Source organism: Barbus barbus (genome assembly GCF_936440315.1).
Source record: "Barbus barbus genome assembly, chromosome: 7".
In the NCBI taxonomy this organism is placed as follows: Eukaryota; Metazoa; Chordata; class Actinopteri; order Cypriniformes; family Cyprinidae; genus Barbus; species Barbus barbus.
The window spans coordinates 34,559,455-34,631,543 of NC_136735.1; the positions used below are offsets into that span (position 1 = coordinate 34,559,455).

Genomic DNA, 72,089 nt, shown 5'->3' on the forward strand with positions numbered 1-72,089 from the left:
ACAGGGCCAACCGTGTGATCTTAAAGCAATAGTATAGAAAAGAGTGCCTTGAACATTTGTCTAATCATCTATTTTTCTGTTAAACAGACTAACAAAAGTCACACAGTTTGGAATGATATGAGGACGAGTAAACAATTAAAATAATTTCCCCATAAATATGATATTTATACATTTATGGGCAATTAGAAATATTTAATTTCTTGTTTTTAGGGGCAAGTGTTTTCTCTTTATTACTGTCTAATGGGATGTTCTCTAGAGACTTCGTTAACTGTGCCAGATCTTTTGATTATGAGACATTAAAACACAAAATTACGACTTATTAATGTATGTTTTTCTCTTTTGCATATTTTATTCATAGATTTTCTATAATCAGTGTGGGAACTGTGTGTGCTGTATTCATGCATGTTAAGCACATGTGAATGAGTTCAGTGCAAAAATATGCCAGCGGCTGGTTGCAATAAATAATGTGTGAACTGTGATTTGCGTTCAGACTTGCATCTGTCACGTGCTAATGTAGAGGGCCTCATCTGTGCAACAAATGAACATGGAACATATGTGTTAACCAGATGTGCATTTGAGAAAAAAATATAGTGAAGACTTATTGGGAAATACCACTGTCAAGACTCCATTTGCACATTGGCCATCCAAATCTATTTCATGAATTTTGGACTCATAAGCCTATCATAAATACACTGATTTGCAAAAATTCCAAAAATGTGTTTGCTTTATCTCCATGATCTTTCTCAACAGGGAAAGACAGGAACAATATCACATAAAATTTGGCCGTCTTTAGTGCACATTTGGTTAATAATGTTGTTTAATTTTTAAAAAAAAATTTTCGTCTAAGAAGGATCTCCACTTTACGGAAGCTTGTTTCCTCCACTGAATTAAAAAAAAAAAAAAAACGTTTTCACAATTCTGACTTTTTTTTTTTTTCTAATTGCACAATTTTAATTTCATAACGAGCAGTTGTGAGTTGATAAATGAGATAATGTCACAATTACCTTTTATTTATTTTTTTATTTATTTTTTATTCTGTGGTGGAAATGGGCTTCCCCACCACTTCCTTGAGTAACAGTCCCCAGTAAATGATATTGACTCCACGTGGTGAAGCCATTTGCCCCAAACCTAGACACAGCATGCAGTCTGCGCCCAAGGACACAATGTGTTTATACAGAAGGGGTAGCATAGTCCTCGCACACATACTACAGCCTTGAAGTGACATTTGTTTGAGCAGCCTGATTCCACCGAGTTATTTTCCATAATGCAAATGAACTGGTGTGTCAAAGGTGCTGTTCTTAGGTCAAGAAAGCAACCATGCAAACATGCGTGGCATAACAGTTGGTGCGGATTTTGCATAGGATATGCAAAAGCAGCTGTGGCGGTGATGGTTATCATTTTAGAGGATGGAAAAAATGACAGTGTACAATAACTGGTTGTAGTTTACATCATTTTCAGTTTTCAGAAACCAAACCTGCGGTCTGCGTGCGTACGCCATGCAAATCTAATGATACGTTAACAAAATACATTACTGCATAGTATTTTTAGACATAGTATTTTGCAGTGCAAAACTTCAAAACAATTTAATAAAAATGCAAAAGAGTTCTGGGTTGTTGCCTTGGTCTTGCTATGCAATTGATAGATAGATGTTCTGAGCCATCAAAAGAAGATATTTTTGGCCATACAATGAAAGTCAATGGGGTTCAAATTTGTTTGAATCAAAATATTCTACTTTTCCACACAAGTCATACAGGTTTGGAACAACATAATGATACATTTTCATTTTAGGGTAAACTAACCTGTCTGATATTCATGGTTAAGGGTCTAAATTGGTCATGTGACAGTCAGAATGATGCAGCCTTTGCAAACACCACTAACTATATATATGTATATATATATAAAATTATACTAAATATACATTTGATGAGCCAAACCCTTGCACATTAATCGAAAGTTTTTTTTTCACTCTCTCTCCTCGCTGTTTAGCTGGTTCTTCTAGAACTCTGAAATGCAGCCACAGATAGCGGGATCGCAAAGTGGATTCATCCAGAGTGAAATCAGGGGAAAAAGAGAGAGGTTGCCTTCTGCCAGTACCGGACACAAAGCTAGGATTGTTCGTCCACTGTCTGTCTGTTGGCACTAACAATGTACCATTCTGTACCGCGGTAGAACTTAATTTATTCCAACTCTTTGCCCTGACCTGTAATCTCCCCTCCTTCTCGTCAAGCCCGGTTCCTCTCTCAACCCATCTGACCCATCCATGCCTCATTTGCTCACTCTTCAGCATCTCGAAAAGGTCCCCCTGACTGAGGCCCCTGGCTCGATCCCTTGCGGACAGACCCTGGCTCTATTCCCTCTCCGTGCACCGCATGCATTCCCTCCTGAAAAAAACATTGAAGAGAAAACAACCATCAAGTGTGTGTGTATGCGTGTTAGGGGGAGGGGGTTGCAGTGCAGCGGGAGGAAACAGAGCCGGCTTTGTCAACGCCAACGGCAAAAGTTCTGGAAGCACTTTTAATCATTTACACCATACCCAGCACTCCAATGCATTAATGCGATCAACATCAAGTCTGTTGTGGGCATTTTGTCCTCCCTCGCTCTGTCTTTCTCCCACTCTCTCTTGCTTTTTTCCGTTCGTTTTCTTTTTTGCTCTACAACACTCCCCTAGAGTGAATAGGACGCTTACTAACATTCCAGGCATGCACTCCCCCCTCAACCGCCCCTCCTAACCCAAAAAACACAAGGCAACGACAGTGGGTATTGAAACGGGAAAAGAAGCCAAAGCGGCAGAGGAGAAAAAAGGAGCTTGGCACTGCATGCTGACGCTGGTTCTTAATAAGTAACTTCCTAAGCATGGAGAGGTTTGAACGGCTGCTGGGGAGGGAGGGCAGGGTGGAAGAGAACAGGGCCTCCGTTTGCATAAGTCCCACTGTACTGCAGGTCTGGGCTTACGCCTTTAAGATCCACTCAGAGGATTTAGATGAGGAATTAGCCTTCGTGTTATGTGCCATCACAGTAATGCACAAAGAGAGAATGCTTCAACGTACTGAACCAGGTGTTTCCATTTGTCTAGATATCTTTCAACTACTTTTTGTGGCCATTCGCAAATTTTTCAATGTTTTCCTACATGTATTATAGTATGCATAGATTTCATAATTGGCATAGTTTATGCAATTATTTTAATTAAAAAAAGATAATTAAAAAGGTTTCTTACATTGAAGATTTAATATGTGATTTCTTTCAAGGTATTTTAATTAAAAAAATAAATTTTTAATACTTGCAGCTATGATGTAGTATTTTAACTCAAAATCATCAGTGCTTTCTTACAGAAATGTATTATAGTATACAGAGTATGCAGTTTTAAAAAATGGCATAATTGGCAATTGGCAAAAAGTTTATTACACAAATAAATAAAATACATTTTTTAAACTTTCAGCTGAAGTCGTTGCTGGGATGCTAAAATTGAATTGCTTTGTTATTTATTAATTTTTTTCTGTGGTTGCTAGGGTGACCTTGAGTGTTTCTAGGAGGCATCTTACTGGGGCCAAGTAAGAAGAGTCCACTCCCAAGTTAGGTAGTTCAATACTTAGGGTTAGGAATTTATTAAAATCCTAAAGAATGTGAGCATTAATAATAGTGATGATTGCATTAGCAAAACACAACTTATTTTTGCTTTTAGTGACACATTTCTAATAGCAGTTATTGCAAAAGATTACACATCCATTTTGTCTGAGACTATGTTGTTGTGGAGATTCTAATAAGATGCCACCAATGGCCTCTACAGGCCTTCTGAAAATCAGCATTAATCTCCACACTGCAACCACGTCCCCCACCCACCTTTTGTGACAAGCTCCGCCCATCACCAGACCAACACTTGGCAACCTTACCACTTGGCAGAGTCCCGTCTCTGCCACCCAATGCCCCCCCTCTCCCAATCCTTTTCCTCCTTCTCTGAAGCAATGGGCACCAACAATCTGTGGCATTGTGAGAATGAAGCGGCCGGTTTGTTCCGGCATCTGGTGTCCCCGTTTTAGGGCAGCCGCTTCGGAACGTCCAAAAAAGTGCAGGGAGTTCAAGAGGAAAGAAAAGGTTTTCTCTGGTCCGGTTTTTTAATGATTCTGAATGCCTTTTGTCCTGTAAAGATGGTTCAGCAGACGTTCTGCTTTCTGAGGACCTTGTGTTGGCTCACAACGCAGAGAAATGTCAAGTTTGTCACAGAGAGGTGAATTTTAACATAGCTCTTATAGTCCTTCAGAGATATATATATATATATATTTTGTTTTGATTCTTTGACATGTCATCATTTAAAACTCCTTAAAAACTTGGCTTTTATACTAGAATGGATTTCTTTGAATTTTAGCGAATTACATTTACACATTACATTTGGAATTCTGTATTCAGTTTGTCACATGAATTCAAATTCGATTTCAATTTAGGATTAGAACTGGAGATTTAAACGCATTTCTCAGTTCATTTTTGAATCGCGAACAACCCTCCTAGCAACTGCATGGCAATTCACTAAAAACCACATAGAACATGATATTAGCAACCATCTAGCAATGTTCTGGCAACTAGTTCAACTCCCTTGAAACCACCAAGTGCACCATTGGAACTACATTGCAAAATGCTAAAAACACCATAGAACCAAGGAGCAACCACCAAGAATGCCTTAGCAACTATTTAGCAAGCCTTGACAACCACCCAAAAAAAAACTTTTGCACCACTTTCAATTTTTCAAAAATCTTATTTTCTTGAAAACATGCAACATAGCAAGACATGCTGTGAAGATTGCTGACTATCACAAATAAAGTCTTCTCTGTAAAAAAAGAAACGGCAAGACATGAAACCTCTCACAGAGTAATGTTTCCATCCTGCACAGAAAAGCCACAATGAGGTTGGACCTCTGCAAACCGGCAGCCCACTATAGTTTCCTATGCGCCTTGTTCATTTAACTTTCATAAAGGCCAATAACAGCCCAGCCAACAGTCTCTGAGGTGCACATTGCCATGAATAGGCTATTAGTGTGGACAGGAAGGGGAAGCTTTAAACCATGGGGGGCCAACACATGGTTTCCACCCAAGTCTGAATAGGTTTGGATTGTAAATAATTGCATACAGTTTCCATATGAATGCCCGTCCCTCACAGGGCCTGCTAGCATGACCAGACGATGAGAATGTTGTTCTTTAAATTTAATCATAGACGTTCACTTGCTTTGTGACGGTGCTAAACAGACAAGACCACCAGGCGCTATGCTTTCATTGTCAGAGAGTCAAATATTGTCACGTTTGAATCAAGCTTTACACAGCAATGTGGATGGTTTAAATTTTTGGATGAGCAATTCCTCGAAAATTAAGCCTCAACGGGCTCTGCATCTGCATTTGGCCAGTTTGTTGTTCTAATTTCCACTTAACATAAAGTAGTGTGCTTTTTCTGGGAGCTATCCGGCAGAAACATGAGAGCTCTTAATATGTTCAAAAACACCTGAAAAGGAGAGATAATCACTCCTGGAACAGCTCTTCATTCTTTGTCTCTCTACCCCTGTAACTAAAGAAATATTTATCCTCTAAGAAGTAATTAAGTACCAGAGTACCTGGGAGGTTTTCTCTCTCTATCTCTCCATCTCTGACTCTCTCTCTTTGTCTTGCTCCCTCTTCCTTCTCTTTAATTTTCTGTTAAGTCTTCATTCATCCCCCTCACTTCCCAGACAGGTGACAACCCAAGACTGCCTGTGATCCGATTCTTCCCCTTCAGCCTTTTTGGTAAGGGGGAGAGCACTCCAAAGCAAGCACGCTCTGGGATTCCAGGGATGTTATTTACAAAGCCTTCCTCTTTTTCCACGCACCGAATAGCAGGTCTTCTCCTCCTTAGAGGCCCTCAGGCAGAAGTCCTTTCTTCTAGTTCATAGTGTCCAGGTGACCACAGGATGTTGTTGAGAGGTTTTCCAGCCTGAACGCATGGGGCTGTCTCGCCACAGGGACTTCCTATTTTGACTGCAGACAGCTGTTAGCAGCAGCCACATCATGGAACTCTGGTCCACGCGTGTCAATGAGGAGAAACATTGAACACTTACTGCTTGTTGGCTGAACTAGCTGCACGCCTATTGATCGTAGCGTAGTGTAAAAACAACAGCAATCAAAGAGAGTCTTGTTAAATGCCCAAAACTAACGCTGACAGGCACCATTTGGAAAGGAAAGAACCACACTTATGCACTTGAAATAATGTCTTGCCATTTGTGTAAATATATTTACGCAGTAAACCTTACCGCCTGACCCTACCTTCAATATTAATCAAGCTGGAATGCCAAGTGAAAGGAAATCTGTTTGGATTGGCCTCTCTCCAGAAATGTTCATGCTTCTGTTCCCGATGTGCGGATGACATTGTAAGCCGGGACTTATTTCTTAACAACCGGTGTTAATTGTAGTCTATCACTACCCAGATACTCCAACCATGCTTTTCAAACTAACCATGTTTGTTCTCTAAGATATTACATTTTCTTTCCCAAATTGAAACCCAGTCACAAAACACGATCATGTCTACTCACAAAGAGCCCTTTGTTGTGCGAAACCTTGCACCTGTGCTAATTTCGCAGACGATACCTTTGGCAGGAGAGGGTCCTTTTTTTTTTCCTTCTTCAGGTATACCGGAGCTGGAGAAATCCAAGGCATGTTGGCCATATTTCATACTATTTACAACTTTCTTTCTGCAGTGCTGACCCAGTGGGAATACTGCACAGACATTTCTATGTGAATACTGCACCAGTGGTGGTAGGGTTTAGGGGGTTTGACTAGGTTTTAGGACACTTAGCGGGGAATGTTAACAGGAAAGTCACGCTTCCTCACCTCACTTGCCATTCGCGGCCCCAGTGGTGGGTTTGCACCTGCCTCCGGTAACCTGACACTTGAGCCCCTGGCCCCTTCATAGTTGTGTGACAGACTTGAGAGATCAATTTCCTCTAGTTGGAGACATGAGTGCTGTTCTAACATGGCTTTGCCTCCAAGTCTGGGAGGCTGACAAGGTGAGCCTGGAGGGACAAAGGACATAGGGTACCTGGGGTCGTATTTAGCACCTCTGATTGCAAATCATTATTAATGTTGCTTGCTCAAACTTATGTAAACAAACCTTTAGCCCCCAGTATTAAACTTCTGTGCATAACTCATACTGCACTGTTTCAGCTATAGGCATGAATGATACCTCAAATCACGTGGCTTGTTGAGGAGAGAATGATTTTACTATTTTTGTTTGGCGGATGATAAAACAAGACGAAAAGTCCCACTGCCTTTCTTTGAAACAGGGACCCGAGGCGTATCTAAGGATCAGAATATCACAGTAACTCGAAGGTGGGCTTGGATAAGTAAGGAACCACTGAGTGACCATCCAGAAGACCCTAGAACAGTTCCGGCACATTTTGCACAAGCAAGAACAGCCTTCTTTATAAAAAGGTTGTTATTGTGTCTGAAGAAATTTACTCTCCTGTCCGTTAAACAATCCGACACTAGGCTGTGAAAGGATATTTCATGGAGTTGTGGGAATAATAAAGTACTTTACACATTCCAACACGCCAATCCTCTTTTCCCAGTGTCACAAACAAATCTTTTGCTTGCTTGTCCCTTAAACTACAGCTTTTTCAGGCTTAGCTGGCTTACCACCAAACGAGTGGAAAGTGACAGAATTCAAATCCCCAGAAGAAAAACAGAATAACATTAATTTTCAGAGGGGCCATGCTTCCACGGATTGGGTGCAGCCGCTCTCGGTCCCAGCCGACTTGCTCAACGTGGAAATCTGTTTGAGATTAGGTCTAAAAATAAATCAACAGAGGAATGTTTTCATGTGTGCAGATATTGGGACCAGCTTTCCCCGCAGACCATATTGGCAGGATGGGTTGGACCTCCCTGGTGCCTGAGGACCTAGAGAAGCAGCCCCAAATCCTCTCGGAAATTGCTGGTTTGATATAATAACATTACAGGAAACCACTCGAAACGTCACTTTTTTGTGCTGTGTATGATAGTGTGCTGTCCTGACTTTATTGTCCAATCAGTCACAGATGGCTCCTCTGGGCATCATGGAAATTTCTATTTACATTTCATGGATTTGTAGAATTATGTGAGTGTCACATGTGGCCAGTTGCATAAACTACTAGACTAGTCTTATTAAGTTAATTCAGTTACATAAATAGTTTATTGGTCTAATTTGAATCTGAAAAGTAAGACTGATTACCACTTTGTTAACTGCTAGTCAGTCAAGTTAGTTCTTAATACACATTCTTAACATTGTGACTAATGCAGCTGCCCCCTGTAGACAAAATATGATTACACTACCTTTTCTCACTATTTTTGCCATGATTGTATCTTAAATTAGTTAGTCTTAGCTAGTTAAGCCAAATATTTTTTATGAAATGTCATGCTTGTGTTATCTTAAAAAAAAATGCATGCCAGTTAAACAGTGCAATGCAATTCAATGACATTAAGACAATTTTAAAGTGTCCATTTTGGGGGTTTATATGTTTAGCTAAAAGCTGAATGTGATACTAGTTAATCAAGTCTGACTTCATGCAAGTCTGACTGCTAGTTGGCCATTTTTGCATCAGAGTTTGATTGTGCATTTTGTGAAAAACAATTGTTTGTCTCTATCATGAGACAAGAAAAGACAATGCCATGCCCTTCAGCATGAGCTGTTATAGTGTGCGTGGGTTGTGTCAGTTTCCTGTGATGAGAAGATGAGGTTTAGCAGATCCAGACAACATCAACATTAAGGTTTATTTATTGCTTGCTTGATTTGTAGAGCCTCTGACATAATATGTAGTCATTTTCATTAAGACCAGATTTCTTGTGGAAGTGTGGAAATAACTGAGGACAAAGTAAGTGTGAGTCAGAGAATATGATGCAGGTAAAGGTCAGAAATGATTTCAACAAGTCAGAAACGCAGGTAGGAAACTCGTTTTGACAGACTCAACAGTTGAATCATTTAATTCTTTTATTTTATTCTATTTTTTTTTTTTTTTGCTTGTAACTTCATGCCAATCAGTAATTCTGCTGTTTAGCCAAAATGAGGAAATCTGGATTGCATGAAAATTTCAGATTGAATTAAAGTACAATTTTATTTGTCTCCTATAGTTTAAACTGTCATTTTAAACCTGCTTAGATATTATATACAAAAACAATAAAGGTGACAATTAGACTGAAATGCTGAATAGATAAAGTTAACTCAGCAGGATATGGACACTGAATTAAAAGTTGCATTGGAATGCAAACAAACACTTTTTGCACTCTTCATTTCCCTTTTATACTGATGATGCATTTGAAAAAAAAAACCCCCAAAAAACAAAAACAAACAAACTTCCGGACATTCTTTAGAAATTCAAGTTCTGCATGGTTGCAACAAGCTCAGTGAAACAAAAAATTCAAGATGGCAGACATGAGAAATAATAAATGTACTTATATTTAATTCAATATCAAAACTGTTCACCAAAATTATTATTCATATTAAAAAAAAATGTCATTTTAATCCCCTTTTGTGTGTGCTGTTTGTTTTGTGATCAGAGTTTGTACCATTTGCTAAGGTAATAAATACTGATTTGAAATGAGTGTAGACACTAACACAGTCATATGAGAGTTATATGAGAGTCACAATAGTAATACAACGTTTTTGTTTGGTAATTAATTATTTGTTTGGTATATAATTGTGTTATGCTTGATTTTGGATTGATGTCTGGTTTTAAACTCCCAACATATCTGTCTCCACCCTGTATCCTTCCACCTATTGAATAAGAACATGTTTCCAATCCACTAACAGGCCCCCTCTTGCAGTGGAGGTGAATGGTGTGACACTCTCTAATCCCTTATCCCAGACTGCTCTGCTCTTCCCGCTGCTGCATCTGGTTTTTGTTACACCTCCTTATACACTAGAGCAGCTGCTTTTTTTTTTTTTTTTTGGTCAAGTCAGAGCCATAAAAGGACGATGCAAAAAGAGGTTTAATTTATTTTATGAAGTTTTTTTTTCTTCTTCTTCTCTGAACGGTTTTCTTTGTATCCACAATAGAGTGATAAGATATGAGACACTGCAAGGGGAACATTAAATGAACTAGATTAGAGTTTTTTTGTTTTTGTTTTTTTAGCACATTACCATGCTGTGGTGGGATTGTTGTGGGTGGTCACTATGGTGTTGCTAGGTTGTTAGTGTTGTCTAAATGTTTTTAGAATATTGCTATGCAGTTGTTAGGGTGTTACTTAGGTGTTTTGAATTATTCTTAGTGCATTGATGTGCAGTTGCTAAGGTGTTATGGGCGATTATTAGTGTGTTGCTATGCAGTTATTAGGGTGTTTTGATTGACTATTAGTGCATTGCTATGCAGTTGTCAGATTGTTGATAAGGTGGCCTGGGTGATTATTAGTGTGTTGCTATGCAGTTGTTAGGGTGTTGCTAATGTGTCCTGAGTGATTATTAGTGTGTTGCTATGCAGTTGTTATGGTGTTGTTAAGGTGTTTTGAATTATTCTTAGTGCATTGATGTGCAGTTGCTAAGGTGTCCTGGGTGATTATTAGTGCATTGCTATGCAGTTGTTAGGGTGTTGCTAAGACATTCTGAATTATTATCACTGCATTGCTATGCAGTTGTCAGATTGTCGATAAGGTGTCCTGGGTGTCCTGGGTGTGTTGCTATGCAGTTTTTAGGTTGTTGTTAAGGTGTTCAGAGTGATTGTTAGTGCATTGCTATGCAGTTGTTAAGGTGTTGCTAAGGTTTTCTGACTGATTGTTGGTGCATTGCTATGCAGTTGTTAGGGTGTTGCTAAGGTGTTCTGAGTGATTATTAGTGTGTTGCTATGCAGTTGCTTGGGTGTTGCCATGGTGTTCTGAGTGATTATTAGTGCATTACTATGCATGCAGTTTCTAGGGTGTTGGTAAGGTATTCTGAATAATTATTAGTGTGTTGCTATGCAGTTGCTAAGGTGTTTTGAGTAATTATTAGTGTCACTATGCAGTAGGGCTGGAGGCAATATGCCCCCCCCCCCCCAAAAAAAAAACAACAACGATTTTTTCACAAAAAAATTCAATTTACGATATTTAATCCCCCACCCCCCCCTACATAAAATCTGCAGATGACAAGGAAATTGTTCAAAACAAGTTTTAACTTTATTTTGTTGAGATTTTCCCTTCTGGGATTTGATCTGGATTTCTCCCTTGGGGTTAAAGTGCAATCAGAAACAATAAGCCAAAAAGACGAGATGGCAGGCCCTGCCATCGTAAACAGTGAAAATGTAATAACATAACATAAAATGTAACATAACATAAATATAAAATTATGTGAATTTTTTGAGTAAAATGACACCCCTTCCAGCTCCCTAGCGATCCTTTGGCATGCACTGTTATATAGCTGAAGCAAGGCAACTTAAGAAAAATATTTGCGGCTTGGTACCAAACTTTCAGCATGAGAATAAACCCCGGCTTTTCCACAGTATATATATATATGGACACCATATCTTTTGCAATATACATTGCGACTGCATCCGTGATTGCTTTCCACCGGGCCACATTCTTATCATACCGGATACAGTTTGTAAATGTTTGTAAGACTGTAGGTTGTTTTTTGGCGGGTGTGCTTGTGCTGCTGTGGTCTTGTTCATTTTGTAGGGCGCAACATCTCTCCCCCTCGGCAGCATGCCTCTGTTTGAGGTGCTGCAGTAAATTGGTCGTACTGCTACCTTTGCTAGCAACAGACTTCAAACACACTTTGCAGCGGGGTGTTGTTTGTTCAGCATCTGACGCCGCAAAACTGAACCAATTCCAAATTACGGATGACACTGTGCCTTTCTTGGGAAGGACATGTTTGTGTATCTCTAATATGGCAAACACGCGGGGGGAGGGCTGAGCCCATTCGGAACTATGGGAGCCCAGAGGGGAGCGTCGGCGAATGTTAAAGAGAAAACCGATTTTCATTCAAACAAGTCGACGTAAACTACACATTCGAGTTAATCGATAAAATCGATTTATCGCCAAGCCCTACTATGCAGTTGTTAGGGTGTAGGGTGTTGCTGAATGATTCTTAATGTATTGCTATGCAGTTGCTAAGGTGGTTTGAGCGGTTTTAAGCACATTGCTTTATGGTTGCTTGGGTGTTTTGAGTGGAGCCTATCTTAAGATGCAGATATGGATTTTTTACTGTTTAAATTACAGCGCACCTCGCCAAGAAGCTTGACAATATATGCATCATGTATATAGCAGACCGTTACAGGCTTAAGTTTAACACTTAGGATTGCATAATACTTAGGGACTGGTTCAAATCCCCGACCCTATGAGCAATAGTAATAGCGATGCTTGCCTTAGCAAACACAATTATTAAACATTGGCTGACAGAGGGATCCACAGCTGTTCGGAGAAACCACTAATAAAACAGGTCCATTAATCATGTGCTTGAGTTTAATCCCAGTTTACGAGATTTATGGAGCTTTAATTGAATTTAGTTGGAGATCATGGGAAATCCGTTTAAGAAACAAGCGTAGCGCAATACTTTATGGAAAGTAACTTTGTATGGGGAAACATTTGGAAGAAAGTCTGTGTGTGTGTTACTCGCTGAATGACTGGGTGGCTGTCCGTCTCTTTGTTTGTTAAAGAAATGTGGCCTGACCCATTTTTATTGCCCTTGTGATGAAGGATATTTTCATTATCGCAGCTGCCCAACTCTCATTTAACACAACCTGTTTTATACTAAATCCTTTTAGTCTGAGCAACTCACTTAGTGTTGCTTTAAAAAGGTAATTTTTTACCATGGTGGTTATGTGACCATGTTTGGCTTGCAGGTTTGTGTATCTCGAGTTTATAACTCGTGTCTCAATGGCTCTTTTCAAAGGGCACTCGTACACAGCAGTCGTGACTTACGCACGCTTGGTAGAGATAGAGCAGTGATCTCAAACTGAAAAAGGGGTTTCATACTCTGAGGTTGTGTTTGCATATCTCAGCATGTGTCCTACATCTCTAACGGATTTCATAGCTAGTAGATTTGCATACATGGAAATGTTTTTTTCAAGCTGAGCTTCATGTTTGTAGCATTTCTACTTTCCCCCCAAAAACCTCACTGTGTATGATTTATAAGCGTTTTGAAAAGTGGGGACATGGGTCAATGTCCTGAAAAGTCACCTTCACCTTGTAATACCTGTGTCATTATACAAATGTATGTCCTCATTTGTCACAAAAACGTGCACACACACACACACACACACATGTTGGGTTTCCATGTTTTATGGGGACATCCCATAGGCGTAATGGTTTTTATACTGTACAATCTGTATGTGCTATTGCCCTACACCAACCCTACACCTAAACTTAGCCCTCACAGGAAACATGCTGCATTTTTAGATTTTCAAAAAACGTTATGCTGTATGATTTATAAGCTTGTTTCCTCATGGGGACCAAAAAATGTCCCCACAAGATTAAGATTTACTGGTATTACTATCCTTGTGGGGACATTTGGTCCCCAGGACGTGATAAATACCAGGTGCACACATACACACACACACACACACACACAGGCTTAGATGTTGGGATACAGTAATATAATAATAATAATAATAAAATGAGACAAATGTCGACATTCAGTAGTACAAATAAATAAAATCAAAGAAGAAAATCAAAAAATACTATCTTTAAATATATTAAAATAATCTGAGAGACAGTAGGTGTATAGAGCTATAGAATTAATGTGGATTCATAGCTCAGATCATTTGGTCTGGAAAGAATTCAATGAAAAATGTTCCTTCAGGATCTGAGGACAGTTTGAGTCATTCTCATATGTGATTTTTTTTTCTTTCCTGTGGGCATCATTACTATCATATATCTCACATAAAGAAGAAATTATTTAGCAACGTTTTTGTGTGAGATAAAGTGGTCGTTTATGAAGCAGTTGGCGCCCCGGCTCTCGGGACTGAACCTATAAACTTAACAACCTTGTTTAAACATCAGAGCCCCTTTTCTTCTTGTGAAGATAAGGACAAACATGAAAAGTTGGTACAAAGGCGCATGCAGGACTACTTTAACACTTTAAAGTGGCAATAAAAAGTTTAGATGCGACACCCCACCAACAACTTTGTTCATCAGTGAGATGTCTGGCCCAAATTAATGTATAAAAAGGCACGCCTTTTCTTAGGAAATGGGATCAAAAAAACTGTTGCTGCTGTTTAGAAACAGATGGAGACTGTGCTAATCAGTGCCGAGACGCACACCCACTCAAATACGTGAGTCAACAGCAATCAGCTCCTGGGTTCAAACACCATCATGCTAAAGCATGGCCAACCGTCCCGTTTGCTTGCTCCTCAAGAGACCTGAATCGGGTGAGGGAGGGGGATAGATAGCGCATAAGTGCGTATGCATGCAAAAGAGATGGCTACTGCTTTCAGACCAGCTGTAGAGCACATCCAGTCCCGGTAGCGTTGCGACGGTGATGGACTGGTTAATGATTTGCTAAAGCTAAAGCGCTCTGTTCCTGTTGAAGGGTTTATGTTAAATGCTGTTGTTAGTACTGCGCTTGTGGACGCCATTGTGTACCGCTGGCTGGTTGTTGGGAGCGAGTGATTGGGTTCGGTTGGGAGGGGATATTTACAGTCGGTCATTAAATATACGATGTGTCATTTGGGGTCTTGTGAGGTTCTGCAGTCGTCCACCTTTTGTATGGACGACCCACTGTAAATGATCCCTTCCTAGACTTTATTACTCACTAGCCCTTACAACACAGTGGAAAATGCTATTCTGAGAAAAATCACAGAATCCAAAAGGTCTCAATTTCCTTTGAGCCTCATTACTGGCTTGGAGAAACAATTGGGATTTTTGGGATCTCATTTGTGATTTTTATTGTGATTTCCGCAATTTTAGATGTTGTCTGACAAGAAAAAAAGAATGCTAAATAATCACAGAGTTCAGAAAACTCATTTGTAATTTTTGTATGCAATGAAAATGAAAAATAAAAATGAACATTTGCATATCCTTTTGTTCTTTCCCAGGAAGTAATGAGATTAAATGCACAGCAAAATGAGACTTTAGGTTGAGTGTCTGATATCTCTCCTATGAGAAAAAGATCTAGTGGAAGATACCAGAAAAAAAGCAAACGTCATCAAATTCGTCCACAACCAAATGAACTAAGCTATGCCATTTTTAGCTTTAGACTGATATATGTGACCTTGGACCACAAAACCAGTCATAAGATTTATGAATAAATAAGCTTTCAATTGATGTATGGTTTGTTAAGATATGACAACATTTGGTCGAGATACAACTATTTGAAAATCTGGAATCTGAGGGTGCAAAAATAAATAAATAAATAAAATACTGAAAAAATCACCTTTAAAGTTGTCCAAATGAAGTTCTTAGCTATGCATATTACTGATCATAAATTAAGTTTTGATATATTTACGGTAGGAAAATCTTCATGGACCATGATCTTTACTTAATATCCTAATGATTTTTGGCATAAAAGAAAAATGGATAATTTTGACCCATTCAATGTATTTTTGGCTATTGCAAAAAATATACCCCAGCGACAGTATACACACACACACACACACACACACACACACACACACATAAATATATATATATATATATATATATATATACAGTCCCCTCCATGAGTATTGGAACAGTAAAGACAAAATTGTGGCTGTGGAGTCAAGACATTTGCAAATATGATTGAAAGATGAATATGAGACAAAACTACAGAATGTCTCATTTTATTATTAGCCGTTTCAACAAATACATGTTTTACCAAATAAAAAGAACAGCACTTTTAGAGTTCATCCCACTCATTGATGTGAGCATAAGTATTGGGACAGTTGAACATAAGGCAGATATAAAAGATTAAAAGCTATTATTTAGTTGCAGATCCCTTGCACACAATCACAGCAGTGAGTCTGTGACCCATAGACATCACCAGACTCTTGGTCTCATCCTTTGAAATACTTTTCCCAGCCTTTAATGCAGCCAATGTTGCTTGTTTTGGGGAATTTCTGCCTTTACTCTCCTCTTCAGCTGGTGAAATTCATGTTCAATCGGATTTAAATCTGGAGATTGACTTGGGCAATCTAAGACTTTCCATTTATTTGCCCTTATAAATTCCTTGACTGAACTGGCAGGGTGTTTTGGGTCATTGTTCTGATGCAATATGAAGCACTTCCCAATGAATCTGGTGGCATTTTCTTGAATATTGGTAGGCAAGATGGTTTTGTACCCTTCCAAATTCATTCTGCTACTGTCATCATACATTAAGTCATCAGTAAAGTTGAGAGGGCCTGTTCCAGAGACAGTCATGCATGCCCATGCCATGACACCACCTCCACCATGCTTTACAGATGAGGCTGTATGCTTGGGATCATTGCAGTTCCCTTTTTTTCTCCACATTTTTGCTTTCCCATCACTTAGATAAAGATTCATCTTTATTTCATCGGTCCATAAACACAGTTCCAAAACTCTTCTGGCTCACCTTTGTGCTTTTTTACAAACTCTAATCTTGCCTTTCTATTTTTGGTGCTGGTCAGAGGTTTGCATCTTGCTGTGTAGCATCTGTAATTCTGTGTCAAAGTCTCCTGAGGACAGTAGATTGTCAGAGCATCACCCCAGCTTTCTGGAAGTTGCTGGTGATTTTACAGACACGTCTTTTAGGGTTCACAGCTTTTATGATTTGTCTGTCATCAACTACTGTTTTCTCAGCCGATCAGGTAGTTGTTGGTTGCTGGTGGTTTCCAAACTCTTGATTTCTCCATGCCCTTTGTTTTTGCTATAGCTCTAATTGACTTCCTCTTTTCTTTTAGCATCCAAATTGCTTGCTTTTCTCTCAAAGTCAGCTCCCTCGTCTTCATCCTGGTTTGTGTGTGTCATCATCGATTGCAGGATTCAGAATACAGAAGTAATGGATATAACTGATACGACACATTCACTGCTTTTAATATCTGAAGAATTAATGCAACAGGACACAGCTGATCACTTAGAAAGACCTGTGAGGCAACTGTTCAAATACTTATGCTCTCATCAGATAGAGGGATGAAACTCTAAAAGTGCTGAACTTCTTAGCTGGTAAAACATCTATGTGTTGAAACGGCTAATAATAAAATGTGACATTCTGTAGTTTTGTCTCATATTCATCTTTTAATCATATTTGTAAATGTCTTGACTCAACAGCCAACAAAGCAATTTTGTCTTTACTGTTCCAATACTTATGGAGGGGACTGTATATATACATGTATACATTTTTACGTCTAGTCTATAATAATACTAATACTACTACTACTACTACTAATAATAAATAATATTAAATGTTTAAATTACATAAAATTGTACAAATTTTAAATAATTTATAAAAATTTACACAACTATGTATTTATTTATCAAAAAATATATTTTAGGAGTAACATCTGATACATGACACTTACATGAAACAATAGACGTGACTCAAGTCTCATGAGCAGTGATAGAGTAACCTGCGAGTAAGAGTTTCGTCTGGCCACGTTCGGAGAAATGTGTCAATAAAATTGACACAATATAATTTGTTGTGATTTGTCGTGGTATTGTGTTGACGAGTTGCAGGTCGGCAGGGCTCGTGAACGTTTGTTGTGTTTGCGGTTGGAGTCTTGTGTAGCATTTGCTTTTCCTGTTGTGTTGGTGTTGTACTATGATTACACTTTGGCTGACAACCTCATCCATCCAGCAGAAGTGTGGCTTCACGCCCAGTACACTGTTTACATCATCACGAGGTGCTGGCCTTCTCCTCACTCTGATCCCCGGACAACATACAGAACGACATCTGTAAACTTTCTGAAGAAAATGTCAGCAATGTTTTTCTGTGCTGTGCAGGACATTCTGGGCCTTTTTCAGCATGCTGCTATGTGGTTGTTAGGGTGTACTGGGTGGTTACTAGGATGTTGCTAGGTGGTTGCTAAGGTTTTTTGAGTGTTTTTTTAAAACACATTTGTATTCAGTTGCTGAATTGTTTGGAATAGTGACTGTTCTGTTTTGAGTGGTTGCTAGGTAGTTGCTAAAGGGATGAGTGTGGTTTTCCATTGCTATGCAGTTTCCAGGTTGTTGCTAAGGTGTCCTGAGTGGTTTTTAGCACATTGCTTGGGTGTTCTGGGTAGTTAGTGAGGTTTTAGGTAATTGTTTGGGAATTTAATGTGGGATTTTGACAGTTACTACGGAGTTGCTAGGGTGTTTTGATGGTTATAGGGATGTTGCAAGGTGGTTACTAAGGTGTTTTCAATGTTTTTTTTAATCATATTGCTTTTCAGTAGCTGGATTGTTTTGAATGTTTACTGATATTTTTTGGGTGGTTTCTAGATAGTTTCTAAGGTGTTTTTAGTCCATTTTTAGTCTGTTGCCATGGGTTTCTTGGTAGTTACTAGGATGCTGCTAGGTGTTTTTTTAGGAGATGTTTTCAGTGTTTTTTTTTTTTTTTTTTTTTATCACATTACTTTTCAGTAGCTGGATTGCTGACATTTTTCTAGGTGATTTCTAGACAGTTTATGAGGTGTTTTTAGTCCATTCTTAGTCTGTTGCTATGCACTAACTAGGGTGTTGCTAAGATGTAAAGTGTTTTTCGTTTTGTTTTGTTTTTTAGCAAGTTGCTTGGGCATTTAAAGTGGAATTCTGATGGTTGCTGTGGACTTGCTTGGGTGTTTTGGGTGATTACTAGGTGGTTGCTAGGTGTTTTTAGCACATTTCTATTCCATTTCTGAGTAGTTTTGAATGGTTACTAACCATTCTGTTTTGGGTGCCCATTGCCATGCATTGTTTTCAGTCCATTGCTACGGAGTTTCTAGAGTGTTGCTAATGTTTTCTTTGTGAATTTTACTCCATATCAAACAATATGGGAAATTTTTTTGGGGCTTTCTAGGTATTCGTTAAGGGATTATTTTTTTATTCCATTGTAGCTAAAGTGTTCTGAGTTGTTTTAATGTGTATCAATGAGAATAGCATTAACAACATTGAATTAGCTTTGAGCTAAAACATACAAGTTTTGTATAAAATACAAAATGTGACTATTTTATGTTTGATCAGATCTCTCAGATGAAATCAAATTTGACCTCCTTTAAGAGCAACTAAACAGATCAGCAAACACAAATTCCTCGACTCGCTGATTCCAGACGTTTCTCAATCCATGATCCCGCTCTTCAAAAGCCTGCTGGGCTTCCAGCCTCTGTCTGTCTGTGTTCCTCTCTAATTAGTCCTGTACCCCCACCAACCCTAACGACCACGTGGGCCTTTTCCAGGGCTCCTTCGTGTCCTTTAACTCAATTAACCCCAAGGCAAGACCACTGCCCTTCCATCCCTTTTTTCTCCCCCCAGCCTCCCCATCCCTCCTTCCTTTTGCCTTCAGGCTGGATTGTTCATTTAGGAAGTTTGCTCCAGTCCTAATGCGTGGTGACGCCTGTTACATAAGTTAAAGAGGCTTCTTTCATTTCTTCTCCCGCTGTCCCAGAGTTCACCTTTTTCCCGAGCTGGTTCCGCTCTGTTCTCTTTTAAAGAGAGATAATTGATATGCCCTGGATTCATGATGATTCCAGTGCACGGCCATGTGTCCGTGCATGCTCATTTTGAGGTTTTCTTTGTGTGTGCAAGCTTTTTTTATGTGCAGAAATATGAATACAAGTGAGTGCATGTGCAAAGATGAACCTTCTTAGGTGAAAACAAGATTGAAGCAAAATGCATAATAATTGCTTGCAAAAAGATTTAGCATTTAAGTTTTATCATATGCATTTTTAATGCATTGCAATTATTATAAAGCAGATTTATCTTTTCTTTCTCAGTGACAATTTAAAAGGTAACTTATACAGTGGCCCTGTTAAAAAATTATTTGTGCACTTGTGTCAGGCTTAAAATTTGTGAATGGCTTTGCATTAGATAACATATCAAAACAAGAAGCAGAAAGATTGCACAAGGACACTTTTGTCAGGTTTTGAATGATTTAACAATAGATACACTGTTTGAAATTAAGGCAAAACACATTGTGACACTTGATGGTTGTGAAACATTAACATAATAAATTTAACTTGTGTGAACTTAACACATGCTCTTAAATTCAAGAACAAAATGGCTCAGAAAAGTATTGTTTAGAGAACTTTGTTCTAATGCAATGACATTTTTAAGTGTGACTTTAATGTTAAGTGTCCAAATACTTTCTGGGGACACTGCATGCGATGCGATGTGTGGTCTATTCATTGCCGTATTTGTCTGTGGATGGATTGTGTGGTTAGTTTCCACAGGAAATGGCAGACAAGCTTCTCAGAAACACACTTGTGAGGTGCTTTCTCATCGCTGACAGAGAATCGTGTCCATATCCTGTGTGTGTGAGAATGTCAGTGTACCTAAATGCCGTTCCTGATTTGAAACTGTTTTTAAGATTGAGATTAAGCTGAACAATTTAAAGCTTGAAGTTCCCATGAGGACTATATTATGTAATATATAAGCAAGAAAATGTGACAATGCAAAATCACCACTAAAATGCTGGTTGTTAGGGTGTTCTGGATGGTTTCTAGGTGATTGCTTATTGGCACAGGTCAAAAAAATCCATCTCCAAGTCTTATTAATATTCTGGTCTCTATAGGCTATGGCTTCACCCTTCAGTGTAAGTCTGTTGTATTGTGTTGTATTGAATATTTTATTTACTTACTTAGATAAATTAAATTACATTAAAGTATTTTTTGTTCTTATTTTATATTCTACCAGATAATAAAATTGCTTAGACAAATAATATCACATTTCTCCACCATACACACTGCATACTGCCACAACGAATTAACATTTATTCTATGAAATATTATAAAACTTTGACTTATTTCAATATTAAACGAAACACTTGTCAGTTCTACATAATTAAGCAACACAAGTTATTTTCATAAGCAAATGTTTATTTTGAAGTCAAAATATTCATAGTATAATGTAATTTCTGTATAGTGTCATTTTAAAATAAAACTATGAATGACTGCATTGCATGATGAATTTATTTCATGTTAAATTATGAAAAGATCTGGTGCTTGTTGTTGAAATGAGAAAGGGTGGGAAGGTGGAGAAGGAGGGTGGAAGAGAAAGGACCATGCAATTATGGAATTTCATCCCTCTTTCTTTCGGAAACATAATCTTCCCCTGCCTTTGGGTAAAGCCGAAGGCTCATTCAGGCAGGAATGTCAGGACGAGTTTTAGAATGCAGTTTGAGTTTGTAGCGAGAGCGAGAGAATGCTGCAGAATGTCACGGTGTAAGTTTACAATGGGAGAAGCAAATTTAACACGCAAGACTGTAACACTCATAAGTTTGTATTTTTTATGATTTTACTGCAAATGTATAATATTGTCTTTCATTTAACAAAAAGGGCTGAAATATAGTGCCAGACCACACGTGTGCATTGCATTCCCAGCGTCTCCACAAGGGGCACTGAAGCACACATTAGCATTAACTGTCGTCTTCTACAGTCAGTTTCCTTTTTAAGTCAAATATTGGCGGAACAAAAAATAATTAACGTAAGAAAAACTATCAATATTTTCTAGAATTGTATAGCTGTTAGCTTTACAAAAACACTTTCATTTGGTGCAAACACGTGCAATGTCTGCATACTTCAAAATGCGCACAAAGCCAATGTTGTCTTAATCAGAATCAGAACACGTTTTAAAATGTGTACAGATTGTGACTGTGAAGAAATCGGGAAGCCCCTGACTGCCAGAGACACAGATAAAAACTTCAGGATGGAACACAGACCATAGGCTCTCATTCCCTGCCCCCACCGAGCACCTCACCCTTCTCTCTCTCTCGGCACATTGCTGTTTGATTGCTTAAGCCCGGTGGTCAGACAATGGGCGTATAAAGAATGGGCCGCTTCCTTCCTTCCTGTTGAGTATTCTGCCTTGATGAGCAGACTGAATAGATCTGGGCTTCAGAACGGGGCATGAGCGCCGGGGCCCAGCTAAAACCAACAAAGAGACGCTCTGGGGGCTTTTCCAATTGCTCTGCTGCCTTCTCTCTCTCTCTCTCTCTCTCTCCTTCTTTTTCTGCACAAATGCGCACTGTCTTTTTTCAGACTCTCTTGCTCTTGCTTAATGGGGGTGTTTCTCCGGATCTGAGGGTGTGCTAATGAAAAAGATTATTCATTTATTTTTATTTTTTTGGTTTCAGTTGTGTTAAGCAACATTTTACCAATATTTTTTCCCTTAACTTTTTTTTTTTTTAAAACAGTTTTTTTGTTTGGTCTCCAAACGTGAATATGTTGTGTTTTTAATATCATGCACCATATTTTGACAGCCTGTTGACTGTGAAAACATGTTTTTTTTCTTGGGTACATTCATTTTTGGGTAAACTATACCTTTAAACAGCATCTGTTTTTTTTCCCTACTTTTTTCTTGCACTGTTGTTTGCCTGTTTAGTCCTGTGGTAACCAGTCAGGGTTATCTCTCTTTGCCTGTGTAGCTTGTCCTCATTGACACTGTTAAATTTAGACGAATGAGGATGGAAGTAATCAATACCCTTTCAAAACATACCAAACATCAATAGACGGGTACATAACGTCTTCAACGACAAATGAAGTAACTTCCCATTGGTCTAATCCATTCCTTTTGACAATAACTAGACGTTCCGGCGTAGGCGAGCACTTAATACTAGTGTTAATTTTTTAGACAAAGTAAGTTCCGTCCCGTCTGTTGTCTGTTTATTGAGGTCAACCCTCCCAGCCTTTATCTAACCCATTTTTCTGCTCAATGGAGAAATCTATATTTCTCTATTTCTCTTGAACTTGGCATGCAATTGCAGCTCTTTCAAAAGGGTGTCATTTTTCCCCATCTATTCTTCTTTTGTGCTGCCTGCACCAATAACAACACATTTAGCGGCTGCTAAACACTCGCACGCAAAGTAGGAAACATGCGCGTGCGTGCTGTCACACACACACACACACTCGCACTCAAAGGCTGTCCTGTGAGAATACCAAGCAGGTAGTTGAAGAGGCTTAAGAGGCGGTGAAATAACTTAGGGCCATTGAAAAGATGGTGAATACACAAGGGTTCGAATGTGGGGGTAAACTGTTGGCCCATTGTCATTTAAAGTAATGTATTTAACCCTTTGCAGGGCTTTCTTGAGCAAACCAACCCCCCGTCGCTGCCCTGCCATTCACAGCTTAAAACAATGGGTGGGAGGCAAGCCGGAAAACGACGCACTCGAGCGATCGGGACGGTTTTGTTTTTCCACCTTTTGCCGCGTAAACGGGGAAGGGGGCTCATCCCTACCAAGGGGTGAAAGCTGGTTGCCTGTCACTCAAAACCTCTGCAAAATAACAAACATGCGCCAACACGCTGAACCAACAATGTGAATGCCAGTAGTGCATATCATGTCACAGGGAAGGAAATGGGAAACAAGGAACAGCCTTTTACTTTGTGACTATACAAAAGGAGGCGTGCACGCATAGCAAGATCAATATATATTATTTCAAAAACATTTGCTAAAAAGTAAAATCAATGTCATGACCTTGACATATTAAGCTGCTTTAGTTTTAAAGAGTGATTCCCAACTGATGGTTTGTACTCCAAAGACCACTAAAACTGCAATTAACCATTTGCACAGACCAGTTAAACTTACAGGGATTTTGGTGCAAATGTACGTCGTTTTATTTAGAATGTAAAATCTGGGACCTGAATTTGACAACTTTAAAGTCATATTTAGTTTTAAAGCGATTTTACTCATGCCGTATTCAAATAAAGTTGTGATAATGCAAACAGAGTTATCTGCGAAGTTTCAGCAATGAAGTTTCTTAATACAAAAAGGTTAAATATCGCAACTTACACAACCGCATCCAAGCAACTCGGACAGGGTCTTGGGAGTGCAAATTTCCTCAAAAGCAGAATTGATAAAGCATCTTGTGTATACCATATCTACTCTTAATATTCCCACAGGGCAGTTTCCATAACACGAGCGAGGATTGCAGGGAGCGTAGCAAACAACGGCTTGCCAACAGAAACAATCTCTGATCCTCCTGATGTCAACTAGTGGTTCGCATACTTCAATGATTAAACCAGTGCCAGATGTTTCCCATGGAAGTAAATGCAGCCAGTATCCGCTGCTGGCAGGGGAGGCTGGAAGTTACCCCTGAAGGTCTGGCTCGAGATCAGGGCTTCTTTGTAAAGGAACTGGGGTTGATCTTGATCTGAGATCAGTTTGTTTGGGTGGCTTTATCAGACAAGCAGTTTGGAGTTCCACGTACTTGTGTTAATTATTGGTAATCATAACTTGATAACTTAATTCAGTGTGACTACTACATGACTAAAGATTTGACAGGTTTTCTTGGTCAACCAGAACAACACAAACTAACACAGTTCTGCAATTTTCCAGTTGAGATTACGTGTCTCCAAATGGTCACGGTTAAAGCACGATCATTCATGAAATAACAGTCAACACCAGACAATACTCAATGTTGCATTTCTAGTGAGCTATATTAAACTTCATTTGATCTCCTTTGTGCAGGAAGATCTCATCGATAGAATCTCTCAGTAACGCACCTATTTTGCTGATTTGCCAACGTACACTATCATTTTCATCGCTTTATTTTCAGATGACCTCGAAACCGAAGCTCTGCAAACATCATCGCTGTCATCATAAACGCGAAGTGAAATGCCACCCTGACAGAAGATACGTCGGGTAAAACAAAGGCGATTGAAAACACAGTAGATTTACTGAAATGGGCCTTTGTGCTCAAAGGCTAAAAAACAAGGTCAACAGCAGGCCAGGAAAAAAAAACACAGGAAATGCATTGTTTAATTTCAAAACGTTAATATATTTTCTATTTTATAGTGAACATATGCATCGGATTTGACACCCTTGTCACCCTTGTTTTGCAGCAACAACAGAGGAGGTTTTGTTTCTCAAAGTTGGGGTGATGCCTATAAAGATGCCTTTCAAAATAAATATTACTTTATAAAATAATAAAACTTCAAATAAATATTTTTACACTAAATGTGTTGAAATTAGAAAATAAAGTTTTTCTTAGGGTCACTGTACAATTTACAAGTATAGTTGTAGGGATAATTCATGTAAGGTTTCTCTTCTATAAGGCAAAATATCAAAAGAGTGATTGATATACATTCGAAACGAATGTACAGCACTATACACGTTTTATATATGCATTATATATATGGATCTGTCAAGGTGCCTCTGGTTTGGCACAATGCTTTTCACAGTTGAAATATATGTACAAAAATAAAATCTTTCAGAAAAAGAGCTCATTTGCTAATTTACATACTTTGCAGATACTATTCACAAACAGTTAGTTAGAAGAGTCTGTCACCTTTATCAGTCATATTACTGAATGTCAATAGGGCTAACATTCTGGACTTCAGTTTAAAACGAAAAGGACGGGGGAAGGATGTTGCAACAAACTCTACCCCCCTTAAAGAGTGAAATAGAAAGAGAGAAAGTGGATAAAAGAAGAGCAACAAACAAACAAACAAACCACTTCAAACCAGTTTTTGCCAATCCAATGTCACCTCTTGGTCTACAGTGCCAAAACTACAACAATTTGCGAATATTTTTCCACTGCTCTGGAGATAGTGCCAGATAAGGTTATCTTCCCAGTGCTACTCCACGAACCAAGCCTTGTTTATTTCTCAACTCCTTTGTTCTTGCAGCGGCATCCTGGCCGGCTGGTGCAGTTGTAGCACGCCTGGCACAATGCCACGCAACCCTTCGCCGGGAGGTAGCAAAGCAGGCAAGGCAGGAAAACTGCCAGGACGCTTATGGCTGTCCACCGCATGCAGCAGTGCGACTGGGTGCAAGAGAAGGGCTTGTCCGCGCACACATCCTCATCGTCGCTGGAGCAGTGGTAGAAGAGACCCTTGACGCAGCAGACGCAGGTGATGTAGTCCATCGCTGTTGGCGCCGAGCAAAGGCACCTGCGACCGCACATCCAACAGGACGGCAGGGTCCGAGGGCAAGTGCACCCTTCGCACTTGCAGAGGCCGCAGTCCTCGCAGCGATTCGAGTGCTTGCCATCAGCGGCCTGGCCTGGGATCATGGCCAAGGGCTTCAGTTCCTCCTGCTTCAGCTCTGAACGTTTAGGCTGAGCCCTCACCACTCGCTCGGCCGTCCCGCCTGCATTTCCCAAAAGTCTTTGCTCCGATGAGGTGCTGCCTGTGCTGGCTCTGGGAGTGCTGCGTGACCCTTCGCTGGTGCCACTGGTGGATCTGCTCATGCTGCTCCTTGGCGAATGAGGGGCTGGTTGAGGAGTCTGCTGTCCGGCTCGTTGGGCCCTCGGAGAGTTTCTATGCTCGGAGAGCTCAATGGAGGCGGTGGAAGTCGGGCTAGAAGATTGTGAGTCCGTTTTCTGCTGGGAGGCCGGCGGACGGGGCGCCACCGTCGGGCCCTCCGTGTACTCATTGCTGCTGCGGATGGTCCTTATCTGGTCCAGGGAGAGCACCTCACCCTCCCAAGGCTCCGAGTCCCCAGTCTGGGGTCTGCCAGTGTCACGCAAAGCTCGCAGCAAGCCAGAGGAGCCGCTGCCGCCATTTTGAGCTCTTGTCTCCATCTTTACTTTGAAGTGGGTACTCTCCGGCTGGCATTGAACACATCTGAAGTCCTATGGGAAAGACAGACAGTTAAACGAGAGCGTACAGGGAAGTAAAATCCCATAAACTAACCATATGTAAATCATACACACTAGGCAAAAAGAAAAAGCAGATGGCAGGCTCCTTAATGCAAATCTCCCAACTACTCCCCACCTCTACAGACCTACAAGGCTGATCATTAATGGGACAGGCCTTTACCACCTGCAGCTATCAAGTTCATGGAACATCTAGTACACTCAAATCCACTTTTGCTCTACAGTCAGGTGCTGCACATTATAAGATAAAGAATAAATTAGGATCTCTTTGCAGAGTAAAATCTACCAGTTTGTCTTCTGCACAAGCATCATCTATCCTCAACGCAAGTTTGAGACCAATGTGTTCTTATATATTCACACCGTATGAATGACACCGTTTCACATATCTGTACATTTATATAAACATCTTGCAAATATCCCACATGGCTAGCTTTTGGGGAAATATAAGGTACCATGTGTACTGAAATACAATTCACTGAATATTTATTCTTTTGTGTTTTTTTTTAGGGTTTTGTGCTTATTTTAACATTGCAAACACCATTCTCACGGTTCAGTTCTTGCAGAGCACATTAAAACTTGTTTGTTAAAGATGGTATAGGAAAAAATAATTAAAATTACACCCATCTTCACTTTTCTTTGTGGTACAAGCTATTATTTTTGCCACAATGAGCCAAAATCATAAGCAAATGCAATTTTAAAAGCATTTTTAAAGAGCTTGAAAATGCAAATATTGCACAACTTATATATAGACAGAGTAAGTGTACGTGAATAATGCTGTCATAGTGTTCAGTTAAATATAAAAGTTTACATTCACCATAACACATTGTAATAGTATTGTTGTTATAGTAAAATTTCAAATATTTTAATAATTTTAATATCTAGCAGCTGGCCTGCATAAGAGTAACATGACTTCCACAAATGTATTATGAGGTTATCAACGGGGGGCGGAGCTCTAATGAAAAAAACAACAAAACAAACAAAAAAAAAAAACTTGCATACAAAAAAATTTAATATCCATGAAGTGAATAAACATGAAACCATACATCTCAGCCGGGACCCTCAGCACCAGTTGAGTTCAATCTAAATAACACTACCCCAAATTACCATATCAATGCACAATCTCTCTTTCATGTCTGTTAAACATCTGTTTATTTCCTCACTGCTATTTAAACTTCTGTTCTGGGTTATCAGCATGCATACTAACTTTATGACAATAGTTAACTTGGTTGAACCTGGCATACAGTAAAGAACCATTTTTTTCTTTGCAACAGCAGCTTTTATTATTAGCCTATTATAAATAAAATAATTAGTGGAACGTCGTATGAGTTCTTATTGGAGGAAAGAGAAAAATCCTGTAAGTGTAGATTACGTTTATAAATATCTAGTGGCAACTTGACACATTTTCATTTTTTTTTTTGTAGCAATTATTTAAAGTTTTGAAGTCTTTAGTGAGTCTTCGTATGGGTTTTTAATAACTGTCGTGTAGCTGTAGAAGACGTTTTTGAGTAGCGATTCGCAACTTTAACAAAATGAAAAGTAAGTCAAAGTACGTAGGGAACAGATCCGTATGGCATGTATTTGCACAGCTGCAAGAATGGCGCGGAGCATGAGCACTGGAAAAAACTCATGAACACGAATAACTATAATATATATGCACAACTAAAAACATAAGCAATAAACGAAACAAAAATTAAAGCCTGTCAAAATCCAATGCAAATAAGTTGTAATACACGTCACTTACCGTGATCTCACCACCTCAACCCCCTATTTGTGTTGTGAAGAGTATATCCTACTAGCAGGAATTTCTCTTTGGTTAGTCCTCAGTTCATTCACAAAAATCCCGATGATGGGAACACCCGCGCGTGCTCGTATTCGCGTGGAACATCACAACTTTATTCCAAATAGAACGCAGTGGAGTTTAATTTATGTTGTTAAACCTCTAATTATGCCAAAAAGAAAAGAAGTTCCAGAATCCAACAAAATGAGCCGAGTTTACTGAACAAATACAAGTAAAAAGCGCTCAAGAAGACGCGTTGCGGTTCTCAAGTTGAATGTTTGGCTGCATGGCACACACTGTGCTGCTTTCCAGTTTTTCAGCTCTTGTTTTCTCTTCTTTCCGGAGAGGAGGTCGGGTTTATGCTGTAAATGGCGTCATGTGGAAGTGAAGGGGGTGAACAGAGTAGCTGTTGTCCCAGAGGATATATCGTATCCGGTCCCAGCTCATTGGCTCTACAGGACTCAACATTCACTCCGTGTGTGTGTGTGTGTGTGTGTGTCACAGAACACCAGCACACGGACGACCGATTCATTTGAGCGAATCGGTTCACTCGAATGATTCGATTCAATGAACCAATTCAAAGAGCCGACTCACCACTTCTTTAAAGGTGTCCCTACGTCTTATTGGGACATTTACGTGTATTTTTTTTTTTTTTTTTTTACAGTAAATTCGCTGTTTATAACAATCTTTTACATTACGCTATATAGGTTATTCCCAATGTTGCGCAGTTTGTGCAAATTATTAAATCTGGGTCGACTTTTATAAGAAGTTTCTGTTAGGGTCGTTTATCGAAACCAAAATTATATTTACAGTGAGCTAAACGTGAACTATATCTTATAAAAGACGTTTTAAACAAATCACTGATCGCATTAAAGTGCTAATGACAACAGTACAGGTTTGATGCAGTGTCAAATAGTGGTCAAACCTCTTCAGTCAAACTTCTGCATTCTGATAACTGGGAAACCGAAAATTGTTGAATTGCATATACTACAGTTAGCCTATAAAATATCAACAACCACAACAGCCATGAATAATTATTTAATAATAATAATTCTTTATTAACTAGAGGGTCACACCTCATTACTGCGGTCAGGCCAGCCTCAACTTTGAAAAACACGGTCATCAAAAACACGGAAACTGATTGAGTGACACCCTGGGGTAGTGGACTATTAATATGAATTGAAACTCCCTTTGGAAACAGGGAGTTTCCTTTTTAGAACCATCTCAAATCAAAGACAAAACTGGTCATATATGAATTTTTGGAGGGCTTTTATTTTGTAATGCAACATCAGATCGTCTTGAAACTGATTGAGTGATACCCTGGGGTAGTGGACTATTAATCTGAATTGAAACTGGTCTGTGGAAACAGGGAGTTTCCTTTTTAGAACCATCTCAAATCAAAGACAAAACTGGTCATATATGAGTTTTTGGATGGCTTTTATTTTGTAATGCAACATCAGATCGTCTTGAAACTGATTGAGTGATACCCTGGGGTAGTGGACTATTAATCTGAATTGAAACTGGTCTGTGGAAACAGGGAGTTTCCTTTTTAGAGTTATCCAAAATCACAGGCAGAACAGGTAGAATATGAGTTTTTGGAGGGCTCTTATTATGTAATGCAACATCAGATCGCCTTGAAACTGGTTGAGTGACACCCTGCGGTAGTGGACTATTAATATGAATTGAAACTGGTCTGTGGAAACAGGGAGTTTCCTTTTTAGAACCATCTCAAATCAAAGTCAAAACTGGTCATATATTTGAATTCAGAAAAATGGTTAAATGCAAGTTGTAAAGGGCTTTTATTTTATTATTTCTCATCAGACTGTTTTTTTCATATTAATTGGTCTATTTATTTATTTATATAAGACCGTTTTAAACTTATTATTTTTATTTATTAATTAATGTATTCATTCATTCATTCATTGACAGAGAAACTGTCTGAATGAATGCCAGAGATCGCTTTTCCTTTGATCTGAGTTTTTACTCGCTATTACCGCAACGCCTAGTATATGCGCGCACCACTAAATAACGCGGCGGCTAGAATGACCGTGTTTTTCAAAGTAGAGGCTGGCCTGACCGCAGACTATTTACTACAACATTAGCCTTTAAACATTATTATTCCTCATTACAATTAATTAATATTGTTAATATGAATTGTTCTCGACTTTGTGATATAGGCTAGCAGGTAATGTTAACAGTTTTCCTCCTATAAAAAATAATCTCTTACAATACAGTTAATCGGTTCAACAGAATCATTCAAATGAATCGGTTCATTCAAAACGATTCTTTCGCGAATCAGATATCGCCACAGAGAAGAGAACACTGCCTCCGTCTTTCACGGCCTAAACATTTGCACAGGAGAGTTTATCTGTTGCTCAACCACTGTTGACACTTAGGTTTATAACTTTAACACTTTCTTTTCTTTTTTGAAGGTTTTAAGGGCAGGCCTACATTTGTAAGTGGTGAAGATTAATTTGCTGCAATGAGTTCAAACTTTTCTGTTCTTAAAAATCTAATAATCTACCTTTATGCAGCTGTTCTGGTCACCCATGTATGCATTTCCTTTGTACCTTTAATCCACATTTCAAAGTGCACATGCTGATTGTGCCTTAAATTAAAATGACCAAATGATAATAATAATTAATAATACGAATTATTATTATTATTATTATTATTATTATATTTAACTCAATGGAAAAAAAAAAAAAAGAAGAAATTATTGGGTCTATTACCGCTCTCTAGTGGCAAGAGAAGCTAACAACAGTACCATGTTTATTCCATGAATGATCACCAGAAATATATTTTAACCAGAAATGCACAGTGCATGATTACCTAAGTAGAAATAACATCAACATAGTCATATGAAGGACTCATATTCATAATGCTCTAATGTAAGGTTGGAAAATATAATTATATATTATTTAATTCTTAAATACAATAGGTAATGTGATAAACGTAACAAAGCTGATAAATAAAAGAGAAAATGCAAACACAAGTCTGATCTGAAGTTAAATCCAATCTAGCAGTGATAGAGGATGAAAGACAGCAATACAACAAGTTTACTTAGCATGGAAATAGCTTCCATACAAAGCCACTTTATAATGTATGGACCATTGTGAGCTAATAGGAAGTACTCCCACAGGAGAATGTAGGCTTCTTCAAGTACCCCCCTTGACACATTGTCTGCCTGTCTCTCTAGCAACTTTTCTTTAAAAAGGCTGCAAGGCAATAACAGGCAAGGCTGCTTCTGTGTTATCAGAAGGAGGGGGTGAACAAATGCACCTTGAGGTGGCCTCAAATGAACATGGAGAGTCAAAGAGGAAATGAGCAGACAGTGAGCGAGTTCCCAAACCCACGAGACTCCACCATCTCCAGCTGAGCGGCCCCTATTGTTCAGGGCCTCCTTTTCACCAGCCAAAGGTGAAAAGGTAACTGACAGGGGGCTTTGTGCCTGGTCATGGGGACTCCCATTGCCCAAGAACGCCCAGATTCCCTTGGTCACACATTGTCAATGGGGTCCATGAGGAAATGGGAGAAGGGGGTTGAACGGGGATGCAAGGAAAAGTCTTTTAGAATAAGACACATAACGAATAGTTGGGTGAAGCTCATGGAGACTGTCAAGAAATGTCTGGGTCGTATAAGAAATTATATATCGCACACAATACATTGCATACATTTTGTATTGCGACAATGTTCGTAAAAAAAAAACAATTTTTTTTATCTTTTGTCATTACCATAACACAAAAATGGCATGATGCAAACGACAATTAGGCTATATATTTAAATTGTAAAGTAGACTATATTTGTAAAGTGCAGCTCAAAATAATATTGTATTGAATTTGTAACTGTTATATATTGTAAATGCTTCATGACTGTATAAAAACATAAAAGAATGAAGTTTTATTGCATTTCAGTCATGAAAATATTGTCTTTATTAAGAATTTCATCATTATTCTTTTTTTTTTTTTTTTTTTTTATTCTGATTTTGGAGTGAAAAATACCCCAGATAATTTTGAGAGTCACCTAATAATATGAAACAAAACAGGAAAGTCAAAAATAAAATATGATAATAAAAAGTAATTATAAAATAAAATGCAATTAAATAATACAACAAGTAAAGAAAACAAACAAACAAGCAAACAAAAAATAATAAAACACTGGGCTGTCTGACTTTGCAAAAATACTTGTACCTAACTAGTCCTAAATAATTCCAAGTGTACCTCTTGAAGGAACAGCTGTCTTTCTCCTTTGGCTGTCTAATCGCCCCCAAGCAAAGCCCCCCAAACAAAAGCTTATACACGTTTGTAAAGATAAAGAGGAAGCAGTGGACAGACGGTTTAGCTTTGAGCTAAGCTCAATGTGACATGAATTTGTGGGCTTAATAAAGTTACTTGACGTTTTCCTTTCCTGGCGTCATTTATTTTTCCTCTTGTTCTGTGAGATAAGCTCCACTGTCACCTCAGGCTTTACCGTGGTTCAAGACAATTTAGTTGGAAGAGACACGGAAATAGAGAGATAGAAGTTTCAATTACGTCCTGTCATTTATTGTAATGTTCTCTGTGGTAATGCAGAAAGTCTTAGACTTCCTCACAGCATGCCATTTCATTTATTTACAGATGAGTTTTGCATTTGCAAGCATTTTTTTTCCTTTAGGATATGTGAAAAATCTAGTTTATTTTATTATCATGTTTTGGACAGCAACGTTAAACCAAGTTCCTCTTTGCAGTCATTTAAATATATCTTACAAACCCCTGTTATTTCCACTTGCATGCTCAATGTTGCTTAAAACAAAACCAAAAACCACAAATCTGTGCTCAGAAACACATGTTAGTCACAGTCGGTATACGTCTCCAAAATATTTGAAAGATAATCACAGGAATGTCTGAGAGGATGTTTTATAAGTACAATTAGATGTGTTTGTAAGGAAGAGAAACCGTATATCCGTTTGCTCGTGTGTTGGAGTGAACCACAAGGGTCGAGAGTGGGTGTTAAAGGAAAAAGAAAGAAAAACAAATGTGAAGAACGAACGCAAGGATACACATGCGGACACGGAGCCAAGTAATAATGACCCCTGGTGAGCTCTAGGCATCGGAAGGAAACACAGTGTGCCCTGTAATTAGGCATTTTATAATGTGCACCAAATTCTTTGATAATGCAACAAGGGGACGGTGGAGGGGGGCTGTTTCAAAACCACAATAGTTGACTCTGGAGCCAGTTAGCCCAATTAAAGCAGGTTATGCACAGTCATTATGTTAGGTCGGACAGATCTCATAGGAAGTTTAGGCCTCGTATAAAGAAAAAAAGTCTCTTGCAGCCCGGGGGCGAGCTGCATGGGCTTCGCCTGGCATCGTTTAGCTGTTCTCGCACTTCCAAGGAGGTATGCCAGATTTGAAGTAATGAAATCTTTGCCCTTGATTTGTCTGTGAATAGCATTGGCGATACTCTGGGTTTTGCTTTGATAGCGGGGTCACCTCTTTGACAGGGTCCCAAATGCCACATTTGGAAAAATAATTAGGAAAGACAATGGTCTGCAAAATGGATTGAATAACCACTTCAGCTTAGCTAGAAATGCTTAAACTGTAAAAGGTTCCAAAATTACAGATGTTTCGGCACAGTTTGTGAGGAAAAACTACACTTGCTTTTAGAAAGCTGTTAAAAAACAAAGAGGAGTATTGCAGTATGTTTTACAAATGGTTGCTGGTAGACATTGACTTCTATAGTATTTGTTTTTCTCCTATACTATGGAAGTCAATGGCTACCGGCAACTGTTGGTGACCAACATTCTTCAAAATATCTTCTTTTGAGTTTACTGAATAAAACAGCTGAATAAAACAGCGATGACTCATCTGAACGCCTCTAATTGGCCATTGTACTCATAAACTCAACAGAATCATGTGTGATTGGTTATAATGCTCAGTGCTGTAGAAAAACGCTGTTGTCTCTGACTCCGTGCCAGACAGCGAAGTGGACCGAACACAGATTTTAATTTAGCAGCTGATGATGTTCCGCACTGAACGATCTAATCACACCGGTGTGATCGTTTATTAAATATAAACAATATTATTCAGCTATTTTTTATTCTTTTTTTGTCTTTTGGATGCTGCATTCAAAATCCACTTGCTTCAAAAATCTGAGGGGGCACGGTTGAAATCGCGTTCTGGGAGTAGCAGTATTTCGGCTGGGCCCCCCTGTGGTCCGGTCCAGTGCCCTAGGCAGGTGCCCAGTAGGCCCGTGCGTTAATCCGTCCATGCTCATGTCTGTAATACAAGGTTATGTGCTGAGCTTTAACATTTATGGGGTTTGAAGCTTAATATATTCTGTTCTGGGAAATGCACCAGAAATGCAAGAAAATATGCAATAAAAATACATTTTGCTGAGCCTTTCATAAACGTAGTTGAGACACCAAGTGACTCTCATTGTAAAATTAGTCAAAAAGAAAACAATGTTCTTCTCTCTCAGATAATATTAAATCACCAGCACACTGCAAACAATATTAAGACTTATTTCAGAGCATTTGCTTTGCATGAGAAGGAAAAAGTTGCATAAACAACAATTTTGTTAAAATCATTTTTTATAGTCAATAGGTTCCACCTCTTTCTTTGTATTGACTCAATCTCTTGCACTTCGCAAAATGGCCATGCTCACATACAAAAGACAAATCAAAACCTTCAAGTTTTAAATTCTGCATCCTTTGAACTCATGAAATATCCATTGGATCCTTGGACAGATTGTGTCCCCTTTAGACTCCCAAACACACACTTTTTTTTGCTCACACACAGTGGAGTGTTTTAGGTTCAGATGAAAACCATTACACAAATTTTGTGGTTCCTGTTTTTATATCCTCTTCTCCGGCAGTCATCTGGGACAAAGAAATGGATACTTGGCAAGCTCTTCTTCCTCCAGAAAAAGAAATGAATAACAAACCCGTCTCCTCAAACTGTGCTTCTGCAAAGAGCACTTTTCCAGATGGAACTCTTGACATGCAACACACACACACACACACACACACACACACACACACATAGAGAAACTGAAAATCAGTGAACCCACTTGAGGAGGTAAACAAATCTAATACTGTTACAAAACACTGCAAATAAAGAAGAACGGAGCTTTTGATGCTGGAGTATTTTCGTTTAAATCTCGGAGGCTTTTATAGTGGGGTGTAAAAGTCTGAAACTACTAGTTGAATTGTTTCTATTTTGCACTTTATTATAATGCAAAATAGTTTATTGGAAATGATATTAATAACACCAGGTTTCCATGGATATATAGGCAAGGCAAAGCAAGTTTATTTATATAGCACGTTTCATAAACAATGGTAATTCAAAGTGCTTTAAGTCAAGTCACCGCTATTTATATATCGCTTTTTACAATGCAGATTGTGTCAAAGCAGCTTCACAGTATTAAAAAAGGGAAATAGTGTGTCGAAATAGTGTGCCGTTTTCCTCTGGCCAGATGAGACCAGCAGTTTAATTCTAGGTTGCAACAAAGTCAGATTGTGCAGATCAATGAAAATGAAGAGAAGCCAAGAACACAAAGAGCTCGCTAACGTTACAGCAGTACTGTTTGCAACCCCCCCCCCCCCCCCCCCCCCCCCCCAAAAAAAAAAAACACTCTCACACAACGTTTACAATCACACGACAATACAATACGAATTGTGATGTTAAAAATGAAACCGTGGTTCAGAACAACACAAACAAGTCATAGAAAGATAAAAACACAACAATTTTCATACTGCTACAAGTCTCAAGCTATTTTTTTTTGGTCTGGTTTTAGTGTCAGCCTACTACAGTGAAAAACTTTGTGATTTATACAGTACATGTCTTCAAGTAATGAGGTGTTAAATCTGTGGAACAGTAACAAACAATATTCAATATAAACTAGAATCCAAAACTCTAGTGTAACTGTGAGCTTGTTTCGCATTATGTAGATTATCTCAGTAATGAAATCTCAGTTGACTTGCATTTTCTGTCTAACAGCTGAAATGTGGATTGATGCTAAACGTAATTTTCAGTCCTTCAGGTTTGGTGAAATATAGGTTATAAAATTTAACAACAGATATGACAACTTTATAAACACTTAACAACTAATATTTAAGCGAAATGCATGTTTAGATATTTAGAAGGGAAAAAAAGATATACAACATTATTTGAAGCGACTGTGCTGTTGAATACAGTAACTTCATGCCGCATTGTTTTAATAAAAGTGGATCATGAAGACAATCATGACAACAAACAGCTGCTGTTGTGCGTGTTTCCCCAGGATCAAACCTTTTCGGTCAGATGGTGCAGACCATACGGTCAAAAACATGCACCTTTCAATAAATTAACTACATGACATCTGTGATTTATTTATTAAAGTCATGTTTAGAGACGCGAACAAAGAAAATAGTGTTTCCACACCATCTTCAAGTTGTAATGTGCAACTTTAGATGTACATGTAACAGAGAAACAGTAAGATCGAGGGGCTTGTGTCTCGTGGCCGATGTGTAGACAGACCAGAAACAGCTCTACAGTACATCACGATCTCTGTTTAAACGATCTCTTGTAGAAGAAGTATCCTTTTATTATCTTATAATGTTTTCCTGCAAACACTCACATCATGATTGACCAGATTCTGAGAATAGTCTTCATCTAAAAAAAACTATGAAAAAGTATAGAGTGGTATCAGCTAGTGGGGTAGGCCATCAGAAGCAATATTAAAATTTTAACAATATATTTAGAAGAGAGGATTTCAGTATTAGGTATGTATTATACTGATACATATTTCTGTTGTGCAAACATATTTCCTGTATAAATGATGTCTATAACCTTTTCAAAGGTATAATGTTATGGTTCTTAATTGTGGTCACATTACCTACACTTTAATCTCAAGCGGAAGTGTTGAAAGAAACGAGTACGACAAATAAAATGTGCACATCGTCATCAGCTATCTGAACAAGAGCTCTAGATGTAGTGGCGTAAGAAAAAAGTTATTTAAAACAACATTTACAAAAATATACCCAGAAGATCATGAGTGGGTTTCCTGTATTCATATGATAATTTTCTTAGTGACTTGGGCTCTTGAGTTACATAGGGAGCACACAAAAAAAAGTCCTTGATATTTTGTGTCTGTAGCCTTTTCAAGATTGTGTACAACCTCAAACTTTACTGAATGCGTAGCTTTGAGCACAATGGTTAGATGTGTTTCAGTTGTAAGTGTAAAACAGCATGCCTTAATTTTCGTGTCGATACTTAATGGGCTCTCACATCATAATAATAATATAATTGTCCTAAAAAAAAAAAAAAAAACGACTTAGGCAAACACTCTCAATACATTTTTCTTAATTTTAATTTATTCCTATTATGATGACAGCTCACAAAGAGGTGTCTTCGCCTAAAAATATACACAGTCGAACAAACTAATTGTGAACGGCCATCTGAAATCTTGATAATATGACTAAAACTAGCGGTGTAAGAAAAATGTAATTTACCAAAGATTGTGATTCTTAGATGTGACACATCCCTAACAAAAGCTGTTGGCATGCAAAAATACTCATAAATGTTTTAGCACAGCTATTTACACACATAGTATGAGAACTGTACATTGTACCACTTGCCATAGAAAATTCATTACCAGTTTATTAGGGTCAAAAAGAAATGACGATAAGAGTTGAAACATCCTTGCACATCTCTTTAATGCTGAAAACACAGATGCTGGTGCTTTAATCTTTTAGTAAACCGTTTCAAATGACAGGATACATACAAAAGAGTCAAATAGTCAAAATGTACAAGTTTTGTGTTCTTTTTCTATTTACACAGATAAAGGTTTCATGAACATTAGAAAACAACATGTATTTCCTGTGGCTGTTAAACATAATTTGAAATAATAAATAATTTGAAAACGTAGGTCTGTCAAATGAGAAAACTTCAGTCATACATCCAAAAAAATAAATAAAAATAAAATTTCTGAAGTAAAAAATTATGTCACAAACACATCCAAAGAGTTTTCTACTCATGTGAGAAAAGCACGTGGGTGCATTATCACCAGGCTATTTTAAAGAAATTAAAGAATACAACTAAAGTTTAATTTAAAGACAACAGACAGCATGACTTGCTTTAGTGACACACAGTGTGTTTAAAACTGTAGGTGTAATTAGAGAAGTTTTAAGTGAAATGTGTATTTGTTCTTTTACAGTACACATACTATCTACAGGCTAGATTAAAATGAAAACATTTCTTAAATATCAACAAAAAGTAAAAAAACATACGATTTTGCTCATATTTAAAATTTAGCATACTCGGATTTGTGTGTGTGTGTGTGTGTGTGCACGTTTTTGTGACAAATGGCGACATACATTTGTATAATGACACAGTTATGACAGGTATTACAAGGTGAAGGTGACTTTTCAGGACATTGGCCCATATCCCCACTTTTCAAAATGCTTATAAATCATACAGAGTGAGGTTTTTTGGGGGAAAGTAGAAATGCACAGTCTCCTGTGAGGGCTAAGTTTAGGTGTAGGGTTGGTGTAGGGCAATAGCACACACAGTTTGTACAGTATAAAAAACATTACGCCTATGGGATGTCCCCACTTTTCACAAAAACAAACATAAAGATAAAAACATCATAAATCCACTCATAAATGCATCAAAAGTAAAATCTAACAGCTGTTTCAAAATCAGATCATAAATCAGGTCATAAATCAGGTCATAAAGCATCATTTGGACACATGGTATAGGATATAACTACTACCACTTTTCTTTCCCCCCACAAACTACCGTCCATTCATTCCATTTAATATTCCCTAAGACTGACAGAAATAACTCATTTCCTTTTGCACTCAGTGTGTTCCATGCTAGAGCCGTCATATCCATCATGTTAATAAGTTCTGATTAAATTGTCCGTGCTTCCTAATAGCACAATGATTTCAGAGCGCACCCATGCCCCCCCCCCCCCCCAAGCCAAATAATAAATCAAGAGTGTTTACTCATTAAATAAACAAACCTAATCTCCATTTAAGTGCCTCATTTTACGGTGTAAACATAGCAGGGTCGAAGAACCTCCGCCTTCTTGCTCAACTTTTTTTTGGCCACGCTATGTTGGAATGCAAAATTTCTCGTTAAAATTTATTAAAAGAAAAAACTGTGTCTGCAGCTCGACTTCAGCCATCGTGCACACGTTCGCACAAACTCTCCTTGTTCAGCTCCTGACGCGGCCGCTGGTTTATAGCCACACGCGGACACAGCCAAGCTTTGTTCTGCAGGCCGCGGTGGTTAATCTAGCCCCTGTATCTTTAGCTGAGCAAAAAAAAAGAACAACAATCGTTCATACGCACAGGCAGTTGGATCATACCGTCAAATCCCAATCCAGGCCATAGGTGATTTGGAGCCATCAGAGTTTAATTGAGATTGATGTTCAGCGTGAGGTCTGGTCTCATTAGGAAACTGCACAGATGGTCGTGGAGAGGGAACATAGCTCCTAATTCAGTCGCAATGTGGAATAACGCTGAAATGTGTTTTGGAGGTACGTGACGAGACCCGGATCTTTGACTATGGGGTAAATGTGACAAATTGACGTGTCAAAAACACAGACCGGAGCTTTGGAATGGGATGGAGGTTTGAGGCCACAAAAACAAGCAGGAAATGGGGGCCACTTTGGGTTGGATTCTGGCCTGACCCACTTTATGTCATGCAATGTTTCTGCAGTTTGTCTCTGCAACAATGAACTGCAGCTTTAACAGAGTTAGACATGCTGACATGCTGTCGTTTTGCTGTAAGTTGAATTGATGAAACAATAAATTGCGTCTCGGGGAAAAGCAAACAGAAGCAAGCAATTTCAAATGCATTACTAAAATAATTCTCTCTTTATGTTTGATCTTGGAGCCGTTATTTCAACATTGTGTCTTTTACTTCAATATTGCATCTCTTAGACTTAGAGCAAAAGTAACTCAAGCCAGCTCTTGCATTATTAATATTTCACGGTCTTCAAAAATCGCATGCAAATCTTGTACACTAATTACCCCCCCACCACACACACAACTGTAGGCTGCATAATGCAGCAGCTCTCAAATGCACCCAAAAGACCAGTTTAGGTCTTAAGAATGATAGATTGAGTATGAATTTTCTACTTTTATGTGAACTAATTGGTAATGGAAATAATATCTTAGGACTGAGGAAAACGTGAATCAGCCGTCTACATAAAGCTGTTCGGGTTTCTGAGCTTTCAGGCTGAATTTGTCACAAATCATGTTGAACTCTTGAGCCAACAGTGGTGATAACTTCTTATAAGTGTCATGGTGCACAGGGCCAAATGGGAAAAATCTTTTTTTTTTTTTTAAAGTTTGGAAAATTATATACTAATGGATCTGTTCAAAATATGCTGTATTAGGCAGTATTAATATATATCCTGATCTGAACCCTAATCTTGCATATAGGCAGATTTTTGACTTGAGGCAAAGTAGACCTATGCAGAAAATTAATTCAATAAACTTTTATTTTCTTAATGATTCCATGAACTATTCTTCTAATACTTTTGAGGAATAAATATTTGGGGCAACGTGATAATTTCAATAATGATCAGATTTAAAAGTGTGTTGCACAGGACTTTTTAATGACCTTTCATAGACTTTTTAGAGGCTGCATGCTGTCCTATATCTGCCGTTATTCAGCACAACAATACTAAATATTTAATTCATTTATCTTAATATCCCCGGGCGCCACAGCAATGGCTGCCCACTGCTCCACTGTTCACTACTTGGGTTAGGTTAAATTCTGAGTATGGGTCACCATACTTGGCCACACACCACTTCCCCTTAATATAGTACTAGACACATAATATGTATCATTAGCTTCTCAATGTCATATATTATGTATTTCATTCATTAAAAGGAACCGGATCGTAAGAGTCAGTTGTTTGGGAACTGAAGCTGCTCAGTAGAGTCATATTCGTTCGGGAATCGGATTACATTGATTACGATTTACATTGGCTATGCTTTTGATTCGCTAAAATGAAATGGCTGTGTAGAGTGATTCTTTGGGAGCTGGATTGTGCTGTATGTTTTAGTTCATGAAGAGTCATTTGTTCGGAAATTAGACTCTCAACTCTACTGGTTGCATTATATACATGTATGTGTATGTTAAAAGTTGTATATGTCACTAATTTAAAAAAGTAAAATTTAAAATTGCCCACATTTGCAGAATATACAGTACATATGTATGTTTATCTAAAACTAAACATTCAAAAGTAACATTCTAATAATGTCCTATAATTCATTATGCAAATAATGCAAAATAGAACATTCCCCAAAACTAAAAAGAAATAAATACAAACATAAAAAAACAAAAAAAAAACAAAAATTAAACCTGGATGTTTTGAATGTTTAGAGAAATAATGTTTTCATAGCTTACTAGAGATGTTAGTAAAATATTCTTAGGATATATTTTTGTGTTAGCTGAGTGTGTTAAATGTCATTTGGTTCTGGTATTTTTAAATACCATTTATTTTATGTGCACCACGTTTTTCTATGAAAAATGTACCTTCACTCCACTGACAGCTCTACTAAAGAGTAGTCGAGTTAGACTGACATCTGTAACCTTCAGTAACTGTGTTACTCCACACCTCAAGCACTCTGAGTTATGTTTCTGATCTTCTGGAAGATGGCTCTCATACATAACTGCAAGGCAGTCGTGAACAATGTTATTTACAAACGAGGTAGCTGGATGGGAATGATGCAGTTATGGAGCAACTCAGACCCGAGGCCATTCGCGCACTACATTTCTGAGAAAGACTTATGTTTCAGGATCCGTTTGGCATTTCAGGCATGGCAAAGAAAATGCGTTAAAGAAAATGACTCTTGATCAGCCCCAACAAGCCTTGAATTCTTGGAGAAATCTTGGATATTTGCCACAAGAATATTGCTATCAGTATAATGCCAACATAGATCTAATCCTGTGTCAGCTCAACACAGGCCCCTTTGTGCATGTCAGCTGTGGCCTTTACCATAGGGATGGCTCTTAAAGAGAAATCTGTCTGAAAGATAGGTGTGAAAGGCTTTTAGTGGGATACACACTACCCCAATCCCAAAAAGGCTCTCACCTTCTGTCTATCCTTGTGTCTAAATGGTCTTTCAACACATCTCATGCAAAGTGTAAAATACAAGTGATTTAGAGGGCTCGATTCCACACCTCCTTTATCCCCAACGCTTCAAAGCAGAGATAAAGGACTTTCAAGTGCAAATGGTGTTACAATTTCTGCTCTGTTTAGCCAATTAAAGCTAAAAGCCATGCTTGATATGTTCTCCCCAAAAGCATGTGACAACTCATGCAATGTTAAACAAAGTGCTTCATTTGATCTACAGCACTCTTCAAAGCCAATGAACGGTTTCCATTAATGAGTAGTAAAAAGAGATATGATTCAATCCCAGTGTTTGGCCAAGACTGAATGGGGAACAAAAAATAGTTTTGACATCTTTGACAGCGGCTCATTCCCTCTCAGTTGCAGATAGTTAAGAAAAAAAAATCACAAGATGCCTTCAAAATCATTTTTAAAATAATGTATTCCAATAAGATTTAAAAAATAAATAAAAATAAAACAAAACAAGACATTCTAAAATTAGAACTTTTGAGAATTCATATCTTATTATTATTATAATTTGTACTTTATGTGTATCTAGCAGTTTAGAAGTGAATTGAATCAGTATTGAAATCAATAATTTAAAATGAATCAGTATTTAAACGGGTTATAAACTGAGAAACCAAAATTCCCTTGATCTTTTGACATAAGAAGTAATTGTATCATAAAAAACATCCTGTAGCCTATGTTTCAGAACTCAAAACTTTCTCATTAGTCTAAAAACAGCTCATATTGTAGGCAGTCTGTCCAAACGACAGCTTGTGGAATTACGAGTGTGGATAAGCACCGCCTCCGCAGAAGAAGATCAACACCTGCTTCTACATCGCTGTCTGTTTAGCCCCGCCCACCGATTCACACATGTAGTGTTTACGAAAGAGGCAAACACAGGTCTATGCAGAAACCAAACGATAAAGATGCTCAGAAGACTACAAGATGCTGTGAAGTGCCAAGTTGTGAACAAAACAGTCTCTGCATTGCCTTCCTTCTGATCCCAACATGTGAATGCAGATCCAAAATGTCAGTAAAAACTCGGTCCTTTGTTCACTTCATTTTACCGCAACTTCATTTACAAATAAGGCACAATTTTGATGTGGGATTTTCAGATGGATTGAAACTACAAGACAATGCTGTGCCGACTATATTTGATCCAACAGTAATGTCGTAACACACAAGTGTGAGTAACTGTTTTTATTATGTGATCTCCATTGCGTTGTCCGTTAAACAGATCATTTGATATGAGTATTTATTGGTTTTTAACCTAAACCACAGCAGCGTCTATCTGTGAAGGATGTAGGCTGTCAAACATACACAACTATTAGCCAATTATAGCGTTTACTTTTGATTCTACAATCCACCACAACTATTCAAACAGAGCGTTCTGATGAGGGGGGTTAAAAATAGGACACAAACTAGCCTATTACTTCTAAATTATGATGTTTTTTGATATCCAAATCTTGATAATATTATAAGTGAAAATGAGTCCATACAAAAAAAACAAAAACAAAACAGTCAGTTCATGACCCCTTTAAGTTAGACCACAAATTTACAATTATTTTTGCTTCAGTATGACTTAAATGTTAAGTTTTGATTCCAAATCAAAGGCCTGGGGTGTCTGTGTGTCTACATTGACAGTTTTTTTCTCCTTTCGCACATCTAAACCCACAGCTTTGTCAGAACCTCTATAACACCTGTCCCAAGAGAACATGATAGATTCTGTAAATCCCATCAAAGCTTACAGTGAAAATGTATCATAACTTGAGAAAGAGTGACATGTTCTGAAGCCTTTGAATTAAACAGAGTAAACTCCAGTCCATAAGTGGACAATTATACCATCACTGAATGAAAATAAGCTCTTGATCATGGAGTGATACATTATCTGCCCTTTAGGATCTTATACAGGACCTTTTTAAAGCTTCTAAGCTTCAAAATGTCACAAAAAGCACCATAACAGAAGTCTATATGACCTTTGTACTGTCTTCTTCAGTCATACGGCAGCTTTGTGAGAGGAATAAATCTTGATGTAAGCCATTATTCCCTATCAAAATCTTGCCCTTCATTGTCTGCATCCATTCAGATATAACGTCTTTCTGTCAGGTTTGAAGACAATTTAAATTTGAATTTCAGTCTGCTTCTCACACAAAGCTATCATATGACTTTAAGTCATATATTTCAAGAGTCATATGGACTATATGTTCTTAATTGTCATTTTGGAGCTCTACAATTTCCTTTTTATTTTAATTATATGAAAACGAGTGGTCAGTGCATTCTTCAGCATTCTCCTGGGGTTTTGCCCAAGCGTTGGTAGTTCCTAATCACCTTCTAATTTACTTTTTGTGACTTACATGTTGACTGCAGATCTGCATGTCATCCAGATATAATTTGAGGATAATATAATCTTCAAATCAGATTTTCCAAGATGCTTTTCAGTCTTCAGAGGGCACATGATCCATGCTAAATTCTTTTAAGCAATAGTTCAAAAATTAAAACTTGCTGAAAATGTACTTACTCACAGGGCATCCAAGATATAGATGAGTTTCTATATATATATTTCGATATAGCTGTTTCTTCATCAGATCAGATTTGGAGAAATTCAGCATTACTTCACTTGCTCAGCAATGGAACCTTTGCAGTGAATGGGTGCCGTCAGAATGAGAGTCCAAACAGCTGATAAAAACATCACAATAATCCACAAGTAATCCACACCGATCCAGTCCATCAATTAATGTCTTCTTAAGTGAAAACCTGCATGTTTGTCAGAAACAAATCTTAAATTAAGGCACTCAAAACCATAGCTTCTGAGAAAATACAACGCCATAATTCATCCATTACACTCCCTCCATTTAAAAAAAAGTCTTCCGTTGTCCTCTCGCATCTAGTTCTATTTCTGCTATTTCTACCTGATCTCACTATAGAATTTCTTTCCTTTGTTTAACTATTCGTAGTTGGTTTGATTCAGTCATAGTAATTTTTTTTAGATGTTACATTTATATATGAGTAGTGTGTTTTATTCATACTTTGAACCCAGGCTAGAATTGATCATGAAATGATTTGCACACTTCATGGCTAATTTTCTCTATTGTAAAACTTAACATTAAGGCTGAAAAGAAATAATAACAGTGGAATATTGGTTGACTAGATCTCCTGCACAAATTGCTTTATAAAGCCAAGAGTCTTGCTGCATGAGGTAATTTTAGTTCCCCAGTCCTGCCTAGAAATAAGCTAGACATTCTTTTAAAACAAATTCTGATTCAGAGCTGTGATGAGATCTGTCATTGCCATGACAACCATCTGCAGAGGAATGGCCCTGCACTGGTGTTATGAAAACTGTGAAACTAATGATGTGCTAAATTTAGTGGGAGCGTGGTGTGTGAAAGGCTCCTATAAACTGTAATTCAGCTGGGAAAGGAAAGGAAACACCCCGGGAAGCGTGCAAGCGGTTGCTAGATCAGCTGTGCCAATTGTTGGCTACTTGCAATACACCATACATTGTTAAAATGCTGCAGTGTTTTCATTGCAGTGATGTGTGATGAGTGTTGTAAACCCCATATGCCAGGTCACTGCGACAAGTGCTGTTGCCGTTAGCCATAAAAGGCTAAAACAAATTATCTTCAAGGAATAGCTCACCCCAAAATAACAAATGGATATTTTCTCTCATATAAGAGCAGGAACAGAACAAACTTTGGTCATTATTAAAGGAAAACCGATCCTTCATGTAATGTATCTAACTGACAAGTAAAGGTTTGTTTATATGCATGTATTTACTTATTTCATAATGGCAGCTCTTTAATTGAAGCTTTTATGCATAATGCATTATAAAAGCATTCATAATATATATATATATATATATATATATATATATATATATATATATATATATATATATATATATATTACTAATTAATTAATATATTAGAAAATTATTAATATAGGAATATTATTACATATCAAATCCATCTTTTATATCTGAAGTTGCTTGTTTGTCATGCATTTTAATGCATTATATTTTCTCAAGGTGTGAAAATATATGTTATAAAATATCATATATACACATTATACTATACTATTGTAATGTATTATAACAATAATTGGTTAAATCATAAAATGCATTATGGTGAAATACAAGGCATCATTTTTTTTTTATATATATATATAATACATTTTTGGGTCCAAGTCTTGATATTAACATACCACTGACTCTGACTTTTGCCTCAATACACTTCTAATTTGCTGCTTAGCACCTTTCACAGACAAAGAGTCACAGAGTGCTTTACAGTAAAACATAAAATCAAAACAGATTAAATTCCTACACAGAATATGTACTTTATAAGTACTAATAAACAGCCAATGTGTTAATAGGCATTCTAATAAGTATCTAGTTAATAGTGAGAACTGTTCTCTATACTAAAGTGTTACCCATTTTTTCCCCATTGGAAACCAAGTTTCTGTACAAAAAAAAGTAACAACTTATATACCAAAATAAAATAAAGTATTTGTTTTTGGGTGAACTGTCCCTTTAAGAAGCTTAGATTATGATTCATGTGAAGTTCAAAAGAAATGCCACAGGTTGTATGCAGGACCTCAGAAGCATAAAAAAGTTATGGCACGTGACCTTTAGTAGTCTTGAGTTTATATGCACACTTACAGATAACCTGATAAAAAGACATCATCTCGTTAAGCCTAAAAACGCCCTTGGTGAACAAAATCAACAGGATGTCACCCATGTGCATCCACTTCCACATCTCTTCCTCCCCAGAGTTTATAAGCCTGGAGCAAAATTTAATTTCCACCTCATAAGTCTACCATAATGTGATACCGCTTCCACTAAATTACTTGGATAACCTTAATCAGCGCAGAGGTTAAAGACCTGAACCGTAGAAATGGTTTCAACTCGGTGTAGTCGGCACGATAATAGCTCTCTCCCCTCAGGCACAAACACAGACACCTCCGTTGCTTTAGCCAGCCCTGTTTTATTGGGCGTCTTCCAGGCCATCCGGGGGAATGTTAAGGGAGGACAGAGGCAGAATGATCCCCTTACCGGATGCCTGTCATGGCCCCAGGTTTTTTTTTTACCCCCTTCTCCTCCACAATCAGAGTCCTCTCCAGGCCTCAATAGATCTTTGTTAAGGCACCCAATGAGGACGTATCAGATTTCCCTGGCCTCTTGGCAGCCTGTGCGCTGGTCGGGATACTTGGGCTTTCAATTCTTAAAGACTGCTTTTCAAAAGGCCTTGTTTTTCTTCCTGAAGGACGGAAACAGGGTAAGGATTCAGCGTCTGATGCTTGCTTCAAATCTCCAGTCTTTTTCAGAGGAATTTTATCGAGTCATCATTATTTCCTACTTCCTAAGTGGTCCGATGTGGAATCGGTCACAATGCATCATTACTCAAGTGACACAGTGAATGAAATTCTTTCACACAAAGAATCCATGTCAAGTTTCAGTTTCAGAATGGGAAAATATACATTTTAACAATCAGCCATTTGTGAAATATATATCTCTTTCCTTGAGTAATGGCAGCAAATTTGAACAGACAGATCCAAATTTCAAGGTAACAGAGCAAGAATTAAAATCAAGGACATAATCAAGAACTAACAGCTGAAAAAACAAAACAACAACAACAAAAAACACTACTATTAAAAGAGTAATGGCTGCTAAAAATTCAGCTATGCATCACAGAAATAAATTACATTTTAAAATATATTCAAATAGAAAATAGTTATTTTAAACTGTAATAATATTTCACAATATTATTGTTTTTACTGTATTTTTGATCAAATAAATACAGCCTTAGTGAGCATAAGAGTCTTTCTTCAAAAACATTTAAATACCAACCCCTAACTATTGAATAATAAAGGTATTGCTCATCCAAAAATGAAAACTCTGTTCTAGAATTTTTTTTGAAGAATGTCGGTAACCAAACATTTGATGGTAGCTATTGACTTAAAAAAAAAAAAAAAAAAAAAATACTATGGAAGTCAATGGCTACCGTCAACTGTTTGGTTACCAACATTCTTCAAATTATCCTCTTTTTTGTTAAACAGAAGAAAGAAACTGAGTAAACAATGACATCATTAAAATTTTTAGGTGGGCTATCCCTTTAGCCTGGCACCCTGGCTCTGCATGTAGCAAGTTAAATTGCAATCTACAAGACTTGCAAAATAATAAAAAAAAAAAAAAAAAAAAAAAAAATCAGTGGCTTGTTCACAGTGCTGATAAGAATAATAATGATAATAATAATAATTATTATTATTTTACAAAATAATCACTGCATCCACATTTTATAGCACGATATCACAATACATGATGAGGAGTAACATTTTCTAAAATTTGACAGGGGTGATTCTAACTATTTTAACAAGCATGACACATAGAAGTTATGAATTTTATATATATGTGTCTTCCATTTGTCAGTTGTAGGACTGGCACACTGGAACAGACCACTGAAGTCTCAGTTTACCACAGTCATTTATGAGGTGTCAGAGAATCTGCACTAGAGCATCACAATTCAAATAAATAAATACATTATTTTCTAAAAGCTAAGTTAATATTTAGTAATATTATTATTGTGACTGCACTGATAACAAAACTTTAACTGAAGTGAGCTTTTGTAGAACAATACTCACTATTAAACAGTTGCTTATTAGCAGCATATTAGTAGCATAATGGCAGTTTACTATTACTTATAAAGCACATATTAATGTGTTATTCCGCCTGAGCATATTTTAGATCCCTTCCTCATACCTAAACCAAACAACTACCTTACTAACTATCATATACGCAGCAAGTTAGGAGTATACTAAGGCAAAAGTCTGAGGTAATAGTGAGAATTGGTCAGATCCTCAAGCTGCTTTATAGCTACATTGGTTTCATAATTAATTATTTTTTGTAACTAGGCATTGCCACTGAACTGAACTGAATCAACATTGATCTAAATTGAGTTGAATAAAGACACTACAGCCTTCTGTACAGCTGCTTTACATCTGAAATTGAATTTGTTTCATAGTTGATGAATTATGCAACATTAACACTGTTCATGTTTCCGTTTGTGACTGTGAAACCGAAACAATCTGTACCATATAAAGCACTATATAAATAAATATGACTTGAAATGTAGGCATCTACACGTACACGTCTGTTTTTTTATTCTATTCAGGAAGATCTACATCCTTTCTCCTACATGCCTCCAATCTTTCTGTCACTGTCTCCCTATAATTCTTATTCTCTTTTTATTTTACTGTCTCCCCCCGTGTTTCCCTCTCCCTCTGGTGTCTGGCAGTGGATCAGTGCAGCCCATCTTGAAAGCTGCTCTGCTTCGCTCGGGGAATTCGCCCTGGTTCCCCATCATTAAATTGTGCTAGCTCTGGAGAGCACATTCTCAAAGGTCTGCCTCTCTCTCTCTCTGCATCTCCTCCTCCTCCTTCTCTCCTCTCCTCCAGTCCTTCTCGTGTCCCTGCTGGACTTGAAGAGCTGTCCATACGCTCCCTCGTTCATGCTTGTTTGGTGCGGTCTGTGCGGCTCACAGGAAACTGCAAAATCCAAAGCCAATACTTCATGTCCCGGGAGGCTACTTCGGACCCTCAGGGCAGAGGCACGCAAAGACTATTGGGATTTTGGAAGCGCAGAAAAAGAGATTTGTCCCCCCTTCCCTTCCCTTTGGGGCAGAGACACACATGGGACTCTCAGAGATTTGGGAAGAGATTTGTCCCGTGGTCCTGCTAATGACAGTCACATATGTTCAGGAAAGGAGAGATTAACCTCTTCATTTCCACTTTGGTTTGGAGAAACAATCATAAATAGACTAAAACAAGAGCTTATAGACTTCAAAATTAGAGTCCACACCTAAAAATTGAATTCATAATGTATTAACTTTTCATAAAGTTTAATCATGAGCTCCAAGGTGATTAAATTAGGGTATATTAGAAGCCACAAGTCAGCCTGATTTCAAATGGTGTACTATGTTTAATTTCCAAATTCCTGGAAAATTATTCAATAGTGAACTCTAGATATATATATATATATTAGATAGATAGATAGATAGATAGATAGATAGATAGATAGATAGATAGATAGATAGATAGATAGTGCTTTCAACGAAAAAGTAACACAACTGTTTTCAACATTATGCATTTAATCAAAAATAAAGTAAAAAACGTAATATTATGAGATCATATTATAATTTAAAATAACTGATTTCTATTGCAATTTATTTTAAAACATAATTTATTCCTGTGATATAAAGTAGAATTTTTAGCATCATTACTCCAGTCTAAAGTGTCACATGATCCTTCATAAATGATTCTAATATGCTGATTTGCTTATTTTATTAATAATCCGTGTACAAACTTCCTATTAGATCCCTAATGAGATGGCTTGATGAGTGCAGAATTTCTTGTCTGTGTTGCCGTAGTTCCTAATGACAGAGTAAGTTGGGTCAGGACATATAAAGGGTTTGCCCCACTCTATTAAATAAATAATAATAAAAAATGAATAAATAAATATATAAATGAAATGGTTCCATTGCCAGTGGTTCCCTTTTGTTTTAACTTCCTACCTAAAGCATTCTTTGAAAGCAGAAAGTAATCCCCATTCTGCAGTTCCGGCCAAACTCTCACGTATTTTAGTGTTCCTGTCAATCAGAGCAGCGGCATAAAAGAGATACAAGCACATTTCACCCCATGATACACCCAGTAATGGCAGTCCTGGCAAGGTTAAGAAGTGCATGTATCCTGTGGTATCAAGCCCCTGTCAAGTACACAAAGAGCGAGTGTCTGCATTCTTGCTCTCTCAGTACAGCACAAGTGCCAAAACAGAAAAGAGAGGGTGGAGGGGGGGACGGCCGCTGAGAGACAAGACAAAAATGCAAATCCAGACGGAGATGATTGGTAACTTCCTCTTTGCGTCTGGCAGCTGCATTGAGGACTGCTGTGCGGAGGGAGGCGAGTTCCAGCCAAGCAGCTTTAATAACAATTCAAGACAAAAGTGTTTTCTCCATTCAGCTTCTCGTGCATTATAAACAGTGCAGGGACATTTTGTTTGTGTTTTAGGAATATTTTTTTTTTCCTGCAGCCTCTCTTGCAGCTTTTTGTTTGTTGTTCCTTCCGTACTCTGAGGAGGGTGGGCTGTGTGTGTGTGTGTGTGTTTGTGTGTGGCAGCGTAATAAAGACAGCATAGATGTACAATAAAAACAGAAGGCACCTTAGTGCAATAAAATAATAATTGAGATATTTATACAGGGATTATATCATTTTACATATATTTTATTTTACATATCTTTATTTACATACCTTTTCTATAACATTACTAATAGCTACTACTATTACTTCTAATAATTTAAAACACCATGCACTTTAAAAAAATGCGTATTAGTATTTTTAAAATATATTTTTTGTGCGACAGAATCACATACAATTAATTAAGCTAAAAAACAATTAATAAAATTAAGTAAATATAATGAATAAAATAAAACAAAATTTCTATAAATTTTCTATTTTTATTATTATTAATAAATACTACTACTACTACTAGCAGCCAAAGATAACAAAATTAGCAAATAATCTTATAAAATAAAATAATTTTTATTGTACTTTTTTTAAAATCAATACTTTAATAATTGCAATAATTAATAATTATTATTTATAATAATAATAACAATATTAGTAGTAATCTGTGGATTTTTTTTTTTTTTAAATCAATGCTTTATTAATTGTCGGATTAATCATGAATAAATTAAATGAATGATGCATTTATATAGCGCTTCATTGTGTATTGATGTACACCCAAAGCGCTTTACAATAATAATTATTATTTATAATTAACAATAAGAACAATTACTATTATTTTAATAGCCTGATGATGTGATTCCAATATACAACTGTCAAAACATCCAAAAAAAGCCACCAGATTATTACCAATACGTAATGAAAAATGAATGCAACTACCTTTTCTTATTTTTGTGATCACTTTGTGAAATAATGGCACACATTTCCGTACTGCTGATAGATTTATAGACAGCTGTGTAACCATCCCACCCTGAATTTCTTGGCAATAAAAAGCATTGATTTGCTTCCATTCATTACTTTTGACGTTTAGTATATTCTCGTGATTGTGCAGAGAGTTTTGGCTATTAAATGCAACGTGGTGTAACCCGGCTTTATCTCGCAACTTGCCTGTCTTCACCTGGCTTTTTCTGGCCCGTTCAAGTGCTGAAAGAAACCCATTCAAACACTTAAACCAACAGAATCTCCTGTCCAAGGTCCTCCCACAAACATATTTATGCTCGCATGTGTAGATTATTAAAAAGGAAAACCAGCTCCCCAGTCCGAATGGATACTAGCTGGCTAATTCTGCACATAGCCAAACTAATTACCAAACAGCATGTGTGGCGATTTGAGGCAGGACCTTTCCCAGGCCCCTAACATGGTTCCCCTCTCTCCGTTCTGCCAGCTTTAGGTCCGTAGCCCCGCTAGGCCTCAAACAACAGCTGCAGGCCTCTGCAAACATCCGGTGTGGAAGGAGGCGACAGCTAGTATAAAGGAGCGATTGATAGCAAAAAGGGGCATGGTGGAACGCTTAGGAATGCCTGCCGGGTTTACAACTTAATTTAACTCCAGAGGCCTGGGCTTCATTCTTCTGGTGGCTACACTTATTGAGGAATGGATACAAAAAAAAACAACAACAAAAAGTAAGATTCGAATGCAAACCGTTATTGCCCAGCAACCGAGAAAAGGACACAAAACATTTGCATGCCGAGCCTTTGGTCTCGACTGGATTAGTCTTTCATCTTTCTCGCTCACTCTTATTTATAGTTGTAGTGTGTCTTTGGAGGCTGCAATCTTTATTTAGGTACTCATGTTTATCATATTTGCATTTGTATGTTCCGAGCTATAACATTTTTATTCCTCGGCTTCTGAGAGAAACATCCTAGAAAATTAAAGCTGCCAAATTTAGAGCACATGTAAGTGGTCGGCCGAGCGAGAGCTTCCTGAAATGTCCTCTTTACAGGCTGTTTTCTACTCTTTTATTCATTGACTGCCTTTGCTCATGTTCAGTCAAGTCACAAATGCTAACTATACACCTCCTGTTGCATATGAAAATCAATATATATATACAGTATACACACACACACACACACACACACACATACATATATATATATATATATATATATATATATTAGATAGATAGATAGATAGATAGATAGATAGATAGATAGATAGATAGATAGATAGATAGATAGATAGATAGATAGATAGATAGATAGATAGAAATTTGAAACAATTTTCACTCAGAAAATTCTTCTGCAGATGCATATGCCATCTCAATTTTCTGCTATATATAACTACACAAAGTTTGTGGAAATGTGACTGTAGCAATAAACTCATATTTAAACTATGCATGTATCTTTTCATTGCATGCTTCTGAAAAGCAGCGGAGAGGCCTGTCAAAATATGAGACATGCTTGGCCAGTCATGTTTGACGTGACCACCAGTGTGGGCTATTTAATGCTTTCATTCAAAAGATGTCCTTGCAAATCCATTGTGGGGGGAAGGAAAGAGGAAGGAAGGAAGACTTCCTCCCTGCGGAGTGGATATTAACACTGGCAGCTGGTGGGGAAAAGGAATTCTGCTGGAATGCTGCAAAGACGCTGTTACACAAGCATTGCTGCTACATTCATTTGGCCCACCACATGTTTCATTGCTTTCTTCTGCACCTCTAGAGGGGGATGGAGAAATACAGCGCGCTCTTGCCATGGAAAAGAGGGTTTACCTGCGCTAGCAGAGCTCAGAATGCACCAAACTTTCTAGTCGTGCCTTATCAGGATAGTATGATGTTGCCAGTATGACACAATTGAATATGCTTATGTTTTCATATTCACAAACTTATATTCTCAATATGTTCTCAAATTCAAAAACCTTAAAAGGCATAATTCTGAATATTTCCAGTAATTTTTAACTTGACACACAATCTTAAAAACGTCAGTTTGAATGCAAATAGATGTACTGTGACGCTGCAAAGTGAATGAAATGTTATAAAATTTTAGGGTTTTAGAGTATAAACCATCTGCAAGCTCCAGTATATTAAACACAGAACAAAACTGAAGCACCACCTTAAAATAAATAATAACAATAATTTATTATAATAAATATTAGATAGATAGATAGATAGATAGATAGATAGATAGATAGATAGATAGATAGATAGATAGATAGATAGATAGCTTGACAAATTTGAAACAATTTTCCCTCAGATTTCTTCTGCAGAAGTATTATAGTTTTTTGATAAAACAATAATAAAAAAAAATAAAAAAATAAAAACCTTGGTGAGCATAAGAGACTAACTTTAAAAACTTTAAAAACCTTACTGACCCCAAACTTTTGAAGGGTAATTATATAACCTCACTAACCAGCTACTTACATGTTCCCAATAAATGGCCCATGTCCTCTCTGAACCTTCTTTCATAGTAAATCCCTCCCTCTGTGTAGACAATATCAGCCTCCTTAAGCAAGCTGGGACAAACATTGTGAAAGCCATTCTGTCTGATGGAAGCCAACTGTGGCAATTTATCCAGCAGATTTGTGATGTGCAAATGAACCAGTGGTGAAGTTTGTTGAAGCAGATGCTGCCAAAGACACAAACAAACAAATTCTTTCACATCCTCCAGATTTAGGAGTACAAGACTCACAGTCCAAGTGAATGCAGAACTTAAAAGTGTAGTGTTTGAAATAGGATTTGTACAGATGTGAAGGTCAATTGAAAATTATTTACTAAACAGTTTTATTCATGGTGGTTCAGTGGAAAAAGAAAATAAAAAAAAACAAAAACAAAGAAAAATAAAAATCCATCCAGGCACTAAATATAAATAACAAGTTTTTAAATTAAAGGGATATTTATCCAAAAATGAAGAAAAAACATGAATAGGGCACTAAATAAACAACAACAACAACAACAAAACATGCAAGTAAAAGTTGCTGTCAGTGGACACAATTGATTCTTAGTGAATTTCTCCCTAGTACTTCAGATTGCACTTTAATTTACCAGACGATCTGAGCATGTGACCAATAAAAAAAAATAATAATTCTGATGCTAAAGGTAACCCACTGAAGAAAAAAAAAACAACACATCTGTCTCAGTAAGTCCTATTTTATTGCTGAGACAGCCTGAGTTAATCCTTGATCAATATAAATAGCACCCTTAGAAGCAAAGGCAGGTCTGACAGTAGATTCCCTCCGAACATGACAGGCCAGACAGCTTATCTGTTTCAAAGAACCGATAACTTATAGCAGTCTCAGAGCACTTACGAGTTTCTCAAGACATATCTTCTGAAGAGACGCTGTCTGGAATATCAGTTCTGTCTGTCATAAAGCAATACAAAAAAAGACAAATAATATATAAGATTAGGAGGTGAAAAAGTACCAAAGTACAGGTACTTTATAGTTTTGAGTAAATTGCAATGTTTCATTAATATTTAATTGATTACAAGATGGTCAAGTGAATTATTTTAGTCTTGTGGTTTTAAAAAATCTCATTTATTTAATTTGCTGTCTTATTTGTTTGTTAGGGCAACCATCACTATTACGAGGGATTTGATCAACAATTTGTGTTATGGATATGAATCATACCTCAAATCGTACTTGTTGAGGTGTGCTATTACTTTTCTGTGCAATAAAATGTAAGATTTTCACCTGGCAGATGAAAAATGGGTAATGAAAAACACTGAAGGATTGACCTGAGTCATATAGAGATCTCAATATTATATTAGAGGTGGAGGCTTGGACTAATGCAACCACTCAGAAGATAATAACAAACACCTAGCAATGCCCACCTAAAATACCCTAGATCCATTAGAAACACCCCAGCGACAACCTTGTAAAATTAAGTTGCGAAGAAACAGCAGCATGTGAAAGTTTTATAGTAAAAAACTGAAATTGTATTTTCTTGTAAAACATAACAATAATCAGTTTCATTTAAAGGGTAACTAAACCCCTGGTCAGATCCAGAACCAACTCCTCCCACCTTACATTTACCTAAACCTACCCATATCCACGCCCTGATCCCTAAACCCACTCCATCTCCACCCCTAAACCGACCAATATGATGTCACACTTGGATATGGGCGGGATTGGATGTCCATTGCAGGATGCAGCGAGCCCTACTTGGATAGAGGGGACGTGGTGAGCTCGTGCATGGGCGTGGTTAGTACGTGCCATCATACGTCACAGGGGTATGCAACATCCAATAGGAAAATTCAACTGCAGTAACTACCATTCAACCTGAAGAGGGCAGCAGACGTTTTTACACCATATATTGTTGAATTTAAACACTTTATAATCAAATGTCAAAACATTTACTCAAATCAATGCACAGCACTAATAAAGACACAGTCTTACAGATCATTAACTCAAAAAAGTTGTTTTAGGGTTTAGATACCCTTTAAAGGAACACATTTTACAACTCCCCTAGAGTTAATCAGTTGACTTTTACTGTTTTTGCATCCATTCATCTGATCTCCGGGTCTGGTGTTAGCACTTTTAGCTTAGCTTAGCTTAGTTTAGCATAGATCATTGAATCGGATTAGACCATTAGCATTTGGTCATCAAAAATGACCAAAGAGTTTCGATAATTTTCCTATTTAAAGCTTGACTCTTCTGTAGTTACATCATGTAATAAGACCAACGGAAAATGAAAAGTTGTGATTTTCTAGGCTGATATGGCTAGGAACTATACTCTCATTCCGGCGTAATAATCAAGGAACTTTGCTGCCGTACCATGGGTGCAGCAGGCAAAATGATATTACGCAGCGCCTGAAAGTAGTCCCCAGCTATATCATAACTTCACTGAACAAAATTATAAATGCAACACTTGTTTTTGCCCCCATTTTTCATGAGCTGAACTCAAAGATCTAAGACTTTTTCTATGTACACAAAAGGCCTATTTCTCTCAAATATTGTTCACAAATCTGTCTAAATCTGTGTTAGTGAGTACTTCTCCTTTGCCGAGATAATCCATCCACCTCACAGCCTGCCGCTTAATAATAATCAATAATCAGACGCCTGCCGCCGTTTGCGGGGAAATTAACACCGCCGTCCGTGGCTCTCCCTTGTCCGCGGCTCTCCCTCGTCCGGCATCGTCCGTGGCTCTGAAGTCATGTCCGCCGCCGTCCTGGGTTCCGAAGTCATGCCTACCGCTGTCCGCGGCTCCGAAGTTAAGCCTGCCACCGTCCGCGGCTCTCCCTCGTCCGCCGCCATTCGCGGCCAACGCAAGCCCGCCATCCGTGGCCAATGCAAGTCAGCCACCCGTAGCCTATGCAAGCCCACCGCCGTTCGCGGCTCACCCAAGACAGCCGGCAATGTGTATGGCAAGCCCGCCGGCAGAGAATATGGCAAACACGCCGGCTAAGAGTATGGCAAGCCCACTGGTCGTTGCTCACCCAAGCCCTGTGCCCGCTCCTCGACAGCGCCCTCCTGTGCCCGCTCTTCGACAGCGCCCTCCAGTACCCGCTTCTCCAGGGCCAGTCCCTCCAGTGCCTGCGTTGCCCAAATGCCCCCAAGAGTCCATGCTGCCCAAGCGCTCCCAAGAGTCCGCGCTGCCTGAGCGCCCCCAAGAGTCCGCGCTGCCAGAATACCTCTGCAGAGCGCTCCCAAGAGTGCGCTCCTCCGACATGCCAGCCGGATAGAGCCCCTACTTTCCCCAAGGAAATTTTTGGAGGGGGTAGTAAGGCTCCGGCCATAGAGGCCGAGGCGGGAGCTGGGGCCGTGGACTCAAAGGCGGACCCGCCATGGCCTTCCGATTCCCCTGCTCCGCCATGGCTCCCGGAACAGGCGCCACCCTGGAGGCCTCTCTATCTGCCCCTCTATCTGGCTGGTATTATAATATCTTGTAGTGTCTATTAGGGTTTTATATAAAAACAAAAACAACATGTGTCATTTAGGTACTTTTATTTTTTACTGGCATGCGAATTTGTATCAAAAATTACAGCGTTCTAACAACAGTTATTAGCAGAATACATTAATAAATGACAATTGACATTGAACATAAATAAATACTTCAAGAAGTAAAACAAAATAGTGAAATGAAGACCAAGTTCCAGTTAAATACTGTATTTTAATAATCATCTATAATGCCAGCAAATCCATTATTTTGTGTATTTTTGGTGTTACTGAGTACTTGAACTGAAATGAGAAAAAGACATGACATGAACCAGTAATCTTTTTTAGTGTGTAGCCTCTTTTAGTAATAAATAAATAAATAATAATTAAAAAAAAATCTAATCTAACAATATGGATTATAAATTCAATGTTTCTGTTACTTACTTAATTGGGAAGAGGAGTATCCTCATCTTAACAGAGCTGCTCACACTTACATGTGATCAAAATAAGAGATAAGAACATGTTTGTTTGAAAACCAGACACAATTTTAAAGTTAAATTTGTATTTAACTTTAAAGAATGAAATAATATACCTGTTGAGAGTGTGTTGAAAGTCTGTAGTTGGATCACTGAGCTCCAGAAAATCATTAATAAAGTGCTTTGACAGTTACAGATTTGAAAAAGAAAAAGGCGAGAATAAAGAACCCTAAACTCTGACACAAAGAACCAGTTCAACATTAAAAGGATTTTTCAGGATGCTATGGTTCTAAATAGAACTGTTACTACATGTGAAGAACCTTTGAAGAACCATCTTTTTTTTAGAGTGTAGAATGTTTAGTTTATACCTTAGTAAATGATACAATTTTATGCATTTTCATTCCAAGCTATCTTAAAGCACAGGGGCAGGATTTTATTAAACTATTTTTATACAGTGACCAAATTGCTTTGCTCACCTTAAGATTGAAGTCATTTCAAAGGCTAATGTCATATAAGATTTCAGCAATCCAATTAATAAAGAGGCAAAACAGCCAAAAGGCACATGTCACTTTGCCGCACATGATAAACATTTCCATTTCCACTCAGTAGCTGATTTACACATTCAATTACTTTGCCGGTCTCCACATGTATAGAGACAGAGTTTGAATTAACAGTAAAAGAGATTTGCCATCAAACGGCCCATCATCATAACGTTAACAACTAGCGGTTTCATTAGCGCCCCCCAGTAAAAACATCACAGGATTCTGGAATAACAATATAGGTAATTTCCTCTCACAGCAGTTTGCAATTAAAAACGATTGTAATTATGATTATTATCATTTGTCAGTAATATTGCTAGAATAGGTGGTTACTGTGCCTTTTCAGCAGAAGATGTTCCTTTGGATTTCACTCCTTTTTTGAAACATGAAAATGTTCACCTTAAACTTTTTTTCTGGTAAAAACACAATTATTTTCACAAACTTAAAGGAACAGTTCAACCATTATTTGCTATTTTGAAAGATAGCTTGGAATGATACCTGTGGCCTTGAGGGCCCACTCTACTAGAGGCATGGCATCCTCTAGGGCCCTCCTTTTAGGAGTCCCGTTGCAGGAGATCTGCGATGCGACTGGGTGGTCCACACCGCATACTTTCATCAGGTTTTATAGCCTGGACCTTCCCTCCATGCCAGGTGCACGAGTGCTCTCGTTCTAAGTTGTGCCTGGTTCAGCTTCAGCTTTCGGTTTGGAAAGACATGGGGGTAAGTGATTAATGACAATTTTCATTTTGCGGTTGAGTAACCCTTTAAGCAGACAGTCTACTAATACTCTAATGAGAGTTAGTTGACATGTAACTGCAAAGTTACTTCTTGTTAACAGAATGCTCAAAAGGGGCCTTCAAAATAAAGTGTTACCCAATTTGGGTCTGTTTCTATTGTATGGCTTTGGAAAACTTGAGATCATTCCCAAGAAGTCATTCTATAGAAGTTGGTAATGATGCATACATGATGTAACCCTACGACGAACCCTAATCCTAACCCTAACCATGTAGTACATGTAGTTAATTAATATTACTCAGTACTTAAATGTATAATTACACTGTAAAAAGGACATCTTAAAATAAAGTGCAACCTAGAAGTCTTACAAATTTCTTTTATGATACATTTACCATGATTTTTTGTAGTTTTGTGTTTCACAAAAGAAATAAAATACAGGAATCACACGAGTCTGAAAATAAAGACAAAAAATATATATATATTTGAGTGAACTATTAATAATAATAATAATAATAATAATAATAATAATAATTTGTTACATTTATATATCACTTTTCTGGGTTTCAGCCATATTGCGCCAGAATGCCTACCACACACCAGCTTATTAGTGGAGAGGAGACAGAGTGATGAAGCCAATCAGTGTATGGGGATGATTTTATTCCTTAAAATTGGTCTCATGGGGCTTCCCCAGGTAAGAAAAAAACAAAAAAAACTAAGTGCACTTCACTAATGTACTTAAAATGCTCTATTTTCATGCACTAATTTTGCACTTATACTAATAATGATTCTTTAGTGCTTCTTAAGATAAACTTAAGATCAACTAAGTGTACCCAACTGTGCCATTTTTGGACACCATTAATATTAACTAAATTTGAACATGCTATCTCTGAATTTAAACAAACATGTATTTATTCACCACTTGTAGTACACTTGAGTGTACTAGTGTATGAAAGATGGGTTCAAGTGCTACAAGTGGTAACTAAATATATATTTTTAAATACATAGATAGTATGTTAAAAGTGCATTTTAGTTAATATTCACAGTGTCCCAAAGTAGCACAGTTGTACTAAATAATCATTATAAGTACAAAATTAGTGCACAAAAATGGAGCACTTTAAGTACTTAAAGTACATTATAGAATTGTACTTTTTTTTAAACCTGGATCAGAAGACCTGACATTTACTCAACATATCATATGGCCTTCTTATGATAATGTGATTTTATTTTACTTAAATCACATTCAACTTTTAACTGCATTGGAAATTATCAGCTTGGGTATCTTGCATAAAATCTTATTTGTGTTTCATTGAATTCAGAAATCACATAAGGGTTAAAAAACACAAAATATATATATTTGTTTCAGTAAACCATTCCTTTAAAACTCACATATGTCCTAAATTAAGCCATTATAAGGAACAAGGGAATTCTTCCACACAGTTCCCTATTAATAGCCATTTATGTTGGTTTCCAGGTGGAAAAAATCTATTCAGTGTTGAAGCACGGGAGTCCTGAGAAAATAAAGCTCTTTCCTGTTGAATACGCCTTTCAAAAGAGAGTATAGCAGGGTTTCCCAATCAGCCTCACAGGTGCAAGAGCCTACTGGGGTCAGAGGTCATGGGATAGCAGTCTCATTTGACACACAAGAAGTCGGCAGCCATTATAAAACTGTTGACCCTGCGTTGTTCCTACTAATAATGTGCTGTATGAAAGTGGAGGTATCCTGCAGTGGCTTCCTGGCCCTTCCTGGCTGGAAAAGCATTGTGGAATGAAAGGACGGGGAGCTGGTAATGAAGTCTTTCACTCTCAAGACAGAATAGTGTGCATGAAAAATCCACAGTTTATTTAACCAACAAATGTCATTATATATTATGTTTGATAACATTCTTTTTAATTACATTCATGGCTAGAATCCCATCCTAAATACATGCAATTAATAATTTTATTTCAAACTAAACTAATACTTCACTAATACATACTAATACTAATAGTTGGTGCACAAGTAAATTAACATAATAAAAAAAATATATATTACTGAAAAAATAGCCTGTGGTCAAAATGATATACAAGAAATAAGCACACAATTTTTAGCCAAATTAACACACACACACATATACATACATACATACATATATATATATTCATGTAACACTTTAGTTTAGTATGAGGGGCCAACCCTTTTTTCCCAAAATATTTCTGGTCCATCAGAACCACATATTTGATATCGGAAATAAACATGCAATCTGCACAATTATGTACCTAAAATAGACCAAATGTGTAAGTTTTTCAGCAGACATCAGCTCTTTACTTCCATTTGGACACCATCCAGTCCTGTTAAGGCCTAGAATGGATGTTTTCCTGAACAATCAGAAAATGGCAGGAAGCGTTTCAGTAAAAGCACTGAAGCATGCTCTCTGATCAGCGGTACTCGTGATGCCTGTACCTCAAATACACCTTTTATTTTCCGAAAGTGGTTTGAAAAACTCTTGCCATTTAATTGTCTATAAGAAACAATAGAACATGTGAATATATCGTTTGCGGGGCAACATTTGGAACAAAATGCCCCAGGTTTGTTTTCTAGACAGCTTCTGCAAAATCAGAGATAATATTCTACATTCTTTCCACCATATGATAAAACATAGGTCATAACTCTTTCACAGTCTTAATATATTTACTTATCCCCTCCTTATACTCTGGAATGAATGACAGGTTAAAACCTCTTATCTGTTTTACATCCCTCAGAACACATGTGTGGGATGCATTGCAAGTCACATTGATTTCATCAGTCCCGTGACAGAATCAAAAGCTTAGGCTGAAAAACCAGCTCACATGACCTTGCCTCCCCATGAAAGACCACCAGGACCCTTAGCTTTGAAGAAACCCTAGGTCATCCCCAATTTCCCTCCTGAAAGTCCTTGGCCTTTGTCTTTCCTTGTTAAGCGAGGTTACAAAACTGGCCCTGACCAATGAAGCACCTCACAGTGTGTTCATAATTCAGAGCTGAAATAAAGGCCTGTGGAAAATGAAAAGTGAAGGACTGAAGGACTTTGCACGAAGAGGAGATGAGGGCAATCTTTTGAAGACCTTGAATTTCAAAACTGGAAAGTGGAAAAATCACTAAAATGAGAAATGGGTCAATTTTTTTTTCTAACCATAGACCAATGAATCCACTCCGAGTTAAAATATATTTTACAAAACCAATTTTTAAAAAAATAATAATTTGATCCATAAATGAGAATTCTGTTGTAATTCACTCACTCTTACGTTTGCCCTGGCTGCTTCTGTGTCCTTTTTGTGTGTCATGGGCATTGTTTAAAATGTCTTGTTTTGTGTTCCATGGAAGAAAGAAGGTTAAATGGGTTTTCAGTGTCAAGATGTTTCTCTTTATTTGGAAGGAAATCAATACTTTTATTCAGCTAGGATGCATTAAATTGGTCAAAAGTAGCAGTAAGGACATTTATAATGTTACAAAAGATGTTTATTTCAAATAAATGCTGTTCTTTTGAACTTTTTATTCATTAAACATGTGTCACGGCTTCCATGACCTCCTTTTTTTTACCTTTTATAACAGCATTTTTTTTTTTTTTTTACAGTTTGGGGTCTGCAAATTGATACTTTTATTCAGCAATGATGCATTAAATTGATCAAAAGTGACAGCAAAGACATTTAGTATGTTACAAAAGACTTTTGTTTCAAATAAATGTTGTTCTTTTTAACTTTCCTTTCATCAAATGATCCTAAAAAGAATCCTGTTTCCACAAAGACATGAAGCAGCAACTGTTTTCAACATTGATAATAATATGAATGTGTTTTGAGCTGCAAATCAGCATATTAGAATGACACTGAAGACTGGAGTAATGACGCTGAAAATTCAGCTTTGAATCACAGGAATAAATTACATTTTAAAATATATTCAAGTAGAAAACAGTTATTGTGAATTGTAATATTTCACAATATTATAATACACTTGGTGAGCACAAGAGACTTAGTGTGCATGTCTTACATAGCCATTTAAACATCAGTGCTGATAAAAACAAACAAATGAGTTTGTATGCTAGAGGCAATGTAGCTCTAGCTTGTCCCTGAGTGCATGAACTAGCACTAACCCTGTGTTTCATCCATCCGCAGTGTTCCCTACAGAGATAGAGAGTGCATGAGACAGGGTTAGACCCAATCCTTTTCCTTAATGGTCACCATATGGCTAATAAAGCAGAATTCTCTGTAGTGTGTTATCCTGTGGTTAAAGCAAAGCTCAGGCTTAGTCCTGACCCTGGCTTTGTGCAAACAAATGGTTAAATAACCCTAAAAAGGGAACAACGGTGCACAAATGGGCACCTCAACACAAAGATAGGGCACAGAGCCCTGGGGTTCACATGCAAATGACCAAAAGTCTCAGCTGCAAGCGTACTAGCACAATGCAATGATTATGAGAGGAAGATAAAAAAGCAGACAGACTTAGCCTCGAGCTCACAATGAGCCAGTGAACTTAATCGACACCTATCATTTCCCCGGCGAAACGTCTTTCTTTATATATTTTTTTGTCTTCATTTTTTCATAGCCCTAGGAACACATTGTGAAATCTCATACCGTAGCTTTATGTTTTCATTTTTTCCTTTCGTCTTGCCACTGGAATGCATCCCTGAACCGTGCAATTAGAATAGAGTAAAATTTGCTGCTGAATGATGAATTATGCACCTTGCACACAGACATGAGAAAGCTAGTATCTGATAATAAAGGGAGTTTGCATTATCAAGGGAGTTCCTCCTAACTAAAAAGCTATTGTGAAAACAGAGGAGCTGTCACACAGTAAGCTAAAAAACAAAATGAAAATCCATACAACATGATCACGTCTTACATATTTCTTATTTACTGATACTCCCTGATGGTGAGTGCACAATCAAAAATGGATCCTCTGCAGTGAATGGGTGCCGTCAGAAGGAGAGTCTAAATAGCTGATTAAAACATCACAGTAATCCACACCACTCCAGTCCATCAATTGACATCTCATGACATAAAAAAAATGTGAAATAAAAATCCTGTATTCACAATGTTTTCTCCAGGGAAAAGGGTCATCTTGTCTGAATCAGGAGAGAAATGTGCACAGATATAGCAACACTTACAAACAAAAACAGCTCTAAACAAATATGCAGATGGATTTTGATGAGAGAAGACAACATGGGATATATTTTTATTTAATGGTGAAATCAATATTATGGATTATGAACTAAAATTTTGGCCAGAAGCAATGGTTTAAATTATTTAATAATGGATTTGTTTCTTACAAACACAGTTTATTTATTTATTTTTATTTTTTTTTTACTTCAAAAGAGGTTAAATGATGGACTGGAGTGTTGTGGATTATTGTGAAGTTTTTATCAGATGTTTGGACTCTCACTCTGACGGCACCCATTCACTGCATAGGATGCATTGTTCTGTTCTGATGACGAAACAAAGTCATCTACATCTTGTAGGGGTGAGTGCATTTTTTTGGTAAACTATTCCTTTAATGTGACATATATTTTTGTATTTTTATATTTATATATACATGTGTTTTTAACAAGCAGGTTTTCAATCAATCCAATTTTTTTAATTTGATCTAATTTAATATTGCCATAGCTAGCCATATTATACAATTTTTCATATTTTATAACTTAATGAATTTCATTGTTTTTACAATGAACAGATTTAAATCTACATGAATAAATGCATTTTAAAAATATGATTATTTAAATAAAATCAAATGAATCATTTTATATGCATTGTTTAAGTGTGGATATCTCACTTTCTGTTTCATTTATGTACTGACAAATATGCATCACTTTAAGTTTAAAAAACTCTAATGGATGTACATTTTATATGCAAATATTCACAAATATTCAAGAATATTCACTTAAACAGTCCTTACATGATTCAGCACAAGTGAAGGGCCTCTTCAATGCAGCACCTTCTCCTAGTGACCATCAGGGGGCGCCATCACACTCTCGCCCACTGAGTCTCTCTTGTCTTGAGGAAAGTGTATTGCTTGTAAATGAGCGTGCGTTTTCAAGGGGGGAGAGAAAGTGACTGTGAACATTTCCATGTTGTTTATTTTCCGAGGAAAGAATTCTTACAGTGTCTGGAAAAGACTGAATGGTCCTAGACAAGGGGAAAGACTGATCAATATCTAATCAGAGGGCGGAGAAAGAGGTGTTTGTGCGCTGCAGACAAACACATAAAACTCTGCTGCCCATCCACAGATTACAAAGTGAGATGGAGTGAGTGTGAGGAGAACAACAGAGATATTACGATTCGATAAGCCCAATCTTCACTTCTAAAAACACTCAGTGTGTATAAGTGAGAAATCAGAACATTTTCGTGTTTACAGTTTCATATTATCAACTGTGAGCTAGCTATAAAATCAACATTATGTCAAAAATGACCTTATTTACTGTCTTAATGCATGTTGCTGGATTTTCTTTGCTTCACCTTTAAAAGGGGTCAGTAATATTGTTTTTAAAGTAATCCTTTTATTCAGTAAGGATGCGTTAATGCAGTAATTTACAATGTTACAAAAAAGATGTCCACCAAATAAAAAGCTGTTCTTTTGAAGTTTGTATTCATCAAAAATTCTTTGTGGCGTTCACAAAAACACATTAAACTGTTGTCAACAGTGATAATAAGAAATGTTATTTGAGCATCAAATCAGCATATTGGATTTATTTCTGAAGGATCATGAAGACTGAATGCTGAAAATTCAGCTTTGCATCGCAAGAATAAATTGAAATTTTAAATATAATCAAATAGAAAACAGTTATTTTAATAATATTTCATGCAAAATATTTTTGTGTTTTCTTTTAATTTCCTTTCTTTTTTTAATAAATAGAGAGAGCATAACTGAGCATAATAAATATTTAAAACATCTTGCAGACCCAAACTATTAGTATTTTGAATAGCATTTATATTCATATGCCATGGTAATTATGTGGTAACTAAAGTAACTTTCAAGAAAACCATGGAACAGTCACAGTATATGATAGTTTTGCTTATGGTAGATAGTATACTGTGATTGATTGATTCTAATTCATTCTACTGCCACATGATTTTTGGTTAAAATATCAATAATAAATATTCCATTTTTCTATTTCGTGTTGTAGAAAGTGACACCAAAATACAGTTGCTAGGGTATTCTGGACGGTTGCTAGGAAAATTATTTCAGATTTGGCCCAGGTCCCTTCTTAAAATGTAAAATTGTAAATCAATTTTGCTCATTTTATCAAAAAAAATAAATAATTGGGCATGAGCAAAAGTCACAATGCCACTTATAAACTGTTTATATGCAACCTCAATCTTCTGGTCTGACCGCATCAGCACTTAGTCTTATCATGTACCTTTGTTAAGTTCAACAGAAGCATGAAGATTGTAGACGACCATTAGTGGACCACTTCTCCGTCTGCTATCACAGAACACTGACCTAGTTCCCATTCAAACGTGGTGTGTGAAGTCGAGCAGGCTTGATTTCCGTGTTGGATAGGAGATAATGTGGAAACTACACCTTGTATCTGTCTCCAGCGAGTACAGGACATCAAAAAGTACCCAAGCGACTGTTTCACAGCCCTCTGATTCTATCGCCAGACACTATGTGTTACAAAAGTCTCTCTCTCTCTGGCTGTCTGGGGACTGCATTTCCTCAGTCTCACTAGACTACCTTTTTACATCCAGTGTAATGACAAGAGACTTTGATTCAAATACTGCTTCATTAATTGGTGTGTTTTGGATACCCATCATTATAGTTTAAGCACAAGTACACTCTGAACCTTAAAAAAGCCATCTGATATGACCTTTAAAACATACTTCCATTGTTGTAAACAGCTGATTAATTATGTGAATAATATTTTAAAAGCATTTAAAAAAATGCCAGGGGTGCAAGTGGTATGCAGGTGCGCATGCGTGACCAAAACAAAAAAGCTGTTAATGCACAATTACCATTACCCAAGTATATTAGCATTTTATTTTTAAGTTTATATTTGTATATCTCCAGGTGCTCTTATGAGAACCAGGCTGAAAAACCTATGTTCACCCCTGATATTATAATAATATAATATAATATTTTAGTTCTTTAAAAAAATATTTTATAATGCTGATGTATGGAACAGCTATATATACACACACATACACACACACATATATATGTATATATATATATATATATATATATATATATATATATATATATATATAAATATATATGTGTGTGTATGTGTGTGTGTGTAAAACTTAGCTTCAATACAGAGCATTGTTTTCATCCATATTCATGTTTTGTGTAACATGCATATCATGTTTTCAAGCTGTTTTTCTTCCAAAACTGCAGAATGACACAAAATGCCATTTGATTGAGCCGAGGCAATAAGAGTTTAAATATGAGCGAAATATTTTGGGATTTTGACACGACTTTGCTAAACTTTTCCAAACAGCTCTAACGAGTCTCATAAAGTCGGTGTCATTTCCTTGACACGAGCTTGTAAACTTTCCCAAAACGCGCTTTCCAGACATCTTTCAGCCGTATAAATATTCCGCCTCTTTGTATGTCTTTCTTGCTTTCTGAATCTATTCTGAAATATGCAACACTTTTAACCTTTTATTTATTTCCCTGCTTCCTTTTGCGTTTTCTTGGTATTTTCTGTCCACGCGCGTTCTCCTCCTCGTGCTTCCATTCTGCTGAGGTGATGAGATTTTGCATTTCTAGGCAATAATGCTGGTGGTTGCTAACATATATGTTAGCAGACAGACAAATCTTTGATTGCATGGAGCGAGAGTTGTTGGGGGCTGTTATGACACATGTTCAGTTACACTTGTCTAAAGAAGGATCAGTTCTGGACAAATTACTGCAGGAGGATTTATGTGCATTCAGAGTTACTGAATTGAGTTTTCAGAAATCAGTGGGGAAAAGCACTCTATATTCTTTAATCAATGTTCAACGCATTGAGTGTGATTCATCACTGCATGCTATTTCTGAGAAAACACATTTTTGTCTTTGCAATCTTTTATGAAAATGTAATAAGCTGTTCTGCCTCTGAAACAGCTTTCCCACTGATGGGACTTGTGGGTAATGTTTAAGCAATAACCATAGACAAACTCACATTCAGTTCTCCATTCTGGTATAAAATGCCCACTTTTCATGTTCCAATCAATTCATAATGAATAAAATCAAGACTTGTCCTAAATGTTTTCTTGTTAAATATATCGTTTAACTTAGGAATGCATTACTTGCAGTAAAACAAATGTAATATAGGTAAAATTAGGTAAGACATATTCACAATTAACTAAGAGTTTTCCCTCAATAAGCTCCTAATTTGCTGCTTATTGGTAATGAGTAACGTAGTTGTTGTTAGAAGTAACATTTAGGTATAGGGTTAAGGGATCTAGAATATGGTCATGCAGAATAAGACATTAATGTGTGCTAATAGTAATACTAATACTAATAAAGAGTACTAATAAACAGCTAATATGCAAGTAATATGCGTGCTAATAAGCAACTAGGTAATAGTGAATGTTCCCTAATCTTATCATGTAATAATACAAGATATCAGTGTTCTCTACACCTAAAATGATAACATTTTTATTATGCCAGAATATCACGGAGACCAGAGCATGTATTTTTTATTTATTTATTTATTGACTTACTGGCCCAGTAAGCAACAGCAGAGAACACCGTAGGATCCACATAGCAATAGACAAAAAAACAAACACGCATTCAAAACACCTTAGCAACAGCCAGCCACAATAACCTAGAATCATGCCGGTTGAAACAGGCAAACACCACTTACATTTCCTCAAAAAATATCAAAATCTAGTTTTTAATACCGAGCCTTTTAAAACAAGCAATTATTCCCAGTGGCTGACAGTTAATCCATTCATGACACGCTGTACTCTGAATCTGCTCCGCTGTTTGCAGTCTCATTGGAGTTATTGTCATCACGGCTATTGTCAGGACAGCAGTTGTGTGGCGTAATTAGGAATCACTTGTCTAGTGCCTGTCCCGGCCCTGAAGGGCTGGAGGAGCAGAGGAGATGAGACCTGCACGCCTCATTAACGCTTCTTAATTATTACCCTCAATGTTTATTCTTTAATCAAATCCTTTTGTGTCAGGCTCTCCTCCGCTGGGCCAAAACACTTTGTCGTGTCGTCGCTGGTGTACCGAATCAATTCAGCAGCGGATTCGTGTTGGATATTGAACATGGCTGTCACTGAGGTTTTTTTTATTTTTTTATAATACGGCCTAATTACTGATATAGATGTTACTAGGACATTTTCAAGCACTTTATATAGTGTTATTGTCTTTAATGTTGTGAGGCTAATTATTTGTCAGACTAGCACTATTCTGTGGCTCTATTCAAAACAATTGTGTGCTGTCTACTTACTACACAGTCAGCTGCCTACTAAGAGAACATCTGAACTGAAACCTCAAAAGTAACAATGAAAAAGCTTATGCAACACCATGTGCCATATAAAAACTCACTTTAAGTGACTTTCAGTTGAGTTTGCTATTAGCATGATACTTTAATAATAAATAATAATAAAAACGAAAATAAATAACATCATTTTATTGATATTTTTAGATGTTAGATGTTATTTATTTATAATAAATATATATTTTTTCAATATTTTTTTTTCACATAGCTCATTGCAATGCATTTGTGACCGTGGACCACAAAACCAGTCTTAAGTCGCTGGGATATATTTGTAGCAATAGTCAAAAATACATTTTCTTTTATGCCAAAAATCATTAAGATATTAAGTAAAGATCATATTCCATGAAGATATTTTGTCAATTTCCTACCGTAAATATATTACAACTTAATTTTTGATTAGTAATACGCATTGATAAGAACTTCCTTTGGACAAATTTAAAGGCAATTTTCTCAATATTTAGATTTTTTTTGCACCCTAAGATTCCAGATTTTCAAATAGTTGTATCTCGGCCAAATATTGTCCGAAAAATTTACCCTTATGACTGGTTTTGTTGTCCAGGGTCAAATTTAGTTACTGTCTAGCTGAGAAAAAAAACACTTAAATTATGAATTAAATTTATTTGCTTGATTGTGGATCAGTCAGCACACTTAACACACATTTTAAATGACAAAATTAGTAAATAAAAATATAAACTAATAATAAAACATTACTAAAAATTTAATAAAAATAATATATATATATATACATACACACACACACACACACACACACACATATATATATATATATATATATATATATATATATATATATATATATATATATATATATATATATATATTTATTTATTAAAAAAGCATATACACATAAGTATACACACACATCAACACACATTAAGGGTTCGCAAACTTTCAAGCAGCCCTGTATATATATATATATATATATATATATATATATATATATATATATATATGTGTTACGGGATTTAGTGGTTATAGTAAAAATAAACAAAGGATCACGAGAACGAAGTAGCATCAACACACTTTCCTTTAATGAACGTTAATTAACATTAAACTCAGGCAAAGACAAAGGGAGAACTGAGGACTTATAAAGGAACAAGAACAAAAGAGCAAACAAGATGATTAATACAAAACAGGTGAATGGAATAAACGATGATTAACTAAACTAGGACAGGAAAAAACAAATAAGGGCAAACAGGAACTAAATGGAAACCAACATGTGACAATATGCGTATATATATATATAGATATATATATATATATATATATATACACACACACACTGCTTGGAAGTTCATGAACTCTTTAGAACGTTCCAATTTTCAAGATATATGTATATATTGTTACAGAAGAGGGACTCAGACTGCGTGACGGATAGTTAAACAGGTATTTATTGACAGACTACGAGCAATATGGAGTTGAACAGTTAAATGGTAATTCTGGATATCTTCTGAGATCTGGAGGAACGTTAACTTGAGTATCTTCTCTTGACAGGAGACAAGGAACAGGAGCTGGACACACACCTCA

General features: G+C 37.2%; 1 protein-coding gene across 2 annotated transcripts; it reads right to left on the minus strand.

The window, feature by feature from the left end:
• Positions 1-25,302: 25,302 nt before the first annotated feature.
• On the minus strand, positions 25,303-28,853 carry LOC306873338 (protein sprouty homolog 2-like). 2 transcript variants are annotated; one of them, XM_079422572.1, is made up of 2 exons: positions 28,335-28,853; positions 25,303-26,569 (listed from the first exon to the last, which is right to left on the minus strand). In XM_079422572.1, the coding sequence occupies exon 2, from the start codon at positions 26,516-26,518 to the stop codon at positions 25,595-25,597; it is 924 nt and encodes a 307-aa protein (XP_079278698.1). In that variant the 5' UTR covers positions 26,519-26,569; positions 28,335-28,853; the 3' UTR covers positions 25,303-25,594. The 2 variants fall into 2 exon arrangements, with proteins under 2 accessions (XP_079278698.1, XP_079278699.1); XM_079422573.1 differs by having other exon boundaries at positions 25,303-26,561; positions 28,335-28,851.
• Between the last annotated feature and the right edge of the window lie 43,236 nt (positions 28,854-72,089).

Bases quoted from the DNA above. Each gene is read 5' to 3' on its own strand.
- LOC306873338 (XM_079422572.1), bottom strand. From the start codon at position 26,518: ATGGAGACAAGAGCTCAAAATGGCGGCAGCGGCTCCTCTGGCTTGCTG.